A 70259-nucleotide genomic window follows, 5' to 3' on the forward strand; every position below is an offset into this window, starting at 1 on the left:
TTTCGACTTCGAGTTGAACTTGATAATTTTTAGCTCGTGAGTTTGAGTCGAGTTGAGCTTACTTTTAAATTTTTCAAGTTCAAGTCGAGCTCAGCAATACTCGAGTTCGACTTGGCTTGTTTAACAAACGACGTCGTTTGGTTTAATTTTAAAAAAATAAAATAAAATTGGCGGTTTTTTCCGGTTTTTCCTGGTTTTCAGTCGGACCGGTTTGAACGGTTCAACGGTTCCGGCCGGTTCACTAGTAACGATTCAACCGGTCTAGATTGAACCAAATTAGACAACGGTTCCCGGATGAACCGACTGGTCCGATCCGATTTTCAAAACACTGCATTAAATTGAGGGTGTTGATCTGTTTGGTATGTCATGTTAACGAGGATTGACAAAATTGTTGGTCAATAACAAAAACGTTGATAAAAAAGATTAAATTAGATTTTTTTTACATGAACCTTTTTTAAAGTACGGGACTTGGGATATCATTTTACCTAATTTTTAACTTCGCCCTACGTGTACATAAAAAAATACCGAACCAACGTATAGAAATTGCATGGAAACAAAGCCAACAGCTTTTAAAAGATGGCCTTTTAAGGTAAAGTTTGGTTTCTAGAATATTTAATATTAGGTTATCTGAACCACCATGATGTTACCTTATGTACATCTTTTTGTTTAAATCAAACATTTTTCAGATTTTCAAGTGAAAACTCGTTAAAAAAATGAAGAACAATACCAGCAATACCAAGCTAATTCTCCTCCATCCTTACATCCAAAAACAAGGAAGTTCCAGCAAGTTATGGCTTCTCGCTTTCATTTCCTTCTTCACCATAGCTTTCCTTCTCACTCTCGTATACACCCGAGAGTCGATAACCGGGAAAACCGCTTGATGCACTCGTTAATGCTGGTCCCGTACAGCCTGGTTTGGATCGTGGTGGAAGCCGGCGGAGTCAGCAACGAAATGGCGTAGCTCATAGCGAAATCCGGTTTGCAAACCATCCATGCCGGGTTCAATCAGCGGATGCCCAATTCCTGGGACGAACGAGCCGAATAGGAGTCCCAAATGAGCCTTCGTGCTTTAAGGTAAATCGTTTATTTAATTTTTAATTTGTGCATTTTGGAATTAAGGTTATTAGAAATTTAGAATTAATTCAATTTCTGTGTTTATTCTGGAGAAGAATAGTAAGAGACATGAAATTGGATGGAATTGTTATGTTTGCTGATGATAGTAATGTGCATAACATGGAATTGTTCGATGAAATCCAAAACTTGAAATGGTTTGGGGCAGTTTCAATTGGAATGCTTGTAAAGACGGCTAATGCCGATGAGACGGCTGACCGAAAGAACAATGAAGAGGACAATTATCTATTTCCGGTTCAAGGACCGATCTGTAACGCACCCGGCATGTTGATCGGATGGCATGCAGGGAAAACTGGTGTTCATATTGGTGATAGAGCAACCGTGTCACCTAGGAAGTTCGAGTGGTCCGGATTTGTTTTGAATTCGAGGTTGCTTTGGAAAGATGGGGGAGAAAACCCGGATTGGATCAAGGATATCGATACGTTGGATGGTGATATCGACAATCCGTTGGGTTTGATTAAAGACCATTCGATGATGGAACCACTCGGAAGCTGCGGACGTCGAGTTTTGGTGTGGTGGCTTCGAGTCGAAGCTCATGCCGATAGCAAATTCCCTCCTAGGTGAATCTCTTATCATACGGTACTGTTATGCAACCTAATGGTATTGACATGTTCACAATGGTTAACATTGTGTAGCTCTTCTTACATGGTTTAGGTTTCGATAGTTGTGTATTATATAAGGCTCGATAATATAACCGAAGTCCGACTGATATTGAAACCGATTTCTCCGGCTGTCACTCTGCTCTGTGTCATCTGATCAATTAATCTGTACATCATACAGATGGATTTTGACCCACATTCGGATATCAGTATCCCATCGGAACGCACTCGATCAACCGATGCACCCCCTGAACTCCCCGATGATGAAAAACCAATGACGAATATCCCGGAGCAAAACAGTTAATGATGCTACAGATACACGATGGTCTTATCAGGCGTTTTGTACATACAAATTCAACACTTATCGCAACAGGTCAAGTTATACATGTATTTCTTTTCTAGTTCCGCCGGAATTTCGATTCTCTATTTCTTCATTTCCGATAGGTAGTTCGTCCATATTCGGTTTCATTGTGAAGGCATGTTCAAAATATTTCAAGTTGATGTTAGTTTTTTAATTTCGTTATTAAATCAAAATACCCCATTTTTGGGTTGGATGAAAGGGAATATGTTCACCCAATGCAACGGCACACACTTTTATGAACGTGCAAATTGATTCGCATTCCATCACTTTTAACTTTATCATATCTTAAATATCAATACGCTATATTTTGATGTTGGGAAAAGTAGAACTTTATAATGGTTGAATTCTTTTATTTTATTTTAAAATTTTATAAATTATAATCTTAAAAACAAATTATAAAATTTTTTATTTTAAAACTATTATTTAAAATATTAAAAAGTTTATAAAAACAAACAATTAAAGGGTTAATGGAAATATTCCCTAGCATTATCTCATCTAACGATAATTAACAATTAGTGCATTATATGTATTTTATAACAAAATTTAATATTTAATATACATATTATAATTTTTAAAAATTCAATAAATAACTTTTCCTTTAGTCATAGTTAGTCTTTTTTTTTCTTTTTCATCTTTCAGAACGATGATGACTTTAATCTTAGTGTTAATCGTCGATCACCGATATTCATTGTTTTTTCTTTGTTTTATTATAGTGTATATTTGTTTTTTATTTTTAATAATGATGTCTTTATGACATATATTCTTATGCTTTTATAATATGTTTTTCTTTGTTTTTATGACATGTTTTTTTATCATTCGACCGTTATTTTCATTTATTCTTTTTTTATGTTTGGATTTGACATCGTCACAACTGATCAAGATAACGCTTTATTTGTTATCATGATAATCTTACATGCTTTGACCCTCGGATTAAATATAGATACACGATTTACGTTGTGGATAGTATTTTAATGTCGCTCAATTGTTTACGATTTGTCGATTGTCTTTTAATAGTTTTATCCCCTTTTGTAGTTATTTTGTCGATGAAATCATATCTGTTCGTATCTAATTTTTATCCAAATTTATTTGACTATATTTTTTAATATTTTCTTTGTATGATCTTTGTGATCTCAAGTAATTAATTTTTTCATGTGTAAAAAATTACCTTTATTATTATGTGTTTAGTTTAAGTTTATGATTATAAAGCTTTATTTTTAATAAAATTAACGGATAAAAAATAATAATTTAACAACATTTAATGAGTATATTTTTGTAATTTAAGAAAAACCAATCATGTAAAAGCAGCATGGACAAAAGGTACGGTGGCGATATTTTTACGAGTATTAAAAGATATCGGCCAGCTGTCGGGACCATCAACTCCACTATGTATATGTTTAATATTTTTCCTTATTTTGTGCGCTTTCCAAATTACCAAATCCAAGTCTATTTAAAGACTACCAGTGAAGTCCGAACTCACTCACCGATCCAATCAATCAGCTCCGGAGGAGAGAAAGTGAAAAAGAAAGCAATATGTCTGAGTCTGCTGCAACTGCAACTGCAACTGCATCTGCAGGTAAGTATTGAGCAGTTTATGTGTTGCTTTTTTTTTCTTCTCTGGAAGGGATTCAGTTTAATTGAGTTTGAGTAATGAGTCCTTCGAATTTGAGAACAGAGAAGAAGTTGTGGCCGGAGTTGGTGGGCGAAGATGGAGAGAGCGCGAAGAAGACGATCGAAAGCGAGAATCCTAATCTGAAAGTCACGGTGGGGCGGGATGGATCTCCGATGACTTTGGACTACAGGACCAATAGGGTCCGGATTTGGGTCGATGAAAAGGGGCTGGTTGTGTATACTCCTACAATTGGCTAGACCCTTTAATCTCTGCGTATGAATAACGATGGAGTCATTAATAATAACTGCAATGATTAATAATGTAATTGCTCTAATCATTGTCATGTTGGTGCCTTAATTGGATTCATCAAGAGTAAGCATGTCAATGAGGAAAACAGTATTGGATTGAACTCTTCTTTTCTTTTCTCTCTTCCTTTATAATTTTTAATAAAAAAACTAGTTTTATGCAACAACTAAACTATTAATAATCTCTTCTGCCCAGAAAATTATCTCTAATACAGAAATAATTATGTGTGAGCTCAATCAACTTTATTACCTCTAAAAACATTCATAACCCTTTTGATGCCCATTGTTTATGAAGGATCAACTTTGGAAAATACTTTTGGTTGATATCTTATTAACGGGAGATAATGTCAAAGTGTAATTTATCTAAAAAAAATATTTTTAATAATAATATTAAATACTTGATTTGAAGTTAAATAATTAAAAAGCACTTCTCAAAATACTTTAATATTCAATGTTAAACTAATTTTACTTTGGAAAGTCAACTACTACAGTTGGGAGAAATTGTAAGATAACTTAATGGGAAAACAGAAACGTTGATAGCATGTTTTTATAAATTTTAGGGTAAAGAACCCAAATGGTCCTCATTATAAGATACTATTTTATTAAGTTTATCGACTATTAAAAGTCATAAAATAGTCACTTGATTATTCATTATGTTTTAAACTCGTCATTTTCTATTAAAAAATTATTGGTTGTTTAAGCTGGATGTTAACATGATGATTGAGATATGATAGTCGTTTGAGATTTTGGAATCAAATTTTATCACATCACGGTCAACAAGTTAACGTTCAACTCAGAATATCGTTCAATTTTTAACGAAAAAGGACGAGTTTAGAATATAATAAATAGTCTAATGATCATTTTGTAACTTTTTATAGTTGAGGAACTCAACAATGCAACACTTTATAATCGAAAAATTATTTTATAACTTTTAATAATTGGATGACTTAATAAAATAGTACAATACCATTCGCATTCTCTACTCTAAATTTTAATGTATAAGTTAAAATTAAGAACGATAATAGAAAAACTAAAGATTATTTTTTAAAACAATTTGATGAATAAAAAATAAAAATAAAAAATAGGAGAAGGGGAAGGATGAATTTGCGCGGCTAAAGTTTGCTTATATTAGTTAATTAGATTTTAGACTCGCAATGGATCGATTATAAGAAAATATTTTATAAAAAAATAATATTTTCAAATTATCAAAAATTATTTAGTTTATTTCTTCTATTATAAATAAGGGTAACACACAAGAATGATCCCGACAATAGAATACTATTTTATTAAATTTATCTATTATTAAAAGTTATAAAATAATTTTGTAATTATAGAGTGTTACTTCATTGAGGCCATCGGTTATCAAAAGTTACAAAATGATCATTAAACTATTCATTATGCTACAAACTCATTCTTTTCCGTTAAGATATTAACAAAATTCTGAGCTGAACGTTAACTTACTTTTTGTGATATGATAAAATATAATCCCAAAATTTCAAATGATTATCACATCTCAATTATCATATCTAACATAGACAACCGTCATTTTTTAAGAGAAAATGAAAGATTTGGAACATAATGAATAATTAGGTGACCATTTTGTAACTTTTGATAATCGAAAAACTCAACAAAGCAATATTCCATAATCGAAGGACTATTTTATTACTTTTAATAATAAATAAATTTAATAAAATAATACTCTATAATCGATAAATCATTTATGTACTTTATCTTATAAATAATTAAAATAAGTTAATAACATTAGCCACCAACCAAAAGCAGTTGTTAGCTACACATGTATTTTTTTATACACAACATTAAAATAGGATAAGATAAATTGATAATTGGAAGAAAAGAATATCTTATTAGATAGAATTAACAATGGCGGATAGCTAAAATGCCACGATAATGGGTGTCACAATTTCCATCATTTCGACGCCACAGCCGCTTTAAAGTCCAAAAACAAACCAATAATTAATACCCCCAACACGCAATGATTCCGTCTAGTATGGGACTTTTTTGAAGTTTCTCCATTTAAGCTCCTTTGTTGTTTTCTGAACAATATTTAACAAAAAGAGGAAGCTCCCAAGCAGTAGGCCTTGTGATCCCCAATCTCTTTTTGCCCTTTAATTTGGAGATGAAGGATATGGCTTTCCCCCTGTTGTTTTCTTCTACCTTTTTGTTGCTCCTCTTCATGGTTCACCCCAAGGTAAATTTCCGATTTTTCTTTCGTTTTCTTAAATTGGGTCCGATTTGATACTGTTTTGACTCTGATAATTGGTAATAACATCTAAGAATCTACCGGATTGGTTTCCATCTCTTAGATCGAAACTCTTCAACTGTTGACTTCTTTGAGCTGATAGTGGTGAAAAGGCGAGTAATTTTTGTCTTTGATGCAAAGATAGAAACTGAAAAGAAATGTTTTTTCCTCAACGAGAGACTTCAGAGGAGCTTATTTACTTCAGATTGGAACTCTTTAATGGTTGACTTGTTTAAGCTGAAATTGTTGAAAAGATGATTGTTTTGTTTTTGTCCTAGCTTACCATGTGCTTGATGAAAGGATATAAACTAATTCAATATAAACAGAAAATAAAATTTGTTTCCTTAACGGGAGAATTCAGGGGAGCTTATTGGCTGCTGATGAACTATTCGATTATATTGGTATAGTTCAGCCCCCGAAGTTGCAATTTGAACTTAGTTGACACTGTATTTTCAGCAGGTGATTGCTGTGGAACAGCTTTCAGAAGTCAAGCTTAACTCTCGAATCCTTCAGGTATTATCTCGGTTCGATGTGTTTAAGAAGAGAAAATGGTTTCATTTGTTATATGGAGCGCCATTGATTTTTTACTCTGACATGATCTTGTAGGATTCAATTGTAAAACAAGTGAATGAAAACCCCAAAGCCAGGTGGGAAGCTGCCCTGAATCCTAGATTTTCTAATTACACCGTAAGTCGGCAAATTCCTGGGCCTTTTCACCGTTCTTTCCCGCTTATGTCGCTATTTGGGTATGCTTATTATTTCCAAATTTGTGTTCTGATGCAAAGGTTGGTGAGTTTAAGCACCTTCTTGGAGTCAAACCAACACCTAAGAAAGAACTTCTGGGAGTTCCCGTCGTAACTCATGACAAATCCTTGAGGTTGCCGACTACTTTTGATGCTAGAACAGCTTGGCCACAGTGTAGTACAATAGGAAGAATTCTCGGTGAGTTTTGTCTTGAACTTGGTTTATTATTTTTTTGCGACTTTGAACAAATTGGATTGTTGACGTTTCTTCTTTATATGATGAATTGTTTGTTGGATCAAATTCGATATTAAAGATCAGGTAACTCTATTCTCATTTCCCTCAATTTTAATATCTTGTTCTTGTATAATTAAATTCTTAGTATGTTTAGCTGTGCTTTTGCTTTAGGGTCACTGTGGTTCTTGCTGGGCTTTCGGTGCTGTTGAAGCGCTATCTGATCGGTTCTGTATCCATTTTGACATGGTAAATGAGACTTGCTTTTTCATTTTTTTGAAACAAATAGATAACATTTATAAATAATGGACATTAATTTTTGCTTGCAAAATCTTTCTATACAGAACATATCTCTGTCCGCTAATGATGTCATTGCTTGCTGTGGCTTTCTATGTGGAAGTGGTTGTAATGGAGGGTATCCGATCTCTGCATGGAGATACTTTGCGCGCCGTGGTGTTGTCACGGAAGAGGTATTGAAATTTACAAGTATAATGTTAGGAAACTACATTACTCGAACTTGTTTATGAGTGGTGATTTCTCTGTATTAGATTAAAACTTCTGGACATCTATCGTCGTTTAGTACTAAAATAATAGCTTACCTTAATTTGCCCGTTAATCTTATTTTCTTTACTTTGCAGTGTGATCCATACTTCGATGACGTTGGTTGTTCTCACCCCGGTTGCGAGCCTGCATATCCGACTCCCAGATGTGTTAAAAAGTGTGTTAAGGGAAACCTTCTCTGGAAGCGATCAAAACACTACAGTGTTCGCCCATATAGGATCAACTCGAATCCAGCTGATATCATGGCAGAGATTTACAAGAACGGACCGGTTGAGGTCGCCTTCACTGTTTATGAGGTAAAGAAAGAACTCGTTGCTTTTCTTATTGAGTTTCCTGCTCCTCCTGATAAGCAATTTCAAAGTAGTTTGACGAAAAATGAATCCCCATATCCATGCGTTGAAAATGAGCCTCAGACATGGATAAGAAAAACGAAGAGGCCGAGCAAACATAGTTTTAGATTCTAAGCTTCTTCGTGCTTTTTACAGGATTTTGCTCACTACAAGTCGGGAGTTTACAAACATGTGACGGGAGGCATTATGGGAGGCCATGCAGTTAAGCTGATTGGATGGGGAACTTCAGATGATGGAGAAGATTACTGGGTATATTTGAATGGCTTTTATCTTTAGGCTAATATCTTAGAATCGTATACCGATTCGAGTTAATATTTCGATGTTTTACCTTTTCCTCCATTGCAGCTTCTTGCAAACCAGTGGAATAGAGGCTGGGGTGATGTATGTTTTCCATCAAACTTCGTCTCCATATTAGTTTAAAACCCTTTTATTATGATGCTTAAGCATTCGACTATCTTATTTCTCGTTGCAGGATGGTTACTTCAAGATCATAAGGGGCGTAGACGAGTGTGGCATCGAATCTGATGTTGTTGCCGGGTTGCCATCCACCAAAAACCTCGTTCACGAGGTTGCATATACAGAAATAGTCGAAGATGCTTCGTTCTAAGAGAATGCTCATCTAGACAGGGCTACCTAATGTAATAATGTATTAGTGAATGAACTGTTTATCTTTGTTTCCACTTTTGGGGTTTCAAGTGCGATGCTCGCCCTGCAAGAACATCATGCTGTATGTAGATATGTTGTGCATCATAATCTTTAGATATTGTAATAATATTTAAAATATTAAATTTTATTCAATGCTAAAATGAAAAGCATATTGAAGGTTTGAATAAAATAAATAAATGAGTAAAATCATATTAGTCAATTAGAGAAAAATTGGTAAGATTAGTCGATTGATTTTGATTCATTTTTATTTTAAATATTTTATTATTTTTTATAATTTATTATATTTTAAAAAAACATTATTATTAGCATATGATACAATTTTAAAAAAATTTAATAGTCTAGGGTGATTTTCTTTAACTATCGATAAAGTACACACACTTATAAACGTAATTTGATTAAAATCATGACTTTTAGAGAGAATAACACTCCTTTTAACCACTGAGATTACTTAATAAATTTAATATAATCTTATGTTATTAAATCATCAAAAATTAAAATTGATAAAAATATTAAAATAATAGAAAAAAAATTAAAGTTGGAATACTAACTTGATAACAAACATTTGATACAACTTATAAGTATCCTAGATATATCAACAAAAAAGACTTTAACAAAATTCTTTAAATACCACCATAAAAAAGATATAATCAGAGTTTAAATATATATTTAAACTAAATAAAAAGTTAACCATTATTATAATTATTTTTAAATAATAAAAGATTATTATACGATAATATTTGTTTAAAATCTTTCTTAATAATTAATATTTTAATCATTGATAATGTATATACACTCTTTAGACATAATTATTTAAATTTAAATTTTAAGAGAAAATAAATTTTTATTTTCATCGTTGAGATCAATCGACATTATCAAATTTACGAGATTGGTTGCTCAACTTTAAACTTTTGGCTTGACATGTTAGTGTATTATAACAAACAGCATAAATCCTAAAATTTAATTCTCCAATTTTTTTTAAACCCGTTGCCCCAACGACAATGTTCGTTGTTCCTCGGGCTGAGGTTTGTAGAAAATGATGGAGCTTTCGGCCGTTGTAATAATCGTTAACCCATTATCGAGCATAAGTACTATTTTAGCGGTTAATTTCTAACCCGCGAGGCCCATTTGTTTTTCTATCTTCTTCTTCTTCTTCTTCTTTGTCATTTCCAATTGCGGACATGAGCTTCGGCGCAAGCGAATCAAATCAAATAAACAGTAAAAGATCTTGCTCATCTTCAACAATTGCAGCGATACAGGATTCGCATTCTGGTAAAGTTTTCTTTATCAAAATCAAATGCTACTAATCTTAATTGCATTTGTTAATGCGAAATTCATGAACTTTTTTGGATTTTGTTTGTTTAACTCAAGCTTTGTTTTCAGATCTAGTCTTTTAGATATCGTATTTCAATTCACTGTCGAATTAGGATGTGCCGGTGCTTAGATTTATATACATAAAGAAAACAGTTTCATTTTGGATTTGGGATTCCCAAAAGCGCAATGCAGAACTAGCGATTCATCGAATTTATACATATAAAGAAAACAATTTCATATTGAATTTGAATTCGAAAATTTGGCTTCCCAAAACAGCAATGCAGAAGTAGCGGTTCATCAAATTTATATATATGAAGAAAACAATTGCATTTTAGAACAGTTATCTTCTATAGTAGTTTTTTTTCCTTAATTTGGACTGAGATTCATTAAGCATCAATAGCAGTTGCCAATGATAACCGTTCAAAAATGTGTTATTTTGATGGTTTCATCCCTGGAAATTTGTCAGAGAGGATTTCAAACTTCTTTGATTCCATTGAATTTTTTGCTTCCTAAAGCAAAATGACAATGCTGTGAGAATGAAGATTTTTTTTTGGTTTTGGTAAACGAAATGCATGCTTTTCTCTTGGTTTAGTTTTGGATTAATTGCTTGAATCGGCATTGCAACTCATTGATGAATAGATTTGCCATTTTTACTCGGTTTAGAGTTTTGTCCTTTTTCCAGATTCCAGGTGTTACTTTGATTTCATTTGAGTTGTAGAATGGACTTAGAATCTGCTGATTCCTCATCTCAACCTCAAACTAAAGCTTCTGATGTTGAAACCTCTGCAGAAGACGACACTGAAGTTAATAAGCCAGCTAAGATTAGTGATATGGAAAGTCATTCATTGGGCAACGATGTGGAACCTCCTGTCAAAGTTTATAATATTGAACCTCCAAAGACTGATGTTGTCATTACCATTTTAAGCTCTTTTTTGGGTTTGACTTACCATATAAGCTCCTTTGTCGTTTTGTTAACAATCTTAATAAAAAGGGATGCTCTCAAGCAGTAGGACCCTTGTAATCCTCAGCATCTCCTTTCTCCTTTACTTTTGAAACGAAGGATATGGCTTCCCCCCTGTTGTTTTTGGCTACCTTTCTGTTGCTTCTCTCCATGGTTCACCCAAAGGTATTTTCTGGTCTCTCTTTCGTTTTGATTTTGATTTTGATTTTTGTTTTGTTTTGTTTTGTTTGGGGTATATTATATATGTGTGTATATTTGGTACCGTTTTGATTTTGATATCTGGTAACAATATCTAGAACCCATGTTCTTCCAGATCGAGTTTCAATAGTGGTGAAAAGACTATTCTTTTTCTTAGTTCACCTTGTCTTTGATGCAAAGGAATAAACTAGTTCAATATAAAATGAACAAAAACTGGTTTTCTCAATGAGAGACTTCAGGGGAGTTTATTTGACTGCTGGTATATTTGCTTTATACGTATGGCCGCCATCATTGATTTGCTAGATAAACCATTGATTTGATTGTTCTAGTTCATCCCCCAAGGTTTGCAATTTGACCTTAGTTGATGCTGTATTATCCGCAGGTGACTGCTGTGGAACAACTTTCAGATGTCGAGCTTAACTCTCGGATCATGCAGGTATTTTCTCAGGTTGATGCCTTTAGGGGAAAAAAGGGAGTTTCCATTGTTAAACAGATAGCCATTGATTGTACTCTCACCTTGATCATGTAGGATTCAGTTGTAAAACAAGTCAATGAAAACCCCAAGGCAGGATGGGAAGCTGCCCTGAATCCGAGGTTTTCTAATTACACTGTAATTCAGCAACTTTGGACCTCTTCACTAATCTTTGTCGTTTATGTTGTTATTTCTCTAACCTTACCAGTCCAAATTTTTTGTTTTGATGCATAGGTTGGTGAGTTTAAGCACCTTCTTGGAGTCAAACCAACACCTAAGAAAGAACTTCTGGGCATTCCTGTGGTAACTCATGACAAATCCTTGAATTTGCCAACTACTTTTGATGCCAGAACAGCTTGGCCACAATGTAGCACAATCGGAATAATTCTCGGTGAGTTATGTGCTGGTTTATAAAACTTTTGTGACCGTTTTTAACAAATTGGACTGATGATTTTATTCTTTATGTGTTGAACCAATTCTTGGATCGATTTCTATATTAAAGATCAGGTAACTCCATTTTCATTTCTCTCAACTTTAATATCTTGTTCTTTTGTAATCAAATTCTTAGTACGTTTAGCTGTGCTTATGCTTTAGGGTCACTGTGGTTCTTGCTGGGCTTTTGGTGCTGTTCAAGCACTATCTGATCGATTCTGTGTCCATTTTGGCTTGGTAAATGAAACACATTTTTTTCTTTCTCCTTAAAAAAGAAAGAAAGAAAGAAAAAGAGAGAGCATTTACAGTTTATTAATATTGAATTTTACTTGCAAAATCTTTCATTGCAGAACGTTTCTCTGTCTGTTAATGATCTACTTGCATGCTGTGGCTCTGACTGTGGAGATGGTTGTGGTGGAGGGTATCCGTTCTATGCATGGCAATACTTGATTGGCAGTGGTGTTGTCACTGAAGAGGTATTCATTTTTGCAAGCATAATCTTCCTTGAGAAAGTATGTTCCTTGGACTTGTTTGTGAGTGGTGTTTGCAATGTTTTGGGGGGTGCTATCCCCATGCTCATGTCCGGTTATCCGGATATGGTAGGAAAAAACTGTTGGTCACAGGTATTTCAATCAAAGACAAATACCCGGAGTAAACATGAAATGATAAGATTGTTTCATTAAAAAAACTGGTGATTTCTCTGTATTAGAGGACATCTAGCATGATTTAGTGCTAAAATTATAGCTCAACTTAATTTGCTCTTTAATCTTATATTCTCCATCTTGCAGTGTGATCCATACTTTGATAACATTGGTTGCTCTCACCCTGGTTGCCCTGTATACTCGACTCCCAGTTGTGTGACAAAGTGTGTTGATGGAAGCCTTCTCTGGGATAAATCGATACACTACAGTTCCTATGCATATAGGATCGAGTCAAATCAAAATGATATCATGGCAGAGGTTTATAAGAATGGACCAGTTCAGGTCTCCTTCACTGTTTATGAGGTAAAGAACTTTTCTTGTTGAGTTTCCTGCTGCTCTTGGTGAACAATTCCAAAGTGGTTTGCTTGGCGTGAATCCCATGCATGGGAAATGTGTGTCGGACAATACATTTCCAAAAAATGAAGAGTCCGAGAACAAGGTTTTATATTCTAAGCTTCTTCGTGCTTTTTACAGGATTTTGCTCACTACAAGTCCGGAGTTTACAAACATGTGACGGGCGGTTCTTTGGGAGGCCATTCTGTTAAGCTGATTGGATGGGGAACTTCGGATGATGGACAAGATTATTGGGTATGTTTGAATGGCTTTTATCTTCAGCCAAATATCTCAGAATCATTATTTGATTGCATATCTTGATATTTCATCTTTTCCTCCATTCCAGCTTCTTGCAAACGAGTGGAACAGAAGCTGGGGTGATGTAAGTTTTCCATCTAACTTTGTCTCCGTACTCATTTAAAAACTGTCTTTACCATGCTCAAATGTTGACTATCGTGTTACTCGGAACAGGATGGTTACTTCAAGATCGTAAGGGGCGTAGATGAGTGCGGTATCGAATCCGATGCCATTGCCGGTGTGCCATCCCCCAAAAATCTTGTTAATGAGGGTGGCAATTGAGATCCGGGAATTGTCAAAGATGCTTCATAGCAAGAGAAGTTCATCTTGATTAGGCCTGCCTAATATCATAAGTTAAAACTATTATTGTAATAATAATTATTTCCATTTAAATAATGATTTTTCAGTATTTATGTTTCTAAAATGGTAATCGTTTTAATAAAATATTTAAAATAAGTGCATATAGCATTCTTTAAAAGGTACAATTGAAAACTAAATTTAATGAACACAAAATGCACTGCTTGGTTAATATTATCACCTGTAAAATGCATTTTACGGGAATGATGAGATTGGCAATAAGAAACGGTGCATGCCACTTCACCTCAAAGCATTCTTTGTCAGTAACTTTAGGGGTAAGAAGTGTTGAGAAAATTTATTTTTCTTTGGAATTCAAATCGACTCAATTTTTTAATAATTGGGACAAGTGTAATCTTTTTTTTGGATGAATTTCTTTGCCAAGGAGAAACAACATGTTACAAACCTACTATACAAACAACACAAACGAGGAATTAAATTTGAATCCCCCAAGCAGTATAAAAAACCAGACAGGATCGCTCTTAACTACTTTTCTATGCATTTTAATTCTAACAGCATCCATGATACAACCAACAATGTCCCTTATACACCTAATCGTCCCCCTAAACATCCTGAAGTTCCTCTCCTCCCATATGTAGAAAACATAAGCACACCAAGCAACTTTAAGGATGAAAACAATTAAGGATTTGACTTTCAAAACTATCACAGCCCAGGCTACCTCACCATCCCAATTTCTCACCTTACGATGAAGAGTGCACAGCTTGAGAATGACCCTACATTCTTCCCTCGTATAAGCACACTCGAAGAAAATATAATTCTTGGTCTCCTGCATGCACCCACAATTCCTACAAAGGTCATCAACAAGAATGTCCATCCTAAGCATTCTGTCCGCAATGGGCAACCTATCTGGGATTGCCATCCAGCCAATGATAGAATGTTTAGGGATGTTCATTGAAAATCACAGCAATCTGTGTCACTCAACCTTCTCCCTTTTATCCCTTCTCTCATTCCAAAACCACCTAGTTTGCATAATCGACCAGTTAGCAGCAACAAATAGACTATGAACCTCACTTCTCATCTTCAGAATTTTCCTTAAACCCCAACGGAAGTTTGATTTGTTGACCACTTGCCAAACATCTACACCATTAAATATGTACTCTCGAACCCAAGCCACCAACAAGGATATTCTTCAATAAGGTAAGCATACTGGCCTTATTTCAGCACTTCAAGCTCTTGATTCCCAGCCCCCTTCATATTTAGGAACAAACACTATCCCAACTCACTTTGGCCCCCCTAGCAGGGACATCTTTGCCTTTCCAGAAAAAGCTAGCACACATCTGCTCGACACGTTCAACCACTGCAGTAGGCAACACAAGTTGCTTGCACCAAAAATCTGTCACATTAAACAGCATAGCTCCAATGAGCTGTAACCTTCCAGCATAACCGAGGAACCTGTTTGACCACTGTCCCAGCTTTGCCATCACTTTCTCCACCAGGCTGTCACAGTTCTTAATTGCCAACTTATATGGGGTAAAAGGCACCCCAAGTACCTTATAGGCAACATCCCAAGCTGGAATCCAGTCACAGTCTGTATAAGCCCCAATTGATCAGCTGGAACACCTGAAGTAAACAATTCAGATTTTGCAGCATTAAGTCTCAACCCTGAAAACTCATAAGACTTCCCAAGCATACACTTTACTCCTAAGATAGAATCAAGAGTGCCTTTACAAAAGATTAGAATACCATTTGCAAAGAACAAATGAATCAATCCAACATTTTTACACTTAGGATGATAATTAAACACCCCTAGGTTCATAGCTTCATTCAACAACCCAGTAAAGACATTCTTGACGAGCACAAAAAGGTAAGGGGAAAAAAGATCTTCTGGCCTTACACCCCTCTTCTGAAATGTACAACCAAACTGCCATTAAAAGAGATGAAGAACCTAGAATCAATGATACATGCCATAATTTAGTCCCTAAACTTCACAACCAATCCCAAAGCATCCAACACATCCAAAATAAAATCTCAACTGAGGGAGTCAAATGTCATATATAAGTCCACCTTTATGACATAAATGGGAGAAAGCTACTCCTGCCATAGTCCCTCACAAATTCTTAAACAAGTAAAATATAGTCGATTATGCTCTTACCCTTTACAAAACCTGATTGATTGAGAGCAACCAAATCAGAGAAGTAATCAACAAGCCTGAAAACCAGAACCTTTGTAATGGTTTCATAAACCACATAGCAACAAAAAATGGGCCTTTATTTCTTAGCAAACAAGAATTAGGCAGCTTCGGCACTAAAGTTAAACGAAAAGTTATAAAATTACACAAAAAGTAAGAAAAATAATAAAAGAAAAAAATAACCGTTATTAAAATTATATATATTTAATATAATTACGATATCTTTCATATCTATTTTATATTTTAAACAAAATAATTAATTTATGGATTCATGATTGTCATCTAAAAGCAGCCCAAACCCGGTTCGATGTTCCTAAAAGGATGGAGCTTTCGACCGTTGATATAATCGTTAATCCATCACCGAGCATAATTACTAAATTGGCGGTTAATTTCTGACCCGCGAGGCCCATTTTTTCTTTCTTCTTATTTATTATTTTCAATTGAGGACATGAGCTTCGTCGCAAGCGAATCAAGTCAAATAAACAGTAAAAGATATTGCTCACCTTCAACAATTGCAGCGTATATAGGATCCGAATTCTGGTAAAGTTTACTTTTTCAAGATTAAATTCCGCTAAACTGAATTGAATTTGTTAATGCTAAATTCATGAACGTTTTTGGATGTCGTTTGTTTAAAGTTATTCAAGTTTTGTTTCCATCTAATCTTTTACAAATTGCATTTCAATTCATTGTCGAATTAGATTCATACACATAAAGAAAACAATTTCATTTTGGATTTGAAATTTTGGTTTCCCAAAAGAGCAATGCAAAAGTAGCGATTCATCAAATTTATACGTATAGCGAAAACGATTTCATTTTGGATTTGAAATGTTGGTTTCCCAAGAGCAATGAAAAAATTGCGAGTCATCAAATTTATACATATAACGAAAACAATTGCATTTTGGAACACTTATATTCAACAGTAGTTTTTTTAAAATGGACTGAAATTCATTAAGCTTCAATAGTAGTTGCCAATGATAACTGTTAAAAATCTGGTATTTTGATGTTTCCATTGCTGGAAATCTGTTGGAGAGGATTTCAAACTTCTTTGATTCCATTGAATTTTTCTTGCTTCCTAAAGCAAAATGACAATGTTGTGAGAATGAGGAATATTTTTTTTGGTTCCGGTAACCGAAATGCATGTTTTTTTTCTTGGTTTAATTTTGGATTGATTGCTTGAATCGGTATTGCTACTCATTGATGATTATGTTATGCGATTTTTACTTAGTTCTAGTGTTCTGTCATTTGTCCAGATTACAGCTGTAACTTTGATAGAGTTTGAGTGGTAGAGAATGGACTCAGAATCTGCTGATTCCTCATCTCAACCTCGAAGTAAAGCTTCTGATGTTGAAACCTCTGTTGAAGATGACACTGAATTTAAACGGCCAGCTAATATTAATTATATGAAAAGTCATAAATTACGCAATAATGTGGAATCTCCTGTCAAAGTTTATGATATTGAACCTCCAAAGGCTGGTATGTCATTACCATTTTAAGCTTTTTTTTATGTCTGATTTACCATTTAAACTCCTCTGTCGTTTTGCTAACAATCCTAATAAAAAGGTATGCTCTCAAGCAATAGGACCCTTGTAATCCTCAGTATCTCTTTTCTCCTTTTCTTTTGAAACGAAGGATATGGCTTCCCCCTTTTTTTTGGCTACCTTTTTGTTGCTTCTCTCCATGGTTCACCCAAAGGTATTTTATGATCTCTCTTTCCTTTTCTTAATCTGAGTCCGACTTTTCTTCTTCTTTTTTTGTTTTGTTTGGGGTATATATGAGTGTAGTTTGGTACCGTTTTGATTTTGATAACTGGTAACAATATCTAGAACCCATGTTCTGCCAGATAGAGTTTCAATAGTGGTGAAAAGACTATTTTTTTTTTCTTAGTTCACCATGTGTTTGATTCAAAGAAATAAACTAGTTCAATATAAAATGAACAAAAGCTGGTTTTCTCAATGAGAGACTTCAGGGGAGTTTATTTGACTGCTGGTAGATTTGCTTTATACGTATGGCTGCCATCATTGTTTGCTAGATAAACCATTGATGTGATTGTTATAGTTTCATCCCCTAGGGTTTGTAATTTGACCTTAATTGATGCTTTATTATCGGCAGGTGACTGCTGTGGAACAACTTTCAGAACTCAAGCTTAACTCTCAGATCATTCAAGTATTTTATCGGGTTGATGCCTTTAGAGAAAAAAGGGAGTTTCAATTGTTAAGTAGATAGCCATTGATTGTTTACTCTCGCCATGATCATGTAGGATTCAATTGTAAAACAAGTCAATGAAAACCCCAAGCCTGGATGGGAAGCTGCCCTGAATCCAAGGTTTTCTAATTACACTGTAATTTCGCAACTTTGGACCTCATCACTGATCTTTCTCGTTTATGCCGTTATTTCTCTATTCTTACTAGTCCAAATTTGTTGTTTTGATGCTTAGGTTGGTGAGTTTAAGCACCTTTTTGGAGTCAAACCAACACCTAAGAAAGAACTTGTGGGCATTCCTGTGGTAACTCATGACAAATCCTTGAAATTACCAACTACTTTCGATGCTAGAACAGCTTGGCCAAAATGTAGATCAATCGGAAGAATTCTCGGTGAGTTATGTGCTGGTTTACAAATTTTGTGACCTTTTGAACAATTTGGACTGATGGTGATTTTCTTCTTTATATGTTGAACCAATTCTCGGATTGGTTTCTATATTAAAGATAAGTTAACTCCATTTTCATCTCTCAATTTTAATATCTTGTTCTTGTATAATTAAATTCTTAGTATGTACAACTGTGCTTATGCTTTAGGGTCACTGTGGTTCTTGGCGTTAGGTGCTGTTGAAGCACTATCTGATCGTTTCTGTACACATTTTGGCTTGGTAAATGAACTCGTTTTTCTTTTTCTTTAAAAAGGAAAGAAAGAGATAGCATTTACTGTTTGTGGACATTAATTTTAACTAGCAAAATCCTTCATTACAGAACATTCTCTGTCTGTTAATGATCTACTTGCGTGCTGTGGCTTTCAATGTGGACTTGGCTGTGATGGAGGTTATCGACTCTCTGCATGGAAATACTTGGTGGGCAGTGGTGTTCTCCGAAGAGGTATTCATTTTACAAGCACAATCTTCCTTGAGAAAGTACGTTACTTGGATTTGTTTGTGAGTGGTGGATATAGGTATAAGTTTGCAAAGTTTTTGGGGGTCATCTCCCCGTACTAAAATCGGGTTATCCGGATATGGTAGAAAAAAACTGTTACACAGGCATTTCAAACAAAAACAAATGCTCTGAATAAACATGAAATGATAAGATTGTTTCATTAAAAAACTGGTGATTTCTCTGTATTAGAGTACATCTAGGCTGATTTAGTGCTGAATTTATGGCTTAATTTAATTTGCCCCTTAATATTATATTCTTCATCTTGCAGTGTGATTCATACTTTGATGAGATTGGATGTTCTCACTCTGGTTGCGAGCCTGTATATCCGACTCCTAAATGTGTTAAGGGGAACCTTCTCTGGAATAAATCGAAACACTACAGTGTCGATGCATATAGGATCAACTCAAACCCAGCTGATATCATGGCAGAGATTTATAAGAATGGACCAGTTCAGATCTCCTTCAATGTTTATGAGGTAAAGAAAAACCTGCCATGTTTTTTGTATTTGAAGTAAAATGAATCCCCTTATCCATGTGTTGACAATGAGCGTCGGACACGGATACTTCAAGAAAAATGAAGAGGCCGAGCAATTATAGCTTTATAAGCTTCTTTGTGATTTTTACATGATTTTGCTCACTACAAGTCGGGAGTTTACAAACATGTGACAGGCGATTTTTTGGGAGGCCATTCAGTTAAGCTAATTCGATGGGGAACTTCAGATGATGGACGAGATTATTGGGTATGTTTGAATGGCTTTTATGATCTTCCGTCAAATATCTCAGAATCATATACTTGATTGAATATCTTGATATTTCATCTTTTCCTCCATTGCAGCTTCTTGCAAACCAGTGGAATAGAAGCTGGGGTGACGTAAGTTTTCCATCGAACTTTGTCTCCGTACTCGTTTGAAAACCGTCTGTACGATGCTCGAATGTTGACGATCGTGTTACTCGGAACAGGACGGTTACTTCAAGATCATAAGGGGCGTAGATTAGTGCGGTATCGAATCCGATGTCATAGCCGGTTTGCCATCCACCAAAAATCTTCACGACGTTGCAGGTCCGGGGATTGTCAAAGATGCTTCATTGTAAGGGAAGTTCATCTTGATTAAGCCCGTCTAATTCCATAATCTAAATACAAAAATACCATCGTTATAATAATCATTATCAATTAAAATAATGATTTTTCAATATTTATCCACCTAAATTAGTAATGTATTAACTCGAGAAATCAGCTTAATCAAGAACTTAAAATAAGTAAAATATTTGGATTTTCAAACGTGAAGGTATTGGCATTAAGAAATGTTGCACCTCCCGTCGATGCAAAGCATTCTTTGAAATGAATTTTCATTTTATTTGAAATCCGAATCGACTCACTTTAGAATAATTAGAGTAAATATGATTATAGAAGTATAAAGGAAAAGAATTTAGTTGTAATTATAATTGTATCTTCGAGGTTATTTTTGTCTAATTAGATACTTAAATTTAGTCTTGAAGATTAATTTGACATTTAATGTTTTCGTTTAATTAAGCAATTAAATTTAAATTTTTATTTGAATTAATATCTGAATTTAACGTCATAGTTTAATTTAGTCCAAATAAATCATTTTTCATACAGACTAATTTAGACCAATAATTAAACAAGTTTCTAATTAGATAAAAAAAATAGATATCAAAGTACATTTTTAAATAAGTAATTTTTTAAATATTATATCATAATTATTAAAATTTTAAACTATTATAAAATAATCATTAAAATTTATCAAATTATTATAAAATAATCATTTAACTTATCAAAATATTATATAATAATATTTAAACTCATAAAAATTAATTACTATTTTTAAGTTTACATGAAATATATTATTAAATTTAATTATTATTTTATAATATTTAAAAGTTTTTTTACGAAAAATCTTATTTCAAAGTACAATCACCTCAACATACTTTACACTTTTGCTAAATTAGCGGATAATTTCTTACCCGCTAGGTCCATTGTTTTGCTTATTCGTATTATTATTATTATTATTATTATTATTATTATTATTATCAACCGCGTACACGAGTTCCGAAGCAAGCAAATAAAATCCAACAAACAGTTGAAGATCTTGTTCATCTTCAACAATTGCAGCGTGTATTCCAGCTAAGGATCCGAATTCTGGTAAAGTTTTCTTTTTCAAAATCGAAATGCCGCTAATCTTAATTGCATTTGTTAATGCGAAATTCGTGAACATTTTTGGATTTTGTTTATTTAAAGTTATTCAAGCTTTGTATCCAGATCTATTATTTTACAAATTGCACATTGTCGAATTAGGATGTTCTGGTGCTTAGTTTTATACTTAAAAAGAAAACAATTGATTTGAATTTGAAATGCTGGTTTCCCAATAGCAATCCAAAAGTAGCGGTTCAACAAATTTATACATATAACGAAAACAATTGCATTTTGGAACAGTTATCTTTAATAGTAATTGTCAACGATAACTGTTCCGAAATGAGGTATTTTGATGGTTTCATTGCTCGAAATTTGTTTCAGATGTTTTCAAACTTCTTTGGCTCCATTAAATTTTGCTTCTGAAAGCAAAATGTCTATTTGGATAAAAAAAAAAGTAAGACAACGTTTTGAGTGTGAAGAATATGTTTTGTTCAGTAAGCAAAATGCATACCTTTTTCTTGCTTTAGTTTTGGATTGATTCCTTGAATCGGCATTACAACTCATTGATGATTTGATAATGCGTTTTGTACTCAGAGTTTTAGTGTTCTGTCCTTTGCAGATTACTGGTGTAACTTTGATTGCATTTGAATAGTAGAATGGACTCAGAATCTGCTGATTCCTCCTCTCAACCTCAAACTAAAGCTTCTGATGTTGAAACCTCTGCTGAAGACGGCACTGATGTTAAACGGCCAGCAAATACTAATGATATGAAAAGTCATTCAATGGTCAACAGTGTGGAACCTCCTGCCAAAGCTTATGTTCTTGAACCTCCAAAGGCTGGTGACAATGCATCTACTGATTCTGTGAAAACCATTTCCTCAACAGACCTCACACCATCTGATTTACCCTCCACTGGCATATCTTCTTGGGCAAGACATTTTAAATTACCACAGCCTATAGCACCGCCTCAGGCATCTCAAGCTGGAAATGCAGGGACCTCAGCTTTTGCACGACTCACTGGTGGCCTTGGATTGCAGTTGCAATCGATGACTCTACCACCTGATAACCGTGCAGAACCAACCTCTACAGGAACACAAGCTGTTCTTGAATCATTTAAAAAGGGTATAGTTGAGTCATCTTTGAATGCAGTGAAGGCTGTGCAGGTCAAAACACGCCATATGGTTTCCCAAAACAAAAGAAGATACCAGGTATCCTAACTGTGTTGTTGATGGTGCATTTTTATCAAAATTTCCGACATCCATCACTGTTATCTTGGTTTTAGATATTAATATGAAATTCATCTAACTGTGATCAGAAACTCCTTATCGTTTAGATGTATATATCTAATATGACACCATATTATAATGAATTACATGCTGAAAAGATTTTTAATGCATCATCTACAGGAGGGAGAATTTGATTTGGATATGACTTATATCACTGAGAATATAATTGCTATGGGATTTCCTGCTGGTGATCTAAGCTCGGGACTTCTTGGATTCATTGAGGTAGAAAAAATTCTTGTGGGTTGCACTTGAAATTTAGTACACAAGTTCAATTCGTGGTTTTTTGGACTTAATATTTGATGCAGGGATTTTACCGAAATAAAATGGAGGAAGTGATCAAGTTTTTTGAAACTCATCATAAGGTATGATGTTGCTTGCATGATAACGGACTCTTTTATCTGTTTATTGGATAGGTCTTGAACATGGGGGAGGTCAGAGGTGCTCCCTCAATTAAATAAGGAAATATTTTGAAGTTGAATTTTTAGAATCTTAATATTGAATCTGCAAATTGTAAAATCTTGCATGTTAATCCCTAAACAACAATGCAAAAAAAGTAGGGGTTCAACATCAACTAATAATATGGGTGACTAGATGAGAAAGGGAATAAATTTCGAGATGTAAATAATTACAGTAAAAACAATATGGAACTATTTGGAAATATTTTCTATGTTTCAAGTAACATCATCATACAGTTAAATGTTTACAGAATTCACATGGATATGGAGGAGATTTATAGTTGTTCAAGTTTTGTCTATAATATGATGGAAGAATGTGCTGTTGTGTCATTACTCGTATAGTATCATAATTGAAGATTAAGTATAGTTGAGGAACAGTTGCAAGACTAAGTACATTGGCTACAAAATTTTAGGGTTAGTGAAAAGCAATTCAATAGTAATATCATTCTCTTTCCTTCCTTTATATTTCTTTTTCTGCATATTAAAAAGTTTTAAGTTTAGTTTTGTAACTTCTGTTACTAGTTGGAAATAGCACATTTTAGACTTTTAGCTGCTCTATGTTTTTGGGTTAAATATGCATGTATGATGTCTGTGAGTAGGTAAGACTGTCTTAGATTTCTGAAGCTTTTTGAAGTCCTTGTTTCATCACTAATCTTATGTCAACATTTTCTTTGTACAGGGGAGATACAAAGTGTACAATCTTTGTTCTGAGAGGTTGTACGATGCATCACTATTCCAGGGGAAGGTTTATTCTCATCTCTATTTACCCACTAAATCCGTATTGTGTTACGGTGGTTTGTGCTTCGACTTGTGAGATATCAACTTTAGGCCCAAGTATATGCATGTTTTTAATGCTGTTTGGGTCTGTAACTATGCCGCTTGGTATATCTTGTGCAATTTTGGGAACTACATTGGGATTTTTATAATGCTATTTTTCCTGCTGCCCTAAGATCTAACATCGAACTTGTTTACAGGTTGCAAGTTTCCCATTCAATGACCACAATTGCCCCCCACTTCATCTCATCAAATCCTTTTGTCAAAGTGCTTACTCATGGTTGAAAGAAGACATTGAAAATGTGGTGGTTGTTCATTGTAAAGCTGGAATGGGAAGGACAGGATTAATGATTTGCAGTCTTCTTTTATTCCTTAAGGTGGAATTTAATTAGCTTGTCACTGTGTCTATGGGTATTTTAGCTCCATTTCGATTCATTTTGTGATTGTATTATCACTTTTCTTTCTTCAGTTCTTTCCCACAGCTGAAGAGGCGATTGATTATTTCAACCAAAAAAGATGCGTAGATGGGAAAGCTCTGGTTCTCCCAAGTCAGATTGTCAGTCATTACATTCTATGGAAAATTATGATAATTTATGCAGATAAATTCTTGACATCCTTTCTCATGGATTATCTTTTTTCCTGTTTTTCTTAGAGATATGTCAAATACTTCGGACAGATCCTAACACACTTCCATGGAGAAAACCAGCCTGAACGTAGGTATGTTATTTGTTTAAAATTGTGTTCCATTTACCGTTAATAATGTACTGAAGTTATCGTTTTATAGGTGCATGATTAGGGGCTTTCGGCTTCACAAGTGTCCTTTCTGGATTAGGCCTTCCATTACCATCTCTGATCACAGTGGTATGCTTTCATTTTCATGTAGTCCATGCTATAGGATCGTTAAGCAATTTTAATCAAGATTCCACCCCTTTCAGTTTTCTCAAGAACCTTAGGTTCACTTTTGCCCATTCCATCATATCGCACCTATCCTGAAGCAGCACGTGATACATCTTGGCCCCATGACAATGCCAGCATGTGCTGTTTTCATGGAATTTAAATAAAAGATAAATCATTGTTTTGCATGTCTTGCAGTTTCCTTTGAAGTGCATTATTTGCAAATTGGTAACAGCTGAAATTTTCTCATCTCAGGAACTCTCTTCTCTACAAGCAATCATCCGAAAACAAAGAATTTAATGGTGAAAAAGATCTCTTAATTTGTTAGGATCTTGTTTTAGTGATATCTGTTATACTCTGCTAATACACTCGCAATTGCAGCCAGAGGATTTCTGGATTAAGGCACCTAAGAAAGGGATAGTAATTTTTGCTCTTCCCAGGGAGCCTGGTCTTTCAGAAGTAGTGGGTGACTTCAAAATCCATTTGCATGACCGACAAGGCGATTTCTACTGGTCTGCAACATTTATCTTTTCACTGGTTCTTAATTAAAATGAAAGTGAACTCACTTTCATTGTAGTAGTTTTTGATCTTAATGGATTAACTTCTTTGCTTGTTACTTGGACTTTGATGAGTGTCCGATATGAGTCTGTTACTTGGAGTCGTATGTGGGTATCATACTCTCGTATTCATGTCTTGTATTGCATCGAACATGAGAGTTGGACATAAGTAATTAAAGAAAAGTGAATAGTAGGAGTACACCATAGTAATGCAATTGATTGATTGGCTCTATGAATATCGATTCTTCATGAACATTTAATGTGACATTAAATCTGTTTAAAACGTAGTATATAACAGTTTCACACGGCTGATATGATTGATACCTTTTATTTGTTCCTTCTTTTTCAGTTGGTTAAATACAACAATGATAGAGAACAGAACGATACTCGATGCCTCGGATCTTGATGGTTTCTATAAGGTAAATATTTTCTAAAGAAGCTAATGCATCGAGTATGCGAAAGGTGTTTCTTCTTCGTTTCAGACATCATGTTTCGTAGTGATTTGTTCCTTTGATCTGTAGAGGAATGTGCCATATCATGGATTCAAGATTGAACTAGTAATGGTAGACTACGACGGCGCACCAAAGGCAAATTCTAAATCCTATTCTGCCAACAGAGGTACTGAGGGTAACTCGGGTAATGTCAATGATGGAGTCGTCGAAGCCAATTCGAAACAGAGCAAAGCTTCGGGTACTGAAGAAAGCGATGACATATTCTCAGACAGCGACGGAGAGGAATCAGGGGCTTCGACAAGTAAGCCAACTAGACGGGCTGCTGCTGTCGGACCTGTGACCTCCAGCAATCTATCGACGCCTGCATCCGAGCAAGTAGTAGTATCGATACCATCAGTCAAAAACCAAGAGCTTTTATCGAATAGTAGTTCCAAGGACATTGCGATTAATGGAAGTGGCAAACAATCGACGGGGCTTGAGCTCCCCAGTGTGGAGTTGATGGGCGCAAGTGATATCAAAGCCATGGCTGCTGATGCTTCTGTCTTCAGTTTTGGCGACGAAGAAGATTATGAAAGCGAGTGAACTGGTGAAACATTGTTGAGAGCATTGCCTAAAGATCGAGATGAGAAACTCCCACTGATTCTTCTTGAAAAAGAAAAAAATGGCGAAACACCGTCATTTTTTGTACGAATTTGGTTTTGATTCTTCTGTAAAATTCTTTTATTGTAACTTCAACAATGTCACGTTTTGCAAGTTTTGTCCATAGACGTGAAAAGTTCACCTGTTTTTGAGTGGGAATGATTAAAATATCTGAATTTTGATTTGGATCAATATTTTTGTAAAATTTAGAAGATTATAATTTTGATCCTTGAAATTTTTAAAAAAAATTAATTTAACCTCTTTAAAAATTTTAGAAATTCAGATTAAACTTTAAATTTTTAAATGTTCTTAGTTAAATCTCATCCCATATATTTTAAAAAAATTCATTAATCCTATCAAAATTGCAAAACATGTAGTTAGACCCTACTTTTTTTATATATATATGTAAATTAAACCCTTCGAAATTTTTAAAATTTTTAAATTAATTAAATTAAACTTCTAATTTTTTTTAAATTTCAAGTTGATCCCTCCAAACTCTATCATTAAGTTCCACCAATAGAACCGAATTCATAGTAAAAGTTGAATGAAAGATTTGAATTTTTAAATCGAGGTTGAAACGATTAAAAATCAATCTATCTTATCTTGTGTCCATCTCTATTTGTGATGTTGGATTCTAATTTTTTTTAATTATTCCCTTTAGGAGAGAGATTAAATATATGGAAGTTGGCCTAAAGAAAAATGAATTACAAGTACACCCCCATTTACATCGTGCGGAATTTGTTGGTGAAGTTTGTGTATTTGGTTTAAAAAGACAAACCCCAATTTGGCTTTATAGCTTTTGCTCAACTTTGATGGCCGAATTGATTGGTAATGGCCAATAGAAGTTGGGCTTTGTCAGCCAATTAGGGTCCCTCGTTCCACCCATCTTATTATTTTAAGTCCAACCAAATCATTGCAGGAGAAAATTTGAAAAATAACTGACAACCAAATTAAATAATTGAAGTGCAACAGTTATTTGTCGTTATCCAAAGCACAGAGAAAATTTTGTAAACAAATAACTACAAATATATTAATGCCCAATGGCCACCAGCAAACCACATCATAACATACGGATATAAACCCTACATTCTCCCATCACAAATAATGAATGCAAACCGCAAGTTTTCCTCTGTTCACACTTCACACCCTCAGAACGCAAGCTCCCATCAAACAAATTATTCAAATCTTATAGTCCTAGGATAAAATATGTGTTTAGTACTTAAATTATTAGTTTTGGTCTGTTTTAGTACTTAAACTTTTAATTTTTTTCAAAATCATACATAAAGTTTAGTTTTATTAAAAAACCTCAAGTTTTGAAAATTTTGATAGTTTAAGTTCTAAATGCGTTAAGTTTTTAACGGTAGGATATTAAAATAAAACAAAAACTAAACGTTAGGTATAGTTTTGAAAATATTGAAAGTTTAAGTACTAAAACTGATCAAGATTGATAATTCAGATAGTCAAAGTAGAGTTTACCCTAGATTTTAACATTGTCTTGTTTTATAGAATTATTTTTTTTAAATTAAGCATGAAATTTTTATAAAGAAAGATAATTGAAATTAGGATAAGATCGAGTTCGTGATAAAGAATATTTAATTCGTTTCGATCTATATAGTTATTATGATATCTCTTATATGTATTTAAAGATAATTATCTTAAATTTTTTTTTCTGTGTATTTTTAATTATATATCTATCTTATTGAATACAAATTTTTTTTATATCGATACAAAGCTTTACTCTAAAATTTGGAATGAAATCAGGGCAAATAGAACATTATCAAAAGTTAAGATATTCAAAGGACTGAATCGGGTAAAAATCTTCAATTTTGGATCAGGATCAAAGCAGTAAAAAAAAATTGACTCATCCCGCCTCTTACTCTAATCATACTTGCTCGTAGGGATGGACATAGATCGGGTTTTTGGTCCACCCGATCAGACCTAAAAACAAGGGAGCCTCTACCCGAGACCAGATTCGACCCGACCAAAAAAAGGGTTCATCCGACCTGACTCGATCCGAATATATGACTTAGAAACTCGACCCAAAATAATAATAATAAAATTTATTCAATAAAAACAGTGACTTAATTGAAAAAAAAGTATATATAGAGGGGTATTATTGTAATTATTCCTAAATATATAAGATAAACTTATATATATTTTTTGGGGTCGGGTCGGGTATTTTCTACCCTAAACCCGAATCTAACCCGACCCGAATATCACACTTAAAAAATCTGACCCGAACCTGATTTTTTTTTTAAAAAAAATCGATCCAATTGGGTCGGATTCAGGTTGAGTGCCCATCCCTACTTGCTCGATATCGAATTATTTTATATTTACACAATTAAATTTGGCATAGAAAAAACATCGGAAGTCGTTTTACCTTTTAATTTTTTTTGATGTAGTTATTATTATTTTTTCTTTTAATGTGATATTTTAATTCAGAAAATAAATTTAATATGATCATTTAACCAACTTTTTTCTTCGTTGATCATTATAATATTAGCGTGCCAGATCACTATATTGATGCGGCGGTACAAGTGCTGATGTGGCAATCCATCTGTCATGTTTATGTTATCTATTTAATCAATTTACCATGTCATCCGGCGTGTTAATCTATTGTTAAAGACTGTCATGTTAGCACCATGGACTGTCATGTTAACACTGTGAACTGTCACGTCAGTACCGTAACGATTAACGATTAAAAAACATTGGTCAAATGATCACATTTAGAGAAAAGTAATATGAGGATCACATTAGTTTTTTTTAAGTACAAAGACCTCTAATATCTTTTTGTCATTAAATTTTAAATAAGAAATTATTTATGAAAAATGTTTTTATTAAAAAGGGTAATGGCTTGATTAAATGTGAAAATATGTCAACAAATTTTAGTGTAATAAAATTGATTAGACCAAATAAACGACGACAGATGCATAATTTTTTATATTAGATGGGATAAATATTTAAATTTTTATAAAGATGTACGTTTATAAAATTTCAGAGAATAAAAATAAATATTTTTATAAAAAAATTTATAAAAAATATATAATAATTTTAAATTATATGGGAGCATTGCTTCCACTGACTTTTTTTAATACATCCCTGCAGATAAGCTCACAGAAGACAATGACCCTTAACCTAACCTCAGGCAAGAGGACACGGACATGGGGCTCCACCACTTAGACCAAACCCTATACTATTGGAAGGCTATGGATTATGGTTTAACCATTGATGACACATGAAAACAATGAAAGTTGAAAGAAAAGGAAAAAAAAAACATGAGTTTGTGTGTTTTAGCATTGAAGGGCAAAACTTTGTTGCTTTTCAGTTGTGTTCATATAGAACAAAGCATAAGCCGGTGGCTAGTTCAAAACCCACCAACTTTAGCTACTTTCTCCCACCCGCCACCAGCTTCTGTCCAAATACAACCATGTTCTTGTGGTTTGATTGAGTATTGTTTATTATCAAATCAATTTTAGAGTTAGATTTAATTTGTTTCGATTAATTAAAGTGAAGTTTAATTGTCGTCTCGTTAGTCGTCGTCCCGTTAATCTTCCCTATTTTAAACCCTTTAAGTGGATTTAGATACATAATTTACGTTTGTGGGTACTTTTCTCACGCCACTTGCGTCTAAGATGCAGTTTGTCAGTGTTCTTTTCGTAGCTTGATTTCCTTTATAGTTTGTTTGTTGATACGGTCAGATCTATTTATACTTATCGTTCTTTCGTGTTTTTTTGTTGAGTTTTTATCTTTTATCTTGTTGATCTCAAGTGGTTAATTTCTTATGTTAATGATTATAATAAAATGTCTTAATTATACATTTAAATTTCGATTTTTGTGATTTTAAATACTTTTTCGTTTTAATAAAACTAGTGATTTCTATAAATATATATTATATAATAAGGGGAAAAAAAGAAATATAAGGTTTTATATGGATCAATTCTTGAATAATATATCGACAATCAAACAATATTTCATAAAATACTATAATTTAAATCAAATATTATAATATATGATCATACTAAAATTAAAATATATTTAATATTAGATTAAAATTAATTGAAATAGGTTTACTCATGATATAATTTTTTTATTAATATGAAGTGAGTACGATGTAATATCTGTTTAACGATAACTCTTAACCGTTTGACATTAAACGCTCATTATTTGATATTTCTGATACTCGAACTTGAGACCTAAAGAAATAACAACAATTTCTTTATTACTTACCGGAAATCACTTGGTTGTACTGCTCGTATATATAATTTAAATTTAAATAGAATTATAAAAACAATTTCATATAATTTTCACAAATAAAACTCATACGTGAGATTTTGAAAGTTTCCGCAAACGAAACGCGTCGGCTATTAGGTTTAAATGCTAGAGCTTGAAATATAAACCAATCAGAATGCTTAAAACAATGCAATTGGTTAATTAATAAGATAAGATACAACTGTGGTGAAACTATATCCATTTAAGCTTTGAATGCTTTTTGACCTTATTTTCTTTCCTCAACTATACTCTTATGGACTGATTCAAAAGCTTAGCTTTAACTAAAAGCCAACATAATATTTGACCTTTATTCGATTTGATGTATATGAAAAGTGTGTTAGAGCTACCAACTACTAATGGAATAAAAACTTACTTTTTTTTTAAGTAATATTTAAATTTCAAAATATAACTTTATAAATAAAATAAATTAATATATAGAAAGGGTAAATTACATCACTCTACACTGAACTTTACTCCTCTCTTATTTACTCATTGTACTTTCATTTTGTTAATTTACTCACTAAACTTTCGAATTATTCATGTTTTGATCATTCTATATTATTTTATTATTATTTTTGTATGATGTGGCATTTAATATTATCAAATATAACAAATTAAAATGAACAATAAAATAATATTTTATTATTATTAAATTTAAAAAATACTTAAAATAATAGCCACCCATCGTCGATTATTGTCGACCTTTGAAATTATTTTTATATTAAATTATAGTAAAAATGTCAAGTCATATGAAAATAATAATAAAATAATTTAAAGTTGTCAAAATAAGAGTAATTCGAAAGTTCAGTGAGTAAATTATAAAAATTGAAAGTACAATGAGTGAATTATGAGAGATTGTAAAGTTCAATGGAAAATGGTGTAATTTACCCTTATAAAAAGTGTTAAAAGTTAAATTAATGTGTAGAGAGACCTTAAACTGACTTAACAATAAAATAATTACCTAGGTCATGGCCCACCTTGTTCCCTAAAAAATTAGTATACAATTCAAGTAAAAATGGGTAAATGATATTGGTGCCCCTTTAATTTTTGGACATTTTGAATTTGGTTAGTGATTTTAAAAAGTTACATTTTAGTCACTTTTGTTTTCGATGATCTATCTTTTTTTGAACATTGGATCGTTGATTCATGTTAGTTTACTAACGTGACATGCTATTAAGGATGGTTAAATTTTAATTTAACTTTTAGATAGAATACTATTTTAACCCTAAAATTTAGATAAAATATTAATTTAACACCTAAACTAGTAAACTATAGATAAAATACTTTATCTAAAGTTTAGTGGGTTAAATTAATATTTTATTTAAAGTTTTGGGTTAAATTAGTGTTTGTCTAAAATATAAGGGTAAATTTAAAATTAAATCGTTTTTACTAACATGTCACATAAGTATACTAACGAGAGTTAACGACCAGTGATCTATAATAAATCGATAATGTAAATGATCAAAATGTAATTTTTCAAAAATATTAGCCAAAATAAGACATGCCGAAAGGAAAATGGATTATTAGTATAGTTAACCCAATAAAAAAATATATAAATTATGTTGGATAAATATTTATATTAGTCCAGTTGATGAAACTTTTTTAGATTTGCAACTGAGTCCCCAGATCAAACACCATGAATACTAAATGTATTAACGTTTAATATTAAATAATTAAAAATTATCTTTATATATATATTATCATATTAATAAATAAAAAAAACGCGGAGAGAGTGTTTTGCTGATTTAATAAATTTTGAGCTTAAATGAAATCGAATTATTAAAAGTAGAAAGAAAAAGTGATGCAGAAACAGGGAAATATTACGAGGGAATGCATACGGCTCATGATAGCGGGAATCATGGGATCATTCCCCACTTAACGAATCCCGAAACATATAACACTGAAAAACAAAGGGACGCTGTCTTTTTCGATTAACTCAAAACCAAAAAGAAAAAAAACGAAATTAAAACACTTTCAAAATACTCTTTTTTATGATCTAATTAAATCATTTAAAAAGAGAAAAGCAAATGCGTTATAGCTGGCAATACTGTGTTTTTCCTCGATGCTTATCTCATTGACGGGGTCAAAAAAGGATACAGATTGCTTCCCATAAATCAAAATAATAATAATAATAATAATAATTTATAAACACGAAAAGTTATCCAAATATTAAATATTATAATTAATAATTTGGAACTTTAAAAAATATGTGTATTAATTATGATTTTTTAAAAATATAAATGCCGCTGAATCATTTATAATTATATTTTACTAATTAATTTTTTCTACGTCTTAGTCTGAGATTGAAGCATGGTATCAAAATTTCGTCGGAAACAAACAGCAACAACTGTCATTTTTGTTCTGTAGTGACGGGGAGTTTATTGACGCGGTTTCCTATATTTGTACTTAGGGATGACAACGGGTCGAGTTTGAGCCGGGTATTGGTCCCCGTTCCCGTTTAAAAAACTCTTATCCATCCCCGTTTAAAAAATCACGGGGATTTAAATAAGGATCCCCATCGGGTAATCGGGAAAAACCGCGAGGAAACGGGTATCTCCGTTTAGCATAAACGGGTATCGGGTCGGGTATTGGGCCGGGTATATATATTTAAATTAAATATATAAATATTATATATATTTTTAATTTAATTTAAATTTATTAATATTATATATATATATATTAATTATTTTTAATATTTATCAGGTCGGGTATCGGGCCAGATAATCGGGTAATCGGGGCGGGGATTACTAAATCCGTCCCCGTCCCCGTCCTCGTTTAACATAAACGGGTTTTCCCTGTTTTCGTCTCCGTTTAGTATAAACGGTTTTTCTCCGTCCCTATTTAATTCGATTTTCAATTTTCCCCGCCGGATTCAGATTTTTTTACCATCCCTATTTGCACCCTTCTTCTTCCACGTGCCCGGACATAACTCTTTTAAAGTTTCGAGGTCTACATGATCGGATCCGATTTTACTTTATTTTTTTGGTATAAATAGACTTAGTGTAATTATTAACTCTCTCTTTGTTTTTTAATTAGTTTTTTTAAAATATTTTTATCATTTTTCAGTGTCTAATATATAATATTTTATTATTAATAATATTGACATAAATAAAATTAAATAAATTATTCTAATGTTTAAAAAAATATTATTATTGTTTTGTTAATAAATAATATTATTTATTATATTTTATGTTTATTATAAATAATTTTTAAAAAGCTTGTAAAAAATGAAAAATTAATTACACAATATCATTCAAACACTACAAAATGATTTTCATAAAATTCTTTTCAAGAAATATACTTTATTTTTAGAGAATTCATTTTCTGTAATCTATTTTCTAGGTCCCTAAATATATATTCAAATCCAACTAATATAATTTTATTTTTAATATTTGATATTTTAATATATAATATTGATTGAGCTTAATTCGATTGCTATTATCATGTTATAACATATAAAAATACGAATATGGATGTATTTAAATGTATTTTTAAGGTTTAATACAAAAATAAGTGTTTAAAATGTTCTTAAACTTGATTTCTAGTACCTAAATTTTTTTTTCGTTAAAAACATGTGCCTGATATTTTTTTCATTATATTTTTAGGTGCATATCGTTAAAAACCTGTTAAGTGACACTTGTCACATTTATATTTTTAATTTTTTTTAAATTTGAATATGACACGTGTCACTTAACAATTTTTTAACGATATGCACCTAAAAGTGTAACAGATAAAGCATTAAACACTATTTTTTAACAAAAAATTAGGCACCAAAAGCCAACTCATATTAAGCATATTTTTAATTTACATGCGAGATTTTTTCGATAAATTTTAAATTTAATCTTAATTTTATTTAAAAAAAGGAAGGGAGCTTATAAAGAAAGGTAAGAGAAAGCTATATTCTTAAGTGGATTTAGAAATTGTAACTTAAAAAATATAAGAGAATAAAGTTAAGCAATTAACATTCGACCAAATATACTTCCACTATGTGAGAATTATGATCCGTTTGTTTCACTGAAAATATTTTTCAAAAAAATATTTTCTGTAAAATGAATTAAATCTTCTGGAAAACATATTTTATGGTGTTCGGAAGATGTTGTGTAAACCATTTTTCACTAGTTGATAATTTTTTTAGAAATTATTTATTGCAAATATAAAACATAATAAATAATATTATTTATTATAAATCTTAATATTATTATTTTAAAAATATTAGAATAATTTATTTAAAACTATTTATCCCAATATTATTATTAAAATATTATTTCTATAATTTTATAAATAAAAATATTAACTCTAGTATATTCTATTAAAATATATGATAAATTATATTGAATATCTATAAAAATAAAAATATTATATTTCAAAATTATTAGTAAATATATTTTAAGGAATTTTTATAATATTATTAGACTATTATATTAAAATTAAATACATAAATAAAAGCATTCACTATTAATAATTCAATAATATTATTTTTATAAATTAATAAATAATATAACTTTTATTAATAATTTATTATATATTATTAAAATAAGAATATAATAGTATCATCTATTATTATAATATAACTGAGTATATATTATTGTAATAATAATATTATTATATTATATTATTAAAAATATTAATAAATATACTTTAAATATGTTAATAATAATTATTATTTTTTAAAATGATACTAAAATATCATATTAATATTAATATTAAATTTATAAAATAATATTATTTTGAGTATTTATGCTTTAAAGTGAAAAGTTTAGAAAATGACTTACGAAAAATTAAAACGTAAGTTGTTTTTTAGAAAATACAAAGGAAATTCTGCTAATCAGTAAAATATTTTACATTGACCAATATGTTTTCCTCAAATCAAACACTGAAAAGTGAAGAAAAAGTTTTTCGAAAAATATTTTACGTGAAACAAACAAACCCTTATAGTTATAATTTCTATAAAATTATTCATTATCCAAAGTAAACAGCCAAATGGCTTAAAAATCAAAATTTTACTATGTTGGTAATGCTCAATTTCACATTGAGTGGGAAATACATTGAGATTGAGTATTTAAGGTTTACATTCTCTACTTCTTTATTGAGTGATAGAGAATAAGGGGACTTATCACGCGTCCATCCGTAAGAACTTTCCGGCGATCAAATGAGCAAATACCACCGGTAGTTCACTTCGATTTCGGGCGTACGAAATTTGAAGCAACCGTGCTAACCTCGTAGGACGATATGCCTATTGGAGCGAATATACACATCGAGGCAAATTCGTTTATAAGGCAGTGCTTTTCACCACGACACAATTTCGATTGATTCAAGTTATTTATTTTATAATCAATGCTAATAATGTAATTTTGCAGTCAATATTACCAACATACTAAATACTGTTTAAATCCATTTTGTATCTACTTCTCCAAGCTATATACCAACTCTATTAATTTACATCATAATTTCTATTTCTATTGAAACTTGAATTAATTTTTGAATAACCTATAATCAAATAATTACTTCCCCCCCCCCTTTTAAAATATAGACGGACCAAAACATATATTTTAAAAAATCGCTTTAGATGAAAATGCACGTGATACAATTACGTAAATGTACTTACCGGCCGTACAGAAAATGCTTTATACCCATACGGCCCATTCTGACCCTTCAAAATTTCTATAATGCCCAAACTTCCAGCTTTATTGATGGAAGCAACTCGCACGTGTTTCCTTGGGTTTGAAGCGAAGCTGATGCACGTGATATAATTATCCAGAATAAAATAAGGAAAACTAAGTATTATTTTTCTCAATTAATAAAGTATCTAATATAATTTAGTTAATTGAGAATAAATTACCGACCGAGAATATTAAATCAGAAAACAAAGGAGAAGAGATTATTTAATGTATGAAACAAAAAAATAATTCCGACAAAACATCGATTATTAAGTAAAAAGTCTAACATTATTCTCTACCACCAAACGGCAAACAGGCAACGTAAGATGGATACGTACACCCTTAATCACATTTTTAATTAAGTAGCCCATTAATTTATTCAGCCCCTTAATCCTACCTTTAATCCCATCATTAACTTCAAAAAAGTCGGTTAATTCTTCTGTTTTTTTTTTAAGTTTCAAAAGGAAGGTCGCTGGAAGACGTTGAAACGTGGTTAGGTAAACAAGTTACGGGGTTTCTTTCCTTCACAGCTTCCGTACAGGTAAACGCAAAAGCAAAGAGGACGGATAGAAAGAGATGGATGACCGGCACGTGGCAGTTAAATAAGACAGAGGCCGTTAAAGGAGTGGAGGTTTACAGGCTGGAACTTAAACTAAAAAACGAAAAAGAAAATAAAAGAAACAAAAGAAAAAGAAAAATTCATCATGTAAATGCTCTACAGGCTGGCGTTCTAAGTCAAAGTCAGACTCGAACCTTATCTAACCGATATCATCTTTATCTCTTATTATATTATATTATATTATATTATATTATATTAATTTCCTTTTGTTTTCCTGGAAATTATTGTACGCAGAGTTCAGTTCTGCCTGTATATATATGAACAGTCAATAAGAAGCAATCGATACGTGTTCCACTCTAGAGCGCGTGTATGCACTTGCCATTACTTTGATGAAGCTTATTTGCTAATCTCCTTTTTTGTCTAAAACTGAGATGTTTTATGTTGGTCAAATTATTCTATTAGATGATATATTATCTAAAAATTATAGATTTTAATTTTTATATTTTAATTTAATAAGAGATTAAAATTTTAATAAATTATTGAATTAAAATTTTAGTGTATAGATCCAATGTGAGACAGACGCTCCAATGATAGAGAGTCACAAAAAAGCTCTAACGGATAAAAATAAATATTAAGAGAGAGCGTTGTTAAAATCAGTGCAGTTTAGATGTGACACGTGTCTGTTCGCCAGCTGTATCCCAAGCCCCTTTTCCCAACCGCTTAACTTATACAGTCGGTGCCCATAACGCTTCTACTCACTTCACTCCTCACCGTTTCAACCGGTTCCTGTCCTCTTCTCTCTTATAAAACTACCTTTCACTAGCTCGTTTTCTTTTTAAACTTCAGGCCGAAACTAGAAAAAAGAAAGTAGAGAAGAAAGGAAAAAAATAAAACCCACAGAAAATCCAGATCATATATATCCGGAGAACCGATTTTCCTTTGCATGCTTCTGTATTTGATATCAAGGTTGTAACAAGCACATCAAAAAGAAAAGAAATGGATCGTATCAAAGGTCCATGGAGCCCCGAAGAGGATGACTTGCTTCAAAACCTGGTCCAAAAGCATGGAGCCAGAAACTGGTCGTTGATCAGCAAATCAATCCCGGGTCGATCCGGGAAATCTTGCAGGCTCCGGTGGTGCAATCAGCTGTCACCCCAAGTTGAGCACCGGGCGTTCACCCCCGAGGAAGACGAGACAATCGTCGGGGCTCATGCCCGATTCGGCAACAAATGGGCCACCATAGCCCGACTCCTCAACGGTCGTACGGACAACGCCGTTAAGAATCACTGGAACTCGACGCTCAAACGTAAGTGCTTGTCGGTTGGGGAAGAGAGTTTTTTTAATGTTTTGAATGGAGGGTATGATGGTAATTTGGGAGAAGATGAGGAGGAACGGCAACCGTTGAAGAGATCGGTGAGTGCTGGGCTTTACATGAGCCCCGGGAGCCAATCGGGATCCGATTTGAGCGATTCGAGCTTACCCGATTTGTCTTCTTCACACGTGTACAAGCCCATCCCGAGGACCGGTGGGGTCAACGTTGACGTCAACGTTATGCCATCTCCTGGAGCAGAAGCAGCGTCGTCTTCGAACGATCCACAGACTTCACTGAGTCTGTCTTTACCCGGGGCTGAGTCATGTGAGGTGTCGGTGTCAACCAACCCTGCCAGTCACCGAGTCAACTCAGACGAGGAACGAAGCAAAAAATGAAGGCAAGGGAGGAGGGGTGATGGGGTTCAGTGCGGAGTTTATGGCGGTGATGCAAGAAATGATAAGGGTGGAGGTGAGGACTTACATGGTTCAGATGCAACGTCAAAACGGCGGCGTTTCGGGAGGAGAGGGAATGGGGACGTGTTTGGATATGGGGTTTAGGAATGGTATGCCCATGAGCCGAGTTGGGGTTAATAGGATCGACTGAACTTGAGATGTAAAAGAAAAAACCGGACTTTGGTTTTTCTTTCTTAATAATTTTGTTCAATGTACAGAGAATGCGAAAAAAATATGGGTTTAAAGGAACATTTCAGACTCGTTTAAAAATTAAAATTTTACGCGCCGAAAGCCCCTAAAAAAATCAATATTCAAGCTTCTTTAACTTGATGATCTATTACTTGAATGAAATAAATTATCTTTATATGCAAATACGGAAGGAATTTCTGAATTTGGTAAATAAAGGAGGTTATACATGGTTCATGGTCTTTTGCTTTCTTATTTCATATCAGGAACCGAAAAGTAACAACTAGACGAAAGACGATCAAGAATCGAATTTCTTCATATACCTACAACAACAATGATTAACAAACAGTTCGAGGAAAAATGAGAAAAAAAGAAGGGGCTTCGGCATCTTCTCTCAATGATTTTAAAATGTATCTGGTTAAATGTCGCCTTGCACCTGGAACGAGGATAGTGTAAAACGAAAGAATGGCAAATTCCATTTGTTACAACAATTGAATGCTTTCCTTATCCAAGGACAGCAGGCATACCACCTGATCATCGAATGCGGCAACTGGTTTCATAACTGTTTTTCGAATTAAACTTATGAATGACGAAAATGGTTGTGGTAGCAAAGTTTGAATAGGTAGCTGTTTTCTACTCATCATTCCCTTTTCCCTTGCCTTCTGAAACTCTAGATCCGTCGTATGCAGAGAGAAACAAGGTGCTCTGGTTCTTCTGCAGAAACCTGCATTATGTAAGAACTGTTTTTAACATATATATATGAAACTTGATGGAAATTTTGAAAAGCTAGCCTTGAACTAAAACAGTGGAAATACAAAGTGTATCCGTCGTTAAACAGATGATTTTGGAAACATGCAAAAGTTCAATGCTCTCCAAATAGTATTTTACAAGACAAGAAAAAAAGATGAGGGGTAAAGTGGATACTTGAGAAAATCCATTAACTTCTGTTGCAAGCGGGTTAAGGTTTCTTCTTCAATGTTCACATATGCCAATAGCTCAGGGAACTTAACTGCAAAATACCAGAATGCATTAGTCTAGGGTTCTAGAGATCAATAAAATGCATTACACATACTTAACAACAAAGCTAAATGAAATGCATGAAATGGCACATTTGTTGAAACAAAATATTCAAAACTGAAGATGGAAGTAAATTAAATGCATTTCAAAGCTCTAAGTCAAACAGATAGCCATACCAAAGAGACGTAGTAAATGTTCAGCACCGTATATAGTGGATGGGGAGACATCATCATGGACAAATTCTTGGTATTGTTGACGCTCTTTTTTGTAGAGAAGCATCACAGGCAAAGCTTTGTCGAAGTAACAGCGAATTCCCTTCAAGATTTCTCCAATTGAATCAGTCATTCTGTAAGCAAGAAGAAAACAGACTATCACTGATTCTAATGTAAGCTTAGCCTTTTTAAAAGAAAGCATCTTAGAAAACAGGATTCGGATTTAAGAGACACAATTCCCACACAGAATTTCTTAGTTATAAGTACCATTGAGCATATAACAAGCAAGTCTGAAAATTAATGTCCTAAAGTTCTCCTTTAAAACTCATAAACAGAGGAGTTTCTCTATCAAATAATTTGTTATGACCAAATTTCATTTTTGAAAGGAAATATATAAACATTGGAATATATTATCAATATCACAGAATATCATCATAAATTTCGATGGAAAGTAGAAAGCAACAACGGAGAACAATATAATTATTACCAAAGCTGGAAATTACTTATTCAAAAGTTTTAGAATAACTTTATCATGGTTGTTTTCTACCAGGCGTGAATAGATTTAACTTACATGCCATCCTTCTTTGACCTGTATTCAAGGTACTTTGTCAAGATATCATCAACATTTGGTGATCGGGGAAGTTTAACCAGCTGTAGAAAAGACAGATTATTTACATCAAATCAGTTTATTAGTGTACCAGTCAAATGATTCCCTAATGATGTTACTTCAGAAGTTTTTGCACCTTATCCTGTTGAGTAACAAAATCCCAATCATCAACTAGCTGCTTCTTTAGGGTTGATGGAACTTGGATCTTGACAAGCTTTTCCACGGGCGAGTTTTCTTTCTAACAATTATTAAATAACATGTTGAAAAGCAAAAACACAGGGTAAGAACCAATGGGCATAGACTGGAAATGTTGGGGGGGGGGGGATCTCAAGAGCTGTATTCAACTAATTATTATACAAACCAGACCTCAACACCCGAGTCAATCTTTCTCTTCCTTCCTTTTGGCGCTGCAGCAAATATAAAACATTAACCACAATAGAAAAGGTTTATGACTGGCAAGCAGTAACAATATTACTTAAGACTGACAGTAGGCAAAACAATTGAACTAACGAACACTGAAGCAGACCATTAGGAATCGATGGTTCACTAAATTTACATAACCTTTTGCCAGAACTCTTGACAATATACCATCAATTCTAATATGTTAAAAAGGGGGGAAAAAACAAATGCAATTAAAAAGTCATGTTCATTCGATCTCAATAGAATAAGAATACAACTCCTTAACTTCAGACACCATAGAACTAGTAAGTCATGAGAATATCAAAATTAAGAAAAGTGCTTTATAGGACCCCCTTAGGAAAGGATAGGAAAACACTAATGGTAAAGAATATTTACACCACTGATGAAAGAAAAAAATCTATGAAGACAGGAAAATACAAAAACAAAATAAATGTAAAATAAACCGACCTGTGTTCTTCTGGTCCTCTTTATCTGCTTTTACATCTAGAAAAAAATAAAAGCAAATTAATGCTTCTACTATCGAATAATGGCAAATAGTAAAGAAGAAAAAACAGGTTCTACGTGAAGATAATGACAGCATCCATAGACATATGGTTCCATTTAATCATTAAAACACATTAAAGGGTCCCCTAATGGATAACCATACTTATGAACATAGACGTGAACATAGAAAAACAAAGCAAATAAGCATGTCTACATAAACAAGCCAATAAGTAGAAAGAGTTTATCTAACCAGCGGAGCTTTTTGGCTTGGACTGACTTGATCTCCCAGACTTTGAACTTCTATCAACACCCAGTTTTTTGTCAAGGGCTTGCTGCTTCATGACATTGTCTTTAGTATGTTTCATCAGCCGATCAGCACCTACCCATTCATCCCAACTGTGCAAGGTGTCAAAGCCATAGTAATGATTTCCATTTCTCTTTTACAGAAAGTGGATATATAAACCAATGAAACCAAACATATAGCATTACTATAAAGTTGTGGATTACCTTTCAGGATTCTGTAATTGCATAAACGAATTATTACCCCAAAGAAGTGTAAGAACAAAAAATATAAAGTTAAATAAAACAAAAGGAAAAATGAGTAAGTGGTTAAACATAATATATAGCTAAAATGCATGAAACAATTCCATATTTAATTTGATGAATGCCTACTGTGACATGCAAGCACAAGCACAATGCCATATTATAATACCAAGGACACGGCTCGAGTTAAAAACTTAAGATGTATATCAATAAGAAGAAAATTTCAAATTATAAATTAATAGATGAAGAAAACTAACATAGATTCCAAGGAGAGCTTATTATCAAAGATGTACTCACTTTTTATTCCAACCCTGCAAAACAGCAATCGAAATATTTCTTAATACCATAAAAGAGCAATATTCAGCTTATCCTACATGATCAAAATGCGACTGGATTAACCATCATGTTGAATTTCAAATATAATATGTATAATCGAAAATTAAGGCCGGTAGACTTACAAGGTAATGGACAAAGTATCTCCATTCTTTCTTCCGAAGCTCCGCTTTTTGAACCTAACATGTAAAATCGAAATTAAAGCTGTATAAGCCCTAAATCCCAAATGCTCTAAATTAATGGACCACAATGACCTAAGAAACCACTCATTCACTTCAGTTTCAGATTACTTAAAATCAGCTACCGAAATGGGATAAATATCGTATTTAAACATAGAAACCAAAGCGAATCGATGAAAAATGAAAATTTGAAGCGAAACGAAGGGGTTAAAACAGTCATATGCAGCGGCAAAGATGAATAAGGAAAAATGAAGAGATACTATGCCTTGGCTTCGTAGATGCGAGGGCCGTGATAGGCGAGGACACGTTCGCCCTCAGAAAATATATTGGAGTTGGAGGGAGGGGTGTCTCCGCCCGACGTATCGCCGTTGATTGCCATCTCCTCCTTCGACGAGCTACCCATTTCCTTCTTTATTTTATGTTTTTTTTTATTTCTCTGATTTTTCTTGCTGACAGGAAGAGAGGGAAAAGAGGCTGATAAGCTGATCTCTTTAGCACCGTTTTTTTATTACTTTGTCGAGTTTACGGTTTTTCTTCTTCAGCCAATTCTTTAACGAATAAATTACCTAAATAATCATAAAACATTTAGAGCGCTTTCATTTTGATCACTCGGAAAGTCCCCTAAATCTAGTCATCTAACCGTGTTAACGTCAGCCAATCGAACATGAATGAATTGTTACTGTTTTTAAAGTCTTGTATTCGAGTATTAAAAATAGAGAAAATCGCCTCAGTGACCAAAAATACCTTATAATATACGATTTTAACCAATTTTTTTTGGATTTGCCAAAATGACCAATAAAATCGCAACGCGATATCAAAATCGCAACGCGATTTAGAAAATCGCAACGTTAAAAAGAAAATCGCAACGGTCAAAAGAAAATCGCAACGCGAGCTTCCAAGTTCGCAACGCGATTTAGAAGAAAATCGCAATGCGATTGATAGAATCGCAATGCGATTTATAGAATCGCAAAGCGATTGAGAGAGTCGCAACGCGATCTAGAAGAAAATCGCAATGCGACTGAGAGAATCGCAATGCGATTTATAGAATCGCAATGCGATTGAGAGAATCGCAACGCGATTTAGAAAATCGCAACGTGAATTTTCTCTAAAAAGATAGTATCCGCGCGGACGTGTCGAAGACACGTATTACCACTACCACTACCACTACCACTACCACGACCACGACCACGACCACGACCACGACCACGACCCGACCCGACCCGACCCGAGACGAGACGGCGGCGGCGGCGGCGCGCGAGAGTCCCCCTTGTCCTCTTTCACTCAACAAGGAAGTGCAAAATACAAGCCTTAAATACCATTCCCAATAGTATTTCCAATACTATGTGGGATTGAGCATTACCAACACTTGTTCCAAATATCATTATTCTTCATAAGTTATCATCCATTACAATATGAATTAGTCGTGTTAATGAACCAATATACCTCATTAATATATGGTATTGTTGAACAAAAGAATGATGATGATGATCTTATTAAAGACCATCTAATACGAAAGAATCCAATGCATAACCGATACCTTATTGTGAAACTAATTCACATAGAGGTTGTACGTGAAAAAAAAATCTTTTACTTTTATAGTAAATATCTATCTCAATAATTTTAATATAAAAAATATATTTTTTATTTAATAATAGAATTATTTCATGTATTTATCAAGTTATAATTTTAAATACTTATTAAAATGAATTAATTTATTATCGATAATTCATATTGTAATGGATGATAACTTTTGAAGAATAATGATATTGGGAACAAGTGTTGGTAATGCTCAATCCCACATAGTATTGGAAACACTATTGGGAATTATATTTAAGGCTTGTATTTTGCACTTCCTTGTTGAGTGAAAGAGGACAAGGGGGACTCTCGCGCGCCGCCGCCGCCGCCGTCTCGTCTCGGGTCGGGTCGGGTCGGGTCGGGTCGGGGCGGTGGTCGTGGTCGTGGTCGTGGTCGTGGTCGTGGTCGTGGTCGTGGTCGTGGTCGTGGTCGTGGTCGTGGTCGTGGTCGTGGTCGTGGTCGTGGTCGTGGTCGTGGTCGTGGTCGTGGTCGTGGTAATACGTGTCTTCGACACGTCCGCGCGGATACTATCTTTTTAGAGAAAATTCTTAAGAAACAAATTTTTTTTAACTATTCTTTTGACCGTTGCGATTTTCTTTTTAACGTTGCGATTTTCTAAATCGCGTTGCGATTCTCTCAATCGCATTGCGATTCTATAAATCGCATTGCGATTCTCTCAGTCGCATTGCGATTCTCTCAGTCGCATTGCGATTCTCTCAGTCGCATTGCGATTTTCTTCTAGATCGCGTTGCGACTCTCTCAATCGCATTGCGATTCTATAAATCGCATTGCGATTCTATCAATCGCATTGCGATTTTCTTCTAAATCGCGTTGCGAACTTGGAAGCTCGCGTTGCGATTTTCTTTTGACCGTTGCGATTTTCTTTTTTACGTTGCGATTTTCTAAATCGCGTTGCGATTTTGATATCGCGTTGCGATTTTATTGGTCATTTTGGCAAATCCAAAAAAAATTGGTTAAAATCGTATATTATAAGGTATTTTTGGTCACTGAGGCGATTTTCTCTTAAAAATATTAGGAGTGTGAACGTTTAATCTTATACGGTTAAGAGTTATATTTGAACAAATATTATCTTATATTTACCTCAAATTAATAAAAAAAATTATGTTAATGTTTCGTTTCAAAAAATAATAATGGTGTTAATGACGTACGAATAAAGTGATTTTAATGATTAAAGAATAAATATTATTTTAAAATTTTCAAATACGACGTTTATAGGGTACATTTGAACGTTTATTATCAAACGATTCAAAACATTTTATATAAATTTTATTTTATAATCATCACAATTTAATAAAAGAAATAAATATGTTAATGATTGAACAATCACGTCCGTAATCATTAATTTTTAGAATGTTTACATTTTAATCTCTAATTTTTATTGATATTTAGTTATGCAACCTTCAAATATATATATATATAGTTTATATTGATGATATAATTATATATCTTTACATAAAATTTTATATTGAATGTAGTAATAGTTATATTTAATACATTAAACCGCAAAATCAATAATAATGAACTTTAAAAAATGTACTTATAGTATAGAAACTATCTGTAACACCCCAAACATCGGGTCGGTGATCAAAATGTAAGAATTTAAAATTTAGTTGTTTAAATTGAATAAATTGAAAAGTTTAGAGACTAATTTTGAAATTTTTGTTTAGGACTTGATATCAAATTTAGGGATATTAGAAGGTCATTATAGTCATTTCAAAGGAAAGGAGTTTTATTTTCTTGTTTAAGGGATATAAACACGTGGAATAAGAGAAGATAAGGAAAAAGAAAAAATCTGGAAACCATTAGTTATCTTCTTCCTCTTTGACGTGGAAACCATTTAAAAGGTAAGTGAGATTATGTTGATGATGTCTTGTATTTTTGGCTTGGTTTTTGGTCTTTGGGTGATATAAGCTTAAGGTTGATTAAAACTAAGAAATTAGTGATTTATCAATGGACTAGTAGAATGGGTTTTTAATGGATTTGATGACATGGTTTAATATTTGGATTTCTAATAATAAATTTGACTTGTCAAGTGTCTAATTAAGAAGTTAGAAGTATTAGAAAGGATTAAGAACCTATTTGAACAATAAGTGTGATTTTTAGTTCTAAGTGTTCTAAGGAGAAATTTAGATGTTATAAAAGGATTAATGGACATAAGTTGTGTAACATCCCAAAATACGGGTTAGTGATTAAATTGTAAAGTTTCAGATTTTGGTGATTAAAGTAAGATGATTGAATAGTTCAATGATTTGTTTGAAAATATTTCCTAAAAGTTTATAGTAAATATCCAAAGAATTAAAGGACAAAATGGTCATTTAGCATGAAAGATATTTTTCTCCAATAATATAAATGAATCACGTTGGGGTGGGGGAAAGAGTTATATGAAAACTCTTTCTTCTTCCTTTCTTCTTCTCCCAACCGCAAAGGTAAGGTTTTCTGATTTGTTGATTATTTGTTAAATTAAAGGTTAGGTTTTGATCATTAGATGATAACTAAGCTTAAGGAAAGCTTAAGTTGTTTTATAATCAAAAGATTAAGAAGTTATAAGAGATTTAATAAAACGAGTTTTTATATGAAATCATGGAAAAGAGTTGATAAGTTGAATTTGAAGTTAAATTTGACTTGTCATCATGCTAATTAAGGAATATGAAGTGTTAGAATTGTATTTAGAACATATTGAAATTTGAGTATGATTCTTGAATTACATATGAAGGATAGAATTTTTGAAGTTATAGATGATTTTCATGGATATAAGTTGGTTTAAGTAATGATAGTTGAGTTTAATGACATGTTAGGGGTTTAAAATAGAAGAATTAAGTAAATAATTGATGATTTTCGGGGTTAAAATACAATTTCTGGATAGAGGGAACCGATACCCTATGAAGGGAATCGATTTCCCTTCTTGGATGAAAATTCCAGTATGTGCAGGGGGAACAGATTCCCCCCTGGGGGGGTATCGATTCCTCGGGAACAAATTCCCCCTGGGGGGGTATCGATTCCCCCTTAAATGAAAAAAATGAAATTTAATTCATTAAACCAGTTTAAGTTATTAACATCAAGTTTAAAGTTTAGGCTTCTGATAATTGTTTTGAAATGTTATATTTATGTAGATATTGAGCCTAAACAAGTTCTGGAATAATCAAAGGATTCAAATCAAACAAGGCTAAGGTGAGTGCAATTTTAATTGTACTTATATTATTGAATGAAAATTGGCTTGCGATGAGCCAATGATGGAGTTACTATGGTAAGAAGTGACTCCTAAAATGTTATTTGATATGTGATTTTTACATGTACATGAATACATGATATGCATAAATATAAGAGTATGAAACATATGTGATATATACTATGAGACATGACCAATGTGAAATGAGATAAGCTATGTGATTATATGAAATGATATATGAATATGCAATACGTGATACATGTGATATGATATGAAATGACATATGAATATGTAATACGTGATACATGTGATATGATATGAAATACATGGTTACACATACATGTGGTATGTGACAGAAGAGAAAGAACAAGTGATGAGAAATGTATTCATAATAAATGCCCATAGTATATGATACGAGAGTTATAGGTATAGTTGGCATGCCAAGAGTCGAGGGTTACATATGTCCTATAAGACATATGATAGGTCCTACGAGACACAGATTACATCCTTCGGAATGACAGGTCCTTCGAGACACAAATGACATCCTTCGAGATGATAGGTCTTTCGGGATATTTGTACGAGCTGTGGTGACAGCATATGTGTGCACAACCTCAGTGTACTCGCATACCTCTATTCTCAATAATATACATGGGCAATACAATTGCAAGATAAATTAAAGTGAAAGTGATACAAGAAGGTAAGTTTCACATGTGCATGGCATGATTTATATATATGTCATATTGAAATATATACATGCATATTGAAATGTTATGATTAAATGGTAAGAATGCATATTCATGAAATTACTGTTATATGTTTATTTATTGCCTCACTAAGTCTATGACTTAGCGTGTAAGTGATTTACACGTAGGTACCAAGAAACGAGAAGAGCAAGAATAGAAATGGCAAGGACATTATTATTACTAGAAGATCAGATCAGAAGTAATCGACAAAGTATGTATTTTGGTGTGTATAGAGTGTTGGCATGTAATAAGTCGTTAATTACGAGTACTCTGATGGAGTTTGTATTTTGTGATCATTTTTATGTAAATTAACGTATTTTGCTTTAAACAAAGTTTTAAATTTCTCTGTTTTTCAAAAGAGTCAAAGTTTGAAAAGTCAATGTGACACCTCGGACTCGTATTCGGGTCGGGTACGGGTTAGGGTATTACAAGTTGGGTGACATAGGTGCTAGATAGTTTAAGGGTGTATATGGAGATAAAGGTATGAGATTTAGGTGAAATTTTGGTAAAATTCGAAGGGGGAAATATGAATTATGTGTAAGGGTATCGGTACTGGAAGAACAATACCAATACTATAAGGGTAATTTGTTGGAAAAGGGATGAATCATATGATCAGTATCGATACTTGTTGAAGTAGTATCGATACTAATGTGGAGGTATCGATACCATGAGTAAGGTATCAATATTGTAATTAGAAATGGAATTCCAGTATGTCAAAATGGTATTGAAACTGAAGTGAGTATCGACACCATCGAATAAATATATAGGAAGTATCGATACTATTAAGTTTTAAATTTGAAATTAGGAGTTTTTCGTTCTATTTATGTAAGTGCTAATCGATTAACTGTTAATGGAGATTCGGTATTGACATGGGACATGTCTATGTGTAGATTTGGCTCGAATGATGCTGAAGGAATCAACAGAAAAGAAAAGGATTTCGTTTAGAGCTTACGTGAGGAAAATGTGACTGCAACTCATTTACTTCACACTAGAAAATGAGGACGGCTTGTGATAAGCCAAACTAGAAGTTTTCGATCGAAAACTGTTTTATTTCTTTTATACAATATTTTATAATGTTTCATTCAAGTTATATTTCCAAAGTTATGTTTTTATTGATATATGTACATGAATGTGAACATGTGATATGTGAATATGCTTTATACGAAAATGTCCTACGTGAAAATAAACTACGAGAATGTACTCTATGTGAATAAGACACACTTTAAATAGTAAAATGAAAAATAATGATAAAGCTAAAGCCCAAAGTATATGTATTAGAATTAGAGGTATAATTGGCATGCAAAGAGTTGAGGGTTCTACGCGATCCTTTAAGACAAATCTATGTGATCCTTCAGGACATTTCTACGTGGTCCTTCGGGACAAATTCTACGCGATCCTTTGGGACAAATTCTACGTGGCACTTCGGTACAATTTAAATGAACAATGGTGACTGAATTAGTGCACAACCTCAATGTACTCAGATACATTGAGTTCTCAGTATTATGCATTGGCTAAAATAATAAAATGATACAAATTGAATCATGAGTAATCTTATATGTTTTATCATAAAATATATCATGATTTTAGTATGAAATGTTTTATATGGATTGAATTAGAAATTGTTTTAAATGTTTTCTTTTATACTCATTATTGCCTCACTAAGTCAACGACTTAGCATGTGAATGTTTCACACGTAGGTTCAAAGAAAGACGAGGATTAAAGCTAGAAGAGGACAACATACTCCAATAGAAGATCAAATCAGGACAATTTAAAGTGTAGGTTTTTGTTATTATTATTTTGGTGATTTTGCTAGCAAGTATTACCAAGTTTTAAATTGTAATGTTTTGATCCAATTTGTAAACATATTATTACACTAATGTAAATTATCAAGTATTTATTTCCAATGTAAGTTTGAGTTTTCAGTATTAACTTTGATATAAGGGTTTCACAACTTTAATATAAAGAAAAGTTTTAAATTTCAAAAATTTTTAAAAGAGTCAAAGTTTTAAAAAGTCAATATGACACATCGAATTTGTATCCGTGTCGGATACGGGTTAGGAGTGTTACACTATCTTTCCTTAGTCATATTTTATATATTTTTATTTTATGTATATATTTTGATATGTTGAGTGTATTCATATGTCCACCTGGGTTGGTTCTTGGATTTACTCTGGTGGTCGACGTCGGTGCTCCCACCACCAAAATTCTTGCAAGTCAAACTGCCTTTTTTTCCCCTTCCCCTTTAAACTGTTGAGAAGTTAGGAGTTAGTTAACAGATTTGTTAATTAGTCAGCAGTTGGTTATAAGGTAGTTAGTATATTAGCTGATGTAATCGAATTGTATATAAATATAGTGTACTGGAATAGTTATTAATAAGAAGATATGAGGTATTTTTCACACGTGTTTTAACATGGTATCAGAGGAAAGGTCTCGTGTGGGGGCTCGACCTTTCTGATTTTCCCCTATTTCTTTACTGATTCGCTCTTTTTTTCCTATCCGTTTCCATGGAATCGATCGATTTCTCGCATCCTCTCTATCTTCATCCGTCGGATACGCCTGGCACTGTATTGGTTTCGCATCAGCTGACGGGAATTGAGAATTACAGCCTCTGAAGCCGCTCGATTCGAATCGTGCTGCTAGCAAAGAACAAGTTAGGGTTCATCGACAGTGACTGTGTTCGTGATAATTTCGCTGAACTCTTGCAATCGCAGTGGGATAGATGTAATGCAATCATTCTCTCGTGGATTTTGAATACTGTAAGTGCTGACCTCTCTGCGGGATTAGTGTTCGCTTCCACTGCTGCACTTGTTTGGAAAGATTTGAATGAGCGTTTCAGCAAGATTGATGGCTCACGAATCTTCTTCTTACATCGAGAGATTGCTCTCTTTACTCAAGGTGATTCATCGGTTTCCACCTATTATTCGCGTCTGAAGTTACTTTAGGATGAGTACAGTGCTTTAGTTCCTGTCTCTTCGTGTAACTGTGTCGATTCTTCGCAAGCCTTGAATCATGTTCTTCAACAATGATTATTTCAGTTTTTAATGGGATTGAATGAGACGTATTATGCCATTCGGAGCCAGATTCTTCTTCTGGATCCGCTCCCTTCTGTTAATCGGGCGTATTCAATGGTGGTTCAGGAGGAGTCACAGAGATATCTGTCTTCAGGCGTTTCACCACTTTCTGATACGACGGTGATGTACTCCAATTCCTCTAATCCTCGACGTGCAAGGTTTAATGGAGTCTGTGACTTCTGTAAGATTCGTGGCCATAAACGTGAACAGTGTTATAGGCTCAATGGTTTTTCTCCTGAGTTCAAGTTCACAAAGGCAAAGAAGATTTCTTCTGCCATGGTGGCTAACTCTGATCAGAATGATACTTATTCTGAGTTTTACCCGTTGCCTGCTCCCTTGGCTCCAATGTTTACCACATACCAGTATAATCGATTACTGGAGCTCCTCAACAAGGATATTCATGATTCTAGTAATGTTGTTGCGGCTAACTTTGCAGGTATGATTCATGGTGCTTTACCTGCTTCTAAAAGTAATTCAATTACCTGGATTCTTGACACTGGAGCTACTGACCATATGTTGTCTAGTTTTGAATGCTTGAGTAATTCTGTTGCCTGTACCTCTCGATTTGTTCATCTTTCGAATGGTAAAACCCTTCCTATCACACATACTGGTTCCTATTGGTTTGATTATTCTCACTATTTAAAAAACGTACTATATGTTCCTTCATTCACTCACAATTTGTTATCTGTTTCCAAGCTGACAATAGACTTAAATTGTGTTGTTCAGTTTTATCCTGATTTTTGTATCTTTCAGGATCTCTTCAATGGCAAGATGCTGGGGATTGGTAAGAAACAAGGAGGCTTGTATATTCTTCAGTCTCTTGGTTCTTTTCTTAGTATTGCTTCTAAGGTGCCTTTCGATGTTACAACTCATTGTATGTCTTCTGTTAATAATAAAACTTCCATTTGACATGCTTGATTAGGTCATGCTTCTTTTCTCAAATTACATCATATGTCATTAAGTGATTGCAAATTGGATTATTCTGTTATTCATTCTTGCTCGGTTTGTCCTTTAGCCAAACAAGCTAGGTTGTCTTTCCCAATTAGTCAGTCTCGGTCTAGTCTTCCTTTTCAACTGATTCATATAGATTTGTGGGGCCCATATAGAATTTCTACTCATAGTGGTCATAGGTTTTTTCTGACAATTGTTGATGATTGTACAAGAATGACATGGCTCTATTTACTGAAACTTAAGTCAGATGCTATTGTCTCTTTAATGAAGTTTTTTTCTTTGGTCCTTAATCAATTTGAGACTTCTATAAAAATAGTTCGTAGTGATAATGGGTCTGAATTTTTCAGCAAAGAATGCTCTTCTTTTTTCTCTTCTTTTGGGGTTATTCATCAGTCCTCTTGTATTGATACTCCTCAGCAAAATGGGGTAGTTGAAAGGAAGCATAAATATTTGTTAGAAGTAGCTCGTGCACTTCGTTTTCAGTCTCGGGTACCTATTAAGTTTTGGGGTGAGTGTGTCTTAGATGCTTGTTATTTAATTAATAGGCTTCCTTCTGCTATTCTTAATTGGAAATCTCCATATGAAATGTTTCATCATAAGCCTCCTTCTTTGTTACATTTAAAGGTCTTTGGTTGCTTAGGTTATGTTACTCATACTAAGCCTCGTGATAAGTTTTTTCCTAGAGCTATTCTTTCGGTTTTTATGGGATATTCAGCTACTCAAAAGGGTTATTTGATGTTTAGTCTTGTTTCTAAAACTTTTTTTTGTTAGTAGGGATGTTAGGTTTCATGAGTATTCTTTTCTTTTTCATTCACCTGAATTGGTGTCTAGGTTATTTCCTTCTCAACCTGTTATACCTGATTCAGAGTTTTTTGTCATTGATTTGCCTATGTCAGATGTGTCTTCAGCACATAATAATCTTTCCAATTTGTCTTCTCAATCTAGTCTTAGTGTTGGTAATCACGCGTCTCTTACATCTGTTACTTCTCGGTCTTCTACTGTTTCTATTAATCCGGTTGTTAGGAGGTCTTCTAGAGTGTCTAAGCCTCCACTGTGGTTAAATGAGTATGTTTCTTGCCAATCATCCACTTCTAGCTATTATCCCATTTCAGATCTTATTTCTTATTCTCATCTTCCACTTTACACTCAGTCTTTTCTTTCTTCCACTTCCATTGTTGAACCTACTAGTTATAGTGATGCCATTAAAGATCCTTTATGGGTCACTGCCATGCAAGAGGAGATTCACGCATTAGAATTAAACAACACTTGGTGTGTCGTTCCTTTGCCACCGGGTAAGGTTCCCATTGGATGCAAGTGGGTGTATAAGGTCAAGTTTCGGTCCAATGGTGAGATTGAACGTTACAAGGCACGTTTGGTTGCGAAGGGGTACAGTCAGCGAGAAGGTGTGGATTTTGTTGAAACTTTCTTGCCTGTCGCAAAGCTTGTCACGGTTCGAACTGTTTTGGTGCTTGCCTCATTGCAATGTTGGTCTTTGTTTCAAATGGATGTATATAATGCGTTTCTTCAAGGTAATTTGCTTGAGGAGGTTTACATGCAGCTACCTTAAGGATTCTGCAGCCAGGGGGAGAACATGGTGTGTAGGCTGCAGAAGTCTATTTATGGTCTTAAACAAGCATCTAGGCAGTGGAACATGAGGCTGACTGAAGCGTTGGTTGCTGCTGGATACATTCAAAGTAAGTTCAATTACTCGCTTTTTACAAAGAGAGAAGGAACAAATATAGTGGTCATGCTTATATATGTTGATGATCTGTTGATTACTAGAAATAGTGCTGCCATGATAGAAGAGTTGAAAGTTATCTTGCATGCTAGTTTCAGAATGAAGGATCTAGGGGAACTTAAGTATTTTCTTGGTTTTGAGATACTTAGATCTAGTGAAGGAATTCTGTTGAACCAAAGGAAGTATGCACTAGAATTAATAGAAGAAACAGGATTAGGAGGTGCAAAACCTGTTTGTACTCCTATGGAACAGAATGTGAAGCTTACTTCTACTGGTTATGATTCTGGTTTGGTTGAAAATGATAAAGAGAAGTTAAATGATGAAGTGTTGCAGGGTGAGAAAGAAGTCTTCCAGAGGTTAATAGGAAGGTTGATCTATCTCACTCATACAAGACCAGATATCACTTTTGTGGTACACCATTTGAGTCAGTTTATGCAGCAATCAAAAAGATCACACTTGGAAGCTGCCCTTCGAGTGGTTAAGTATATAAAGAAGAGTCCTGGTCAGGGAATATTGTTGTCTTCTGCAGGACAATGTCAGCTAACAGCTTTTTGTGATGCTGACTGGGCAGCTTGTTTGATGACAAGGAGGTCAGTTACTGGATTCTGTGTTAAACTAGGAGATTCCTTAATTTCTTGGAAATCAAAGAAGCAAAATACTATATCAAGGTCATCAGCAGAGGCAGAATACAGAAGCATGGCAATGGTGGCAGCTGAAATTGTGTGGCTAAGAGGCTTGTTAGTAGAGTTGGGTGTAAAGGATCTTCAACCAGCCAGACTTTACTGTGACAGCAAGGCAGCACTGCAAATGGCGGCAAATCCAGTCTTCCATGAGAGGACCAAACATATTGAAATATATTGTCATTTCATCCGAGAAAAAATACATGAAGGGGTGATCAGCACAACTTATGTTCCATCAGCAAAACAGTTGGCAGATGTTTTAACCAAAGCTTTGGGAGCACAGCAGCATGAGTATTTAATTTTCAAGTTGGGAGTCAAAGATGTCTTTAGACTACCAACTTGAGGGGGAGTGTTGAGAAGTTAGGAGTTAGTTAACAGATTTGTTAATTAGTTAGCAGTTGGTTATAAGGTAGTTAGTATGTTAGCTAATGTAATCGAATTGTATATAAATATAGTGTACTGGAATAGTTATTAATAAGAAGATATGAGGTTTCACACGTGTTTTAACATAAACGTATTTTGACTCTATGCCTTTCTATTAATTCTAATTTATTTTTCTCTTTTTCTTTTGATAAAATAATAGCCCGTAAATTACTGTATGGTTAATAATAAACATGCACATTAACTAATGAATGGTCTAATCTCTGAAACTAAGAGTTGTAGATACAGAATATATAAATTAATATATTATATATTTGAAACCCAAATACTGAAGATATAGAACAACTGTAATAACAGTATAAAATAAGAATTGACATTATAAATTATTAAACCACAAAATCAACAAAAATGAACTAAAGAAACGAACTTAATAGTGTAAAAGCAATCTTTTCGTTATGTTATAGGAAGCCACCGGGAACTTTGCTATCACCAATGCTCGGACCAGAGTCCTTGAAGAGTCTCGGTTATATATTTATTTGTTTCCCACACCAGGGCTCGGACCGGAGTTGGTAAACTTATTTCCTACACTGGGGTTAGGATCGACGTTATTAATGTTTCCAAGAGTTTGGCCATCGGTTAATTTGTTTCCAACACCAGGACTCGGACCGGAGTCAGTAAACTTGTTCCCTACACCAGGGCTCGCCCCTCCATTCTTGATGCCTCCAATGGTCTGACTATCAATTAACTTAATTCCCACACCAGGACTTGAACCGAAGTTTTTAATGCCACCTAGAGTGAAGCTATTAGTAAACTTATTTCCCACACCAGGACTCGGACCAGAGTCGGTAAACTTGTTCCCTACTCCAGGACTCGGCCCCCCATTCTTCATGCCTCCAATGATCTGACTGTCAGTTAACTTATTTCCAACATCAGAACTTGAACCGGAGGTTTTAATTCCACCTAGAGTGAAGCTATCAGTAAATTTATTTCCCACACCAGGACTCGGACCGGAGTCGGTGAACCTGCTCCCTACGCCAGGGCTTGGCCCCCCATTCTTTATGCCTCCAATGATCGGACTATGAGTCAACTTATTTTCAACATCAGGATTTGAATCGGAGTTTTTAATGCCACCTAGAGTGAAGCTATCAGTAAATTTATTTCCCACACCAGGACTCGGACCGGAGTCGGTAAACTTGTTCCCTACGCCGGGGCTCGACCCTCCATTCTTAATGCCTCCAATGATCTGAATATCAATTAACTTATGTCCAACATCAAGACTTGAACCGGAGTTTTTAATGCCACCTAGGGTGAAGCTATCAGTAAACTTATTTCCCACACCAGGATTTGAGTCGGAATCGATTAATTTATTCCCTACACCAGGGCTCGAGCCAACATTCTTAATGCCTCCAAAGGTCAGACTATCGGTGAACTTGTGTCCCTCGCCGTGACTTGGACCTGACTCTTTGATTGTACCAAGGTACAAGCCAATATCAAAGATGTGGGAAACACTACCGCCGGCGAATTTTTCAGACATCAGGATATTGAAAGGATCACGAGCCTCGGCAACAAGGGCAATGGAGCTTAACAGTAAAATAATAGAAACAAAGCTTAAAAGAGATTGATTAACTGCAGCATCCATGCTATTGGAAGAAGTAAGATTTAAGGAGTTGACGAAGAGAAAGGAGTACGTTAATCTTTAGAGCAAAATCAAAGCACGTTAACTGGAGTTTTTGGTGTAGAACAACGGGAATCTTTGCGCTCTTTTTATAACGATCAATGAGGAAATATGTGGTAGGTTATTTTTGACTAAAGATTTACGTGGTTGAACTTAGATGTGTTTCTGCTGAGGAAACTTAGATCACTAAATAAGGGTAGTAAAGAACGATATTGTTTTTCTAAGTTGGAATGTTGAATTTCATGGAAAATAAAAGGCAGAGGGAAGCTAAAATCGAAGTGTTGATTCTTAGAATTTTTTTTCTTCTGGCCGCCTGACTGACGGCCTGAGTCGCCGCGAAATTATGTTATTTTCCACCGGCTGCGTCGCGAAGAAGAACATGCAAAGGATCTTTGAATTCCCATGGCCTTCGGGAATTAATTACAAGCTTGACGAGGTTACGTGGGAAAATAAAAGGTTTGACTGAAGACTGATTAATTAGTCAAATCTAAATGCAAATGTTTTTATTCTTTGGAAAAGTAAAAGAAAAAAGAAAAAAAAAAAACAACTTCAACAAATTAAACATGTCACAAATTAAATATTTTCGGTGCCATTGATACATGTTCCACGTGAGTGAGTGAGTGAAATGGAATAATAGATGTTAGGGTAAATTATGTGTTTAGTACTTAAATTATTAATTTTGGTATATTTTAGTAACTAAATTTTATTTTTTTTAAATCATACCTGACATTTAATTTTTTAATTTTAATACCTATCGTTAAAAACTTAACGAACGAGCTGATGGGGCATAGCGCTAGTGGACGAACGACCAATCCGAACGGTGAACCACGAGAAGATGACGAGTCAACCAACATAGTTGAGTTTCAGGCCCATCGAAAGATTGAAACGGGAAACGGAGATCAAAGGATGAAGAAATCAAATAGCCCATAATAGATTTGGGGAGATTAAGATATTTTCTGATGAAACAGATGCCATAATCACGTGCAGGGGGTCAAAAAAGGTGCAACCTGGAAAGTATGTGCTTCATTGGCTGACGTATGCGACGACCTGGAAATATAGACGCGGTTACCAATGAGTCTGTTCATTAAGTTTTTAACGACGAGTATTAAAATGAAACAAAAACTAAATATTATGGATGATTTTAAAAAAATTGAAAGTTTGAGTACTACAACATATCAAAACTAATAGTCTAGATACTAAATACATAATTTACCCTATATATTATGGCGAAATTAGTTTAGAATCATTTTACATTTTTCATGATCCACGAGATAAATCTGGCCTTCTTTGGAGATGCTCGTGACAGCTGAGTTGGAAGGAGGCGACTACTTTCTAGCTTGTTTTCTTTCTTTTCATTAAAAAAAACAGCAATAGAAAATACAAATCTCTCAAAAATTTTCTTTAATGTAATTAACGCATGAAATTTTATATAAATATACAATGTAGTAAATATTGTTCTTTATTAAATTTATTTTCTATTTATATTAATTTGAGAGCTTGTAATACTTTTACTTTATGTAGATTGAATTAATTTCTAAAAAATAATATTAATAATTTTAACTTGTTAAAAGAGATGTCGGTAGGGCGGTGGAAACCGTTTCGCACTTCAGTGTCTAGCCCAGGAATTTCTCACCTTTTCTTTGCAGGTTATATGGTACTTTTTGCTTAGGCTTCGATGGAACAAGTTGAGGTAATTCAGTCTACGCTGAAAAAATTGTGATGCTTCCGGTCAGAAGGTGAGCATTCCCAAAACTACTATTTTTTTCTCTAGGAATATATCTACTACTTTAAAAGATCAGATTAGTTCTGCTTTTGGGTTTGAAGAAGTGACAAACTTGGGTAAATACCTTGGGTTACTTCATTACATAATCGTGTGACATCAACTTCGTATCACTATCTGACCCAAATTGTTTGAGATCGCTTAAATGGTTGGAGACTTCAAGATGATTAATGCTTTTGCTGCTTATTGGTTAGGGTTCTGATTGGTCCGATATCTAACTCATATTCGTTTCTAGGTAGCGATGCTCTAATCGCTACTCCTACACTTCCCCTTATTTCGCCCTCGAATTAAAGGAATATCTGAAAGTTCAACATTCTTGGTCACTCTAGCGGTATACAACACTATTGTCTCACAGTCTGATTACCTATTCGTACCTCTCGTCGGTATAGCTTGCGCGCTGGTCCTTCAACCATATCTGTCTGATACGTGATCACTAAATATGCTTGGACACAATATACTTATTATGGTTACTCTGGCTGTAACCCACTCTCACGAGTTTCTCTGGGCCTATTTGGCCATTTATGTCCCTCACAGACTAAGTCTTATCCTTACGGACCACCCAAGCTCTTACAGACCTTAATTGGTTTGAATCTGATCATTTTAAGTGCGTATGAATCGATACTCTAGGGTAAGTTTCGATACTCTTGGAAAGTATCGATACTAAAATGGATTATGTTGCTGAAAGTATTGATACTCTTGGAAAGTATCGATACTTTGAGGTAAAGTATCGATACTCTTGAAAAGTATCGATACTCTTGGCCTGAAATCCCTAAATTTTATCCCTATTCATCCAGTATCGATATTGTTCATCCTAGCATCGATACTCAGAAATAGGTATTTTAGGCTCGAGAAACACTTGAAATTCACCCAAATGACTTTGTTTGAGTTCTAAATTGATTATGAAGTTCTAGTAAGTTATTTAGGGTTTTTAGGTGTCTTAAAAACATATTTTTAACACTAAAAGACGTGATTTAACTGAGAAATCAAAGATAAACCCTAAAATGCTCAACTAATCAAATCTTAGCAAAAACTTGTAATTTGTGGAATCTAAATATTCCAAAGGATTAGAAATACACTACCTTGATGATTGAATCCCAAAATTGAGCTCCTTTAGCTAGAAATCAACCCCCGACCAAGACTTGGATGATAAAACCCTCAACTTTCTCTTATAAACAAAGAACCCTTAAATTTTTATCCTCTCTATTAGGGATTCTGCTGGCACTAACGCACCTAAGGTGGTTAATTGAACTGTCTGTGCTCTAGGAGTAATGTCCACTACCTCTCTGAGAGTGAAAGTTAAACCTCTGAATAAGGTCGCCTTTACGACGCCTGTACCTGACGGGACATCAAAATCGTTACCTTGGCAGAATTCCTTTACTGACTTTACTAGGTAAGAGGCTCGCCTCTCTATCTGATTCCCTGAATTATGTTCAAATTTACTATCGCAAATTCTGAAACTTGGGCTAAGGAATAAAAGACCATTAGGATTTCAGACTTATACAAGTACTTTCAGTACCTAAGGGCGTGTATTCACTGACACCTTACTAATACTGACCACTGGGTCCTGGACCGACTCAACCTGATGCTCTGATACCACTAAATGTAACACCCTAAATCCAAATGGGTCTATAGTGTCACATTGAGCTACCGAGGCAACCCTTGATTCTCAAGATCTGTTCATTTATTTTCTTAAAACATATTAAATGATATGATAGATAAAACATAAATATTGTATAAAATTATTTTACAAATCGGGGCTCTGTGGTTCATAATTTAAAATCAAATAATAAACCTCTGAGTTTAATAATCTGAATACATAAGTAAAGAACTATGAATACATATGTCCACTAAATTATAGTACGGTACTCTGAAGGAGATGCTAAAAGTCCTACTGCGATTGTGCTCCTCGAAGTGCTCATGCTACTAACATGCCTACAAAAAAAATCCGAAAGTTGAGCTTACAAAGCCCAGTAGTATAATCGCTAAACTAGAGCATTATAAGAATTTATAAACCCAAGCATGCTGAGGATCTAGTACAAAGCAGTAGGTATATGCATGATCTAGTCAAGTGCTACCTACTTAAGGCTTAGTTCTATTTCTGAAGTATGGGTCTCTAACCCTAATGTCTGTATTTATTATACATTATCCGAAAGCTATGTTTATTCTACTGTGCATTACCTGAATGCGATACTGAATCTACTGTGCATTGTCTGAATACCAGACTAACTCTAGTATACATTATCTGAAAGCAATATTGGTTCCACTATACAGATACTAATATATGATACAACACAATAAATAATAATTTGTGGCTGACATCATGGTAAGACTGAGTGATTATGCATTCCGGAGCTCACGCACCCATCTAGCATTGCTGAAGCACCACTGGGTAAGATCCAAAATTCTGTATCGGAAACGTACACCCACCGACTTACTCCGTTGATTCTTGGGGCATCTAGCGCCCAGTCGACAATGAAGTGCTATAGAACTGACATGAAAACAAGACAATCGCCCTATTACTAGAGTAACCCGGGTGTTCTGGTTGTTTCCCAAGTGTCACACAAAGACTAGTTTTATGACATTCCTAACTATTATTGTTTTATTTGTTACTATTACTGATTATGTTTCTGTTACTGAGTTATTATTGATTATATATACTGCTGGTTATACACTAATAGAGGATATTTTAGTCATTTTTTGACTCTAGGGAAATCTCTATGTGATTCGAGACTTCAAGATGATTATTGTTTTTATTGCTTACTGGCTAGGGTTCTGATTGGCCCAATATCTGACTTAGGTTCGTTTCTGGGTAGCGATGCTATACTCGTTAATCCTACACTTCCCCTTAATTCACCATCGAATTAAAAGAATATCTAAACGTCCAACATTCTTGGTCACTCTTGTGGTATATAACACTATTATCTCATAGTGTGATTACCTATTCGTACCTCTCGTTGGTACATCCGGTACGTTGGCCCTTCAACCATATTTGTCTGATACGTGATCACTGAAGATGTTTGAATGTGTTATACTTATTGTGGTTACTCTGGCTGTAACCCACTCTCATGAGTGTCTCTAGGCCCCTTTGGCCATTTACGTCCCTGACGAACTAAGTCTTATCCTTACGGACCACCTCAAGCTCTTACGGACCTTAATTGATTCGAGTATGATCATTTTGAGTGCGTAGTATCGATACTCGAGATGTAATATCGATACTACAGGGTAAGTTTCGATACTCTTGAAAAGTATTGATACTAAAATGGATTATGTTGCTGAAAGTATTGATACTCTTGGAAAGTATCGATACTTTGAGGTAAAATATCGATACTCTTAGCCAAAAATGGGTATTTAGGCTCGGGAAACACTCTTAGCCAAGAGACGTGATTTAATTGAGAAATCAAAGATGAACCCTAAAATGATCAACTACTAAAATCTTAGCAAAAACTTTAATTTATGGAATCTAAATACTCCAAAGGATTAGAAATACACTACCTTGATGATTGAATCCCGAAATTGAGCTCCTTTAGCTAGAAATCATCTCCTACCATGACTTGAATGATAAAACCCTCAACTTTATCTTGCAAACAAAGAACCCATGGCTTGAATGGTTAAATTCATATTGCTTGAGGGGTTAAGAATGAAAATAAAACTTGAAATGGGCTTAAGAGCTTACCTTTGTTAAGAAACTTGAAGATGAGGGAGGAAGAGAAAATGAGAAGATAGGAAAATAAAGAGAAAATGGAGATGGAAAAGATAAAAAGTCTTCATCTTTCCAAAACGGGAAAATTGCACTAAAGGTCATTCCTCATATTTATGAAATTCACAAATCTCCTTTTTATGAGTATTGGGCTCAAGTCTAATCCAATTAAGCTCAACAAACTTGAATTATAAATTCTGCGAGGTCCACTTATATCTCAGGTAGACCCGAAATTACTAGTCTGGAATTTAGGGCGTTAAATGACTCTCATCTATTATTAGAGCGTTATATGTTTTTGAAGGATGTTACTTGCAGGGCGCTTACTGTTGAAGCAAACAAGTAAGTTGTTCCTACTATTTTAGCTCGAAGGGTTCTGGCGTGGAATCCTCCACTGGGAAATTGGATCAAGATTAACTCTGATGGTGCTCGTAATAAAGAGAACGGTTTCTCTTCACGTGGTGGTGTCATAAGAAATTTTGAGGGTGCTTGGGTTCATGGTTTCTCAAAATTTATCGGTATTTGTTCAGTTGTAGAACTTTGGGGAATTCTGATTGGTCTCTCATGTGCTTGGGAGCTCGGTTTTACTCAAGTAATTATGGAATGTGATTGTCTAGATGCTCTTTGGATGATTAACCAGTACAAGAATCCTGCAATTCAGGCTTTATTACATGAAGAGTCTACTGAACTCACGGTTCCTAAAAGATCCAGCTGATTTTATGTTTTCTCCTTTATTCACACAAAATAATAATAATAATAATAATAATAATAATTAAAATAGTCACCGTTAATGTTATCATAATTAGATCAGATTAATTCAATAAAAACCCAATGAAGTATTTTTTATAATAATGAAATATTAAATATTGATTATATAATCGATTCGACCACCGACATAATTTTTATACATTCTATATTAAAAAATAGTATATAAACATCAAATATTATGTAACTATATTAGGTTAAATATCATTCTAATATATATAAAAAAGAACATAACCACGACAAAGAATCCAAGATTAATTGTAAATAAAATATACGGATAATATTGAGTCAGTCCAGTTATAAAGCAGCTCAAATTCATTAGAACTAACTCCTTAAACTAAACCGATTTTATGGAATATTATTGAGCCCAAGGAATCGGGGCACAACAAAGGAGAAGGTTTTAGAAGGCAAATTCGACTCAATAGGCCTGACGGATAAAAGAATTGGCTCATTAAATCATTTTTAAAATTAATTTAGAATCTACGACATTTATTAAGTTGTCTATGAGTTTTAACTTAAAATATTATATCAAATTTTGTATCAGAATTCGGATGAGGAATTTATAAATTCGAGTTGAAACATATGCAAATAAAAAATTTTGATTTTAAATATAATTTGAGTGACTCAAAAATCTGACTCGACCTATTGTCATCCCTATCGTCAACAATAATCACTCTACATCTGTTAAAGATTAGGATAAACCACACATTTGGTATCTAAATTATTAGTTTTGGTTTGTTTTAGTATCTAAACTTTCATTTTTTTTCAAAATCGTATCTAATATTTAGTTTTCATTTTATTTTAGTACCTCGCAGTTAAAAACTTAACTCGTTCAGTACCTAAATTATCGGTTTTGTAGTACCTAAACTTTCAATTTTTCCAAAACTCAACGTTAAATTTTGAATGGGTGTACTGAAATGAAACAAAAACTAAAGTTTTTAACGGCGGAGTACTAAAACGAAACAAAAACTAAATTTCAGGGATGATTTTGAAAAAAAAATGAAAGTTTAAATACTGAAACAGACCAAAAGTGATGGTTTAGGTATTAAACACATTTACCCTAAAGATTAATTAATTTGATTATCAGAATTATAAATCAATTTCAAAATCCAGATGAGTTAAATAGATTGAAAACGACGTATTAATGCTCACCAATCCATCAGTAATCAGACGTGAATAAAAAAGACAGACACTGAAATCCCCAAGACAAGCGCCAGAGTTGTTGTCGAGAAAAAAGGATGGAAAAAGTTTACGATTTCAAAAAGATCTCAAAAGAAATTCACATACGTTAATGAAGACGAAGGAACAGTTAAAAGTTGGGAGCCCTCATCTCACAAAGTTTACGCAATGTGCATGCACTGGAAAAAAGAAGTCTTTCAAAATTTTGAAGCATTAAAAATGAGAAACCAAAAGGGTGATGGAAAATGTTATTGCGTACCTTTTTTTAGTTATGTTTTCACAGCAAAAGACTTTCAAATGGTCGATGAGGACCACTTATAAAGCTAGCTGTATTCTATCACGTTAGCTTGCATGTTCAGTTGTTTTTTTTTCTTCTTTCTTTCTACGAGTCCATCACGTTGAGTCGTCGTTTTCATGTTCTTGCTTTTTGACAAGTTCTGTAAAGAGAAAAAAAGTAAAACACTGTTTAACTTTGTCTCCATATAACAATTTTAATTCAATATATATACTTTTTAAAACAAGGTGGCCATTGAGAGGTCAGAGCGAGGGGAGAGGACGGTGGTTCCGGCGGTGGAAATGTATGGTTGTGAGTAAGGATGGACCGAGAGGTCGGGCGAGGGTAGTCGTTCCTGAAAATTTAAAATTATTTTATATTTTAGATTATTTTTATGTATTTTTTTTATTGAAAATATGTTTTCATCTCTTAAAATGAGTTCAAATTTGTCCCGTGAAATTTTAAAAATCCAAATTTCTTTCCTAAAATAAAATCCTATATTCGTTTCTGATTGTGAACTGGGACAGAATTAAGATAAGATTTTACCGGTAAATATAATAGGAATGAAACTATGATCGGGGTCTAACACTATGTTACCATTTTAAAATTAAGAATAGAGAGTTTAAAATTTAATTTGTTTAATTATAAAATTTAATAGACTTAAAATGCATTTAAATTGAAAAATAGTAAGTAAATGCTTAATTTATCTAGTTTTAAAATTAAAAATGATCTAAAAATGTATACCCAGACTGAGAGATAATGATCTAATTCACCTAATTTTCGAATTAAAATAATTTAAAAAATAATCGAATCTAAAAAATTAAAAGGATAATATTTATTTTATTTTATTTTAAAACCAAAAGAGACTTAAAAATAATAAAATCTAAAATTTTGGGGTTACGACCCTATTACAATACATAACTCTCTCCTTTTTATAAGAGTGGAAGAAAAAATAGATAAAATAAGAATATGCTTTTGTTTTCTTATAATCTTTCTTATCATAAACTTATATATGCATATATATTATCATTTTTAAAATAAATTTTGATTTTAAATCTTTGAATGTGTGATAATTATATAAATTATGATTATATTTAAAATTAAATGAAATTTATAAATATTGGTAAACTATATGAATGACCACTCAACTATGGAGCTGGTAGTATCAATAGGATCACCATTTTTAAAATTGAGTTAATATGACCACCTAACTATTTATTGGTTTCAATATAACCACCTACCATTAACATTTAACGAAAGTGTTTACGTGGCAGTTAACAAAATTGATATAATTATATATTTGATCATATACTTGTACATTCAATTAATTTAGTCCTAATTTTAATTTTATTTAATAAATTAACTGGGCCAACTGCTTCATTTAATTATAAAAAATTTATAACACATGTAATCTATTTAATTATAAAAAAAAACTATATTTGTTTAATTGATTTAGGTGCTCTTATATTTTATAATTGGTCTAGATTTGAATTCTCATTTTAATGATTTTATTTGTTTGTTTTTCTATCATTAACAATATTATAAGATAAATAGAGTTTGTTGTAATACTTAACCAAACGAAGCATTTTGACCTAATGGCTTGGGAGTTCTTATTTCAGCTAAGTGACTTACGTTTAAATACCCTCAAATGTAAGTTATCTTTGATATATTTTATATCTAATTGGGTTTTATGATCATTTGTTGACATGTGTCACATCCTGATTAAATGGTTAATTTATTAAATAAAATTAAAATTAAGACCAAACTGATTGCATGTACAAGTATATAGGATTAAATATGTAATTATATTAATTTTTTAACTGCCACGTGTAGTAAAATTGATATAATGTTGTAGTAGTAACATAATGAAACACACACAAAAAATAGATTGAAAAAATTAAATTAAAAATAAAACATGTGATCATATGAAATTGAATAAAAGGAATAATTTTGTTGAGGCCTATATGAACAATTTCCTTAAGACATATTCATCATCTTCTCGATGCTTTAAGTAACGTTGGACGTCGGTCTCCTATGATACAATAACAAACGTTCACAACAATAAGCACACTAGTTATAAACAATCAAACATAATTTTTGTCTTTGTCTATCACCGGAATAAGAATTTGGAAGAATTTTGAAAATATGAAAGGAAATGACTTGAAAGAAAAATGAATTAAAGGAATTGCAGGTTGTATTGAAAATGTGTCACAACTTATCCTTTACATAGGGAGAGGAATTTGGACTGAAAGGTTAAGTCATTTTAATGAAGGGACTTAACCTTTAATTTATGAAAAGGTTTAACCTAAATCATAAAAAGACTTAACTTTAATTTATGAAAAATGTATGATTGAATCAATTCATTCATATTTTCCAATAATCCCACACATGAATAAAGTTGATGGTTTAAAACATTGACTCGATGTGGTGATAGATTCTACATTCGATAATTGCATAGGATAGGTAGGCACCCATTTGAACCTTTTCTTGTGAAAATATGTTTACCTTACTGATTGTCCAATAGATGTGATATACTTGAATTGTCCTATCGTTCATGTAAGCGATGACATACCTCACACAAATATCTCACTGACAAGAATTTGGTTCTTATGGTTATGTCCATATAGCCGTGAACATCTCCTAGTTCTACAAGAGCTTAGAGAACTATGCCCCAATAGTCTCCTTGAAGCGGCTCCCCTTCACTCTCACATAGATGACTTATGTTGTTCGTTTCACCGAAACACATAGTGGTCATTAAAAGCTTTGGTTAACCTTTTCCACATTTTAGTCATTGTTTTCATGATAGGAATGAACTTGGAGATAAGAACCCCCACGGTGACCTCACAAGGTCTATGCAAGTAAGTTGTCCAATTGAACCTAGATATTGGGATCTCTAGTCAACTAGGTTGGGTTTTCCTTCACATAGAGCCTTAAAAATTCATAGGCTTTAGTCTCATTCCTCTTGATGTTTTATTAACTTGATCTCTATTCAACCCTTTGGTTAGCGGATCTGAAATGTTATCCTTTGATCTTACAAAATCAATAGAGTTAACTCTAGTTGAGATCAGTTGTTTGATGTTATTATGACAATTATGCATGTATCTCGACTTACCATTATACATTGCATTATGTGATCTATCAAAATATATGCATATTTTGGGAACAAGCTTTGGCTATTCAGGGATATCCTCCAAAAAGTTTCATAACCATTCTACATCTTCTCCTACTTTATCTAGGGCTAAAAACTCAAATTCAATTGTGGATCTGGTTATAATTGTTTGTCTTGAGGATTTCCATGTTACAACTCCTCCTCCCAATGTAAAAATATAACTAATTGTGCTTTTGGTATCTTGAATATCATATATCTAGTTGGCATCAGAGAATCATTCTAACACAGTAGGATATCTAGAATAATACAATCCATAGTTTTGAGTATATCTGAGATATCACAATACTCTCATAATCGCTTTCCAGTGGTTCATTCCTAGATTACTTGTGAATCTGCTTAAGTTGCTTACAGTCAAAGCAATATCAGGTATAGTGCAACTCATAAGATACATTAGGATGCCTATTACCCTTGCATATTCCACTTGGTTAACACTTTCACCTTTATTTTTAGATAGATGTTAACTTGTATCTATTTGACTTCTGTCTACACCAAAATAATCCTTGCTAAATTTTTCTAAAATCTTGTCTACATAGTGTGACTGAGTCAATATAAGACCTTCAGATGACCTTTTGATTTGGATGTCCAATCTTGTCAACAAGTATCATATCTTTCATGTCAAATTTTGAATTTAACATGTGTTTGGTTCGTTTAATCATTTCATTATTACTTCCAACAATGAGTATGTCGTCAACATATGGGCATAAGATCATATATCCATCAATAATGGTTTTGACATACACATATTTGTTACACTCATTAATTTGAAATCCATTTGATATCATGACGTAGTCAAACTTTTAATGCCATTATTTTAGTGCTTGTTTACGTCCATATAGTGAATTCATCAACCTCTATACTTTCTTTTCTTGTCCTAGAGTTACATATCCCTCTTGTTGTTTAATGTAAATCTCTTCATCAAGGTCTTCATTAAGGAAAGCAGCCTTAATATCTATTTGATGTACTTTTAAATTTTGTAAAACAACAATTGCACATATCATTCTTATATAAGTTATTCTTGATACGGTCGAATACATATCAAAGTAATCAAGACCTTCCTTTTATCGATAACCTCTTATAACCAACTTGACCTTGTATTTATCAATTGTTCCATCTGTCTTCATTTTCCGTTTAAAAATCCATTTAGAATTTAATGGTTTAATTCCATGAGGAAAATCTACTAATTCTCATGTATGATTTTGCATGATAGAATCCATTTCACTCTTGATAGCATTTTTCCAAAAAGTACTTTCAGATGAGTGTATAACTTCGATATAAGTTTGAGGTTCAATCTCTAACATATAGGTTAGAAAATCTAATCTAAAGAACTTTTCTACCCTTGCGCTTTTACTTCTTCTTGGCTCTATCTCGACTTCAATCTCTTGTTGAAAGTCTTGACTATTTTTTATCAATAGTTTCTAAAGTTTGTTTCTTTGAACTTAAGTTACAAGGGAATACATTTTCAAATAATTAGGCATTTTTAGATTCTAATATTGTATTCTTGTAAATACATGGATGAATCAAATTCATGCACAAGAAATCGATATGCATTGATGTGGTGAACGTAGCCAATGAAAATGTAATCCACTATTTTAGTACCTATTTTCATTTGCTTTGACCAATGGGTCATTACCTTTGCAAGACACCCCCACACTTTTAAGTAATTGTAGGAGGGTTTCCTATTCATCCTTAATTCATATGGTGTCTTGTTGTTTTTCTTATGGGACACCTTATTTAAAATATAATTTGCTGATAAAACAACTTCCCCCACACATGTTTTATGACAATCCAAAACTTTCTAGCATGGCGTTCATAATTTCCTTTAAGGTTTGATTTTTTCACTTTGTTACTTTATTCAATTGAAGAGAGTATGGTGGTGTTACTTCATGAATAATACCATGTTATGCACAATATTGACCAAATGGTTCAACATATTCACCACCACGATGACTTTTTACTCTCTTAGTCTTTTTATTAAGTTAGATTTCAACTTCCTGCTTATAAAGAGTAAATTTTTCTACAGCTCCATCCTTACTTTTAAGTAAATATACATAGCAATATTTGGTGCTATCATCAATGAAGGTAATAAAATATTTATTTATTTCTCTAGTTTGAACAAATTTCAAGTCACAAACATCATTGTGTATTAGATCAAGAGGATATGTATTTCTTTCAACTGATTTAAAAGAAGACCTTATTAGTTTTGTCTCAACACACGTTTCACATTTATGATTATAATAAATTTGAAACGAGGGAATGTGTTCTAAATTAATTAATCTATGTAAAGTATCATAATTAACATGTTAGAGTCTACCATGCCATAAATTAAATGACTCAAGCATATAAACAGAAGAAGAATTATAGTTCTTATTCATAGGTTTAGCTTTTACATAGATAGCATTGAGTTTCCACATATCATTCAATACATATCTCGTTCCCACAAATATTCCCCCTTTTGATAAAACTAACTTATGAGATTCAAACACCATCCTAAAGTTATACACACTTAGAAGGGTTTTATAGACAAGGTTCTTTCGTATGTCAGGCACATATAACACATTTTGAAGCTTTAATTCTTTTCCATAAGTCATCTTTAAAATCACAGTGTCTTTTTCTTTGATCTTGGAAGTTGCAGTGTTACCCATATAGAGTTTTTCCCCTTTCTCACAAGAAATCAACTCAACAAATGAGTCATTGTCATAACAAATATGGCATGTGGCACCATTATCAAGCCATCATTCTCTTATATTTGAATAAACTAAGTTGACTTCAGAGACCACAACTCATAGGTCAAGCTC

At 33.4% G+C, this 70259-nt stretch overlaps 8 protein-coding genes, 1 long non-coding RNA gene and 1 pseudogene across 12 annotated transcripts; 7 read left to right on the forward strand and 3 right to left on the reverse strand.

The window, feature by feature from the left end:
- The first annotated feature begins 713 nt into the window (after positions 1-713).
- Positions 714-1695, forward strand: LOC120181402 (beta-1,4-xylosyltransferase IRX14-like). The gene is made up of 3 exons (XM_039186535.1): positions 714-842; positions 910-977; positions 1170-1695. Exons 1-3 carry the CDS (start codon positions 714-716, stop codon positions 1693-1695), a joined length of 723 nt encoding a protein of 240 aa, XP_039042466.1.
- A 1839-nt stretch (positions 1696-3534) lies between these two features.
- Positions 3535-4109, forward strand: LOC120181446 (glu S.griseus protease inhibitor-like). The gene is made up of 2 exons (XM_039186570.1): positions 3535-3664; positions 3764-4109. Exons 1-2 carry the CDS (start codon positions 3622-3624, stop codon positions 3955-3957), a joined length of 237 nt encoding a protein of 78 aa, XP_039042501.1. The 5' UTR covers positions 3535-3621; the 3' UTR covers positions 3958-4109.
- A 1840-nt stretch (positions 4110-5949) lies between these two features.
- Positions 5950-8914, forward strand: LOC120181441 (cathepsin B-like protease 2). Of its 2 annotated transcripts, none has more exons than XM_039186565.1 (11): positions 5950-6214; positions 6722-6778; positions 6872-6952; positions 7051-7207; positions 7323-7327; positions 7415-7489; positions 7585-7710; positions 7879-8097; positions 8287-8400; positions 8497-8532; positions 8624-8914. In XM_039186565.1, the coding sequence occupies exons 1-11, from the start codon at positions 6143-6145 to the stop codon at positions 8756-8758; spliced, it is 1077 nt and encodes a 358-aa protein (XP_039042496.1). In that variant the 5' UTR covers positions 5950-6142; the 3' UTR covers positions 8759-8914. The 2 variants fall into 2 exon arrangements, with proteins under 2 accessions (XP_039042496.1, XP_039042497.1); XM_039186566.1 differs by having other exon boundaries at positions 6725-6778.
- Positions 7649-19209, reverse strand: LOC120181448. The gene is made up of 3 exons (XR_005521754.1): positions 19151-19209; positions 14740-14743; positions 7649-7742 (listed from the first exon to the last, which is right to left on the reverse strand). It is a non-coding gene; the product is annotated as an uncharacterized LOC120181448 (long non-coding RNA).
- Positions 10820-20248, forward strand: LOC120181443 (cathepsin B-like protease 3). The gene is made up of 10 exons (XM_039186567.1): positions 10820-11033; positions 18135-18188; positions 18283-18363; positions 18460-18616; positions 18818-18888; positions 18989-19111; positions 19434-19640; positions 19791-19904; positions 20000-20035; positions 20125-20248. Exons 1-10 carry the CDS (start codon positions 10848-10850, stop codon positions 20158-20160), a joined length of 1065 nt encoding a protein of 354 aa, XP_039042498.1. The 5' UTR covers positions 10820-10847; the 3' UTR covers positions 20161-20248.
- On the forward strand, positions 11652-13819 carry LOC120181447 (cathepsin B-like protease 3). Its single transcript, XM_039186571.1, has 10 exons — positions 11652-11723; positions 11817-11897; positions 11994-12150; positions 12262-12266; positions 12354-12428; positions 12542-12667; positions 12980-13195; positions 13367-13480; positions 13572-13607; positions 13697-13819. The coding sequence occupies exons 1-10, from the start codon at positions 11652-11654 to the stop codon at positions 13802-13804; spliced, it is 990 nt and encodes a 329-aa protein (XP_039042502.1). The 3' UTR covers positions 13805-13819.
- A 961-nt stretch (positions 20249-21209) lies between the features above and the next one.
- Positions 21210-26379, forward strand: LOC120181440 (phosphatidylinositol 3,4,5-trisphosphate 3-phosphatase and protein-tyrosine-phosphatase PTEN2A-like). 3 transcript variants are annotated; one of them, XM_039186562.1, is made up of 13 exons: positions 21210-21325; positions 21969-22524; positions 22723-22824; positions 22908-22964; positions 23737-23802; positions 24032-24208; positions 24301-24387; positions 24484-24548; positions 24616-24692; positions 24981-25027; positions 25107-25237; positions 25632-25701; positions 25804-26379. In XM_039186562.1, the coding sequence occupies exons 2-13, from the start codon at positions 21973-21975 to the stop codon at positions 26314-26316; spliced, it is 1944 nt and encodes a 647-aa protein (XP_039042493.1). In that variant the 5' UTR covers positions 21210-21325; positions 21969-21972; the 3' UTR covers positions 26317-26379. The 3 variants fall into 3 exon arrangements, with proteins under 3 accessions (XP_039042493.1, XP_039042495.1, XP_039042494.1); XM_039186564.1 differs by having other exon boundaries at positions 21972-22524; XM_039186563.1 differs by having other exon boundaries at positions 21214-21325; positions 21936-22524.
- Positions 26380-37697: 11318 nt separating this feature from the next.
- Positions 37698-38884, forward strand: LOC120181445 (annotated as a pseudogene).
- Positions 38885-39165: 281 nt separating this feature from the next.
- LOC120181444 (protein MRG1-like) lies at positions 39166-43094 on the reverse strand. Its single transcript, XM_039186568.1, has 11 exons — positions 42868-43094; positions 42549-42602; positions 42388-42401; positions 41798-41943; positions 41512-41547; positions 41011-41051; positions 40781-40882; positions 40609-40688; positions 40002-40171; positions 39733-39817; positions 39166-39532 (listed from the first exon to the last, which is right to left on the reverse strand). The coding sequence occupies exons 1-11, from the start codon at positions 43003-43005 to the stop codon at positions 39442-39444; spliced, it is 957 nt and encodes a 318-aa protein (XP_039042499.1). The 5' UTR covers positions 43006-43094; the 3' UTR covers positions 39166-39441.
- A 12366-nt stretch (positions 43095-55460) lies between these two features.
- On the reverse strand, positions 55461-56660 carry LOC120181405 (PAMP-induced secreted peptide 2). The gene is made up of 3 exons (XM_039186536.1): positions 56321-56660; positions 55707-55768; positions 55461-55601 (listed from the first exon to the last, which is right to left on the reverse strand). Exons 1-3 carry the CDS (start codon positions 56565-56567, stop codon positions 55461-55463), a joined length of 450 nt encoding a protein of 149 aa, XP_039042467.1. The 5' UTR covers positions 56568-56660.
- Between the last annotated feature and the right edge of the window lie 13599 nt (positions 56661-70259).

This window comes from Hibiscus syriacus, unplaced genomic scaffold, assembly GCF_006381635.1.
Source record: "Hibiscus syriacus cultivar Baekdansim isolate YM2019G1 unplaced genomic scaffold, ASM638163v2 tig00112523_pilon, whole genome shotgun sequence".
NCBI lineage: Eukaryota > Viridiplantae > Streptophyta > Magnoliopsida > Malvales > Malvaceae > Hibiscus > Hibiscus syriacus.

Excerpts from the sequence above, each read along its gene's own strand:
- LOC120181402 (XM_039186535.1), top strand. The coding sequence starts at position 714 with ATGAAGAACAATACCAGCAATACCAAGCTAATTCTCCTCCATCCTTAC. Across the intron at positions 843-909 it reads TAGCTTTCCTTCTCACTCTC|CCTGGTTTGGATCGTGGTGG; the intron begins GTATACACCCGA and ends GGTCCCGTACAG. Across the intron at positions 978-1,169 it reads GTAGCTCATAGCGAAATCCG|AATAGTAAGAGACATGAAAT; the intron begins GTTTGCAAACCA and ends ATTCTGGAGAAG.
- LOC120181446 (XM_039186570.1), top strand. The coding sequence starts at position 3,622 with ATGTCTGAGTCTGCTGCAACTGCAACTGCAACTGCATCTGCAG. Across the intron at positions 3,665-3,763 it reads AACTGCAACTGCATCTGCAG|AGAAGAAGTTGTGGCCGGAG; the intron begins GTAAGTATTGAG and ends ATTTGAGAACAG.
- LOC120181441 (XM_039186565.1), top strand. The coding sequence starts at position 6,143 with ATGAAGGATATGGCTTTCCCCCTGTTGTTTTCTTCTACCTTTTTGTTG. Across the intron at positions 6,215-6,721 it reads TCTTCATGGTTCACCCCAAG|CAGGTGATTGCTGTGGAACA; the intron begins GTAAATTTCCGA and ends CTGTATTTTCAG. Across the intron at positions 8,098-8,286 it reads TCGCCTTCACTGTTTATGAG|GATTTTGCTCACTACAAGTC; the intron begins GTAAAGAAAGAA and ends TGCTTTTTACAG.
- LOC120181443 (XM_039186567.1), top strand. The coding sequence starts at position 10,848 with ATGGACTTAGAATCTGCTGATTCCTCATCTCAACCTCAAACTAAAGCT. Across the intron at positions 18,364-18,459 it reads CAAGGTTTTCTAATTACACT|GTTGGTGAGTTTAAGCACCT; the intron begins GTAATTTCGCAA and ends TTTGATGCTTAG. Across the intron at positions 19,641-19,790 it reads TCTCCTTCAATGTTTATGAG|GATTTTGCTCACTACAAGTC; the intron begins GTAAAGAAAAAC and ends TGATTTTTACAT.
- LOC120181447 (XM_039186571.1), top strand. The coding sequence starts at position 11,652 with ATGCTGTATTATCCGCAGGTGACTGCTGTGGAACAACTTTCAGATGTC. Across the intron at positions 11,724-11,816 it reads TTAACTCTCGGATCATGCAG|GATTCAGTTGTAAAACAAGT; the intron begins GTATTTTCTCAG and ends TTGATCATGTAG. Across the intron at positions 13,481-13,571 it reads ATGATGGACAAGATTATTGG|CTTCTTGCAAACGAGTGGAA; the intron begins GTATGTTTGAAT and ends CCTCCATTCCAG.
- LOC120181440 (XM_039186562.1), top strand. The coding sequence starts at position 21,973 with ATGGACTCAGAATCTGCTGATTCCTCCTCTCAACCTCAAACTAAAGCT. Across the intron at positions 22,525-22,722 it reads AAAACAAAAGAAGATACCAG|GAGGGAGAATTTGATTTGGA; the intron begins GTATCCTAACTG and ends CATCATCTACAG. Across the intron at positions 22,965-23,736 it reads TTTTTGAAACTCATCATAAG|GGGAGATACAAAGTGTACAA; the intron begins GTATGATGTTGC and ends TTCTTTGTACAG.
- LOC120181444 (XM_039186568.1), bottom strand. The coding sequence starts at position 43,005 with ATGGGTAGCTCGTCGAAGGAGGAGATGGCAATCAACGGCGATACGTCG. Across the intron at positions 42,603-42,867 it reads CTCGCATCTACGAAGCCAAG|GTTCAAAAAGCGGAGCTTCG; the intron begins GCATAGTATCTC and ends TTTACATGTTAG. Across the intron at positions 40,689-40,780 it reads TTGTTACTCAACAGGATAAG|CTGGTTAAACTTCCCCGATC; the intron begins GTGCAAAAACTT and ends TCTTTTCTACAG.
- LOC120181405 (XM_039186536.1), bottom strand. The coding sequence starts at position 56,567 with ATGGATGCTGCAGTTAATCAATCTCTTTTAAGCTTTGTTTCTATTATT. Across the intron at positions 55,769-56,320 it reads CTTTGGAGGCATTAAGAATG|CTGGTCCGAGTCCTGGTGTG; the intron begins TTGGCTCGAGCC and ends AGTTTACCGACT. Across the intron at positions 55,602-55,706 it reads TCACTCTAGGTGGCATTAAA|GACTCCGGTCCGAGTCCTGG; the intron begins AACTTCGGTTCA and ends AACAAGTTTACT.